This window comes from Scomber japonicus, chromosome 8 (genome assembly GCF_027409825.1).
Source record: "Scomber japonicus isolate fScoJap1 chromosome 8, fScoJap1.pri, whole genome shotgun sequence".
NCBI classification, from domain to species: Eukaryota; Metazoa; Chordata; class Actinopteri; order Scombriformes; family Scombridae; genus Scomber; species Scomber japonicus.
Genome location: NC_070585.1, coordinates 5,954,569 through 6,026,657, shown reverse-complemented (window position 1 = coordinate 6,026,657; position 72,089 = coordinate 5,954,569).

Sequence of the window (72,089 nt, the reverse complement as noted above, 5' to 3'; positions counted from 1 at the left end):
ATATTTTAATCTTTCAGGTGAAATAACCAAAAGTGGTCATGCAAGTAGTCATACTCTAATAAACTTTAACATCATTGAAAAAGAAACTTTTCGAGTGTTCCAGTGACATTATGAACATTGAGTTTTTCCTTTCATCATTAAAGCAGTTCAGTTTTTAAAAGTATATAAAATGATTAAGATTGATTATGACTGATGGTTGTTTTAATTAACTTAACTGAAAGAAGTGATTTGTTAAAAAGAATGGAAGGCTTATTTTAAGGCTTAATGAGTCCTTAGAGTTCTTAATAAGTGAAACAAGAAAACCCAAGAAAATATTTTCCACATGACAAACAGATGATACATTTAACTTTAAAAGGGTTTATAAAAGTTATTCTTGGATAAAGAAGACAGGCTGAAATGTTTTGAAGCCCAAAATTATGCAGATCTTTACCCAGCGTGTGAAGAATAATATATAAAATATTTACAACTACAAGTTTAATGAGGAGTTCAACTTAAGTTAAAATGATTCCAAAACTAATATACTTAGGGGGGAAATACATGTAAAACTTACATTCCCGATGCCATTGAGAAAACAGAATCAGTAGATTATTCTGTAGTGCGTGACTTTCAGCCCCGCGGGTATGGATTTTCAAACTTTTTAATTTCAAATGACTTGGCGTGCTTACATAAGACACCATATTCCCAGGCACAGCTAATTATCATTGCCTGTGAAACGCCACATGAGAGCTTGTAGGATCATGCAACAGAAGTAGAAATTACAGAAAGAGAAAATGTGATCAAAGGCTTACTTCACAATTCTTATGGATTATTTTCTAAATATCCAAGTAGATTCTCAGTATGAACATCCTCATCAGCATAACAGCATGTCTTGTTCCACTGTCTGTGTCACATTAAGAAGTAAAGCATGGAAAAGACACCCCTAACCTTTAAAATATATCTAATGAGGTAATTCAATGAAGATACAGTTGAGTGTTTGTGGTGCTAGAAACAAGTGATTATTAGTGAGTGTTAGGTGGCAGTAAACAAATAAATGCTTCATTATCCTCCCAAAATATAATGTAGAGTTGTAGGCTACATAAAACTGATAATGTCTTTGAGCTTCAGCCATCCAAATGAGTCAACGCAAGTAGGAAATACATAAGTTAGTCATTTTAGTTTTGTTACAATACTTCCACCACAGCTCAACAGGGGAGCACAAAGAGGGAATGTGATTCTAAAAAGACTGTAAATGTGGAAGATATCCACTTAATATGACTGACTCAGACTGCTGAACCCACATGTACTTTTAAATGACAGTGTAGATGTGAAGGTTTTATTATTTTTTTATTATTTATTAAGGTTTTATTAATAAATGAGGTTGGTCCCTTGACTTCCTGACTAATAGAACACAGAAAGTGAGGGTTAATGGATCCTTATCTGACCAGGTCTGCTCCTCCACAGGTTCCCCACAGGGTTGTGTTTTGTCCCCTGTATTTTTTATTTTGTACACTAACATGTGTCAGAGTGGGTTTGATAGGAGAACCATTATGAAATATGCAGACGACACAGTCATCATCAGCATGTTACAGGCAGGAGAGACAGGTCATGGTCCGGTTGTCAACCATTTTATAGAGTGGTGTGAGGAGTCCCATTTAGAGATAAACACAAAAAAGACCAAGGATATGAAGATCGATTTTAGGAAGCAAGCCCCTCCACATGAAGTCACATACATCAAAGGTCAGACAGTAGAACTTGTACAATCTTACAAGTATCTGGGTACAATCATAGACACTAAACTTACCTTTGATGAAAACTGTGAAGCTGTGTGTAAGAAGGGACACCAGCGTCTTTTCTGTTTAAGGAAACTGTCTCACTTTCATGTTGACAGATCACTGATGAAGCTGTTCTACCGTGCTTTTATTGAGTCTGTCATTTCTTTTTGTATGGTGGCATGGTTTGGCAACCTGTCTTTAAAAAACAGGAACTCACTGAGCCAGGTCGTCAAATGGGCTAGCAGGACGATCGGTGAGACACAGCTTAGCCCAGAAGCCCTGTATGTAAGACAGCTGCAGCGGCTCACTGGTTCCATCTTAGGAGACAGATCTCACCCCCTCTATAGAGACTTCCTGCTCCTCCCATCTGGCCGCAGGTACACCGTACCTAGGACCAAAACTAAAAGGCACAGGTCTAGCTTCGTCCCTGCAGCCATCATACATCTCAATAAGAACTTGTGATCCCTTGATGATGGTTGGGGAGTTGATGATGATGATGATGTTGATGTTGACAATGACTGTGTTGATGATGATGAGTGCACTTATGCACTTACGCACTTTATGCCATGCACTTTTAGGGTAGCCACCCTACATATTTAATGCACTTTATGACGCAGCATGGAATGATGATGGGGATGATGATGAGTTGTGTGGCTATTTTACTGTTTTCATTTTTCTGTTTTGTATGAATGTCTCTCACTGCGAGCCAAATTTACCTGCGGGTACAAATAAAGAAATCTAATCTAATCTAAACATTACGAACATTTCGTAGCTTCTGAGTTTGCCCTCTGCATTCTGGGAAAGTTTCACAAATACAAAACTTTCATTGATGAAGCGTAATAGTTTCTTGCAATTCCAGGTGTTCTGCCAACAATTTCACTGGTGGACTACAGGAAAATTAGCTTTTGGGTAGCTTGGGATTTTTTTGTTGCAGTACCTCACAGGGGCAAATTATTTCCTCTTTTATTACATTCATGGTAGTGAGGATGTACACAAGCTTGAATCACCAGCAGCAGTTGGGTCAGGATAAGTCAAGTATACAGGTTGATGTATTTCAGCTGTACTATGGTAAGCCTTTAAGAGGAAATAAGGAAACTACTTCAACCAAGATAAACATGGTCACATAGTTCAAGTGAGCAACCCTGTTGGTTTGGACCTGATAGCTGGCAGTAAGTTTGGTATCATAAAAGCAGGGGAGAAGGCAGGAGGCAAGAACCTTTCTCACTGTTGGACATTGTTAGCTTTTGATCTGGTACATACCCATTTGTTCTTTCATTTTCGCAGATCTATTGATTGAATGTCCTGATACACAATTTCGATGATGCCATCCAACTGAAGGTGCAAGCAATGCAAGCTAGTGTAAAATAAATGCATGACTGCTTGTTGAATCAGGTCTACATGTACTTCCACAAATGTGATGTAAGCCTGAGGAAAATCTATTCTTGTGTAACTAGGAAGCACCCTTCATCTATTCTATTCTAATTCTGTAATGTATAGCAGTCACCCTTGGGCAATGTGACAAAATGTGTGGTATATGTTACTGTTGACATCACCCGATGCCTGGAAGCCACACATCTGGAAAGGGGAAAAAGATGGGAGTGGAAGGAACAAGCTGCAATAAATGTGCTGCTTAAAGATGAGATGGAGATTGTAGAGAAAGGAAGAAAAATTAGATGGCGGGAAGAAAGTAAAGAAAGTAAGAAGTAGAGGTGAAATTCCTTCTTGGAGGAGATGGAGGCCAGGAAAAAAAGGAGTTGGTGGAGAAGATCAAGAGGGAGAAACTGAGTAATTGAGGGAAAGAACATTGTAAAGCAGTACAGACCCATCAGTGTTTGAAAGATAAGCATTACTTTTAAATATATGAATGACCTACACTTTCTATATTAAAATTACGTAACTACGTAACTTTCAGTGAAGCAGTTCACCAATTGTAATGTTTAGCATGTGGAGAACTTTTGGAGGCAAATAAAACAGAAGTTAGAAAAACTAATTTGTGGGAAATGTGTTTTTTTTTTTTTAAATCTTCTTGTCAAATAGAAGATAGATAAGTTTGATATCTATGATGTGTTTACCCTAGCACAAAGACAGAAAGTTGACAAACTGCTAGCCTAGCTAAGTCAAAATGTAAAAACTTATTCAAATATGGTGCCAGCTATGATAGAAACTTTGTGGAATGACTGTCTTATGCCTACTTTTCTAAACTTTCTTCACAAATACTGCACAACTTGGCTAGAACCAGCTTCAAACCTTAGCTGGTTATTAGCTGGTCTTGCTGGATTTACCTGCTGGGTCAGCTTGCTCAAGCTAGTTTCACTTGTGACCAGCTGGTAGACCAGTTTTGTGTAGCTGATGTAAACTGGTTTTAGCTAGGTCTTTTAACTCATTGCTGCCCTACCAGCTGTCAAACACCTAGCTCAAACCAGGTATTCTGAGCTATAGTGTGGTTTAAGCTAATAGCGGTCAAAAACTAGCTCAAACTGATCAAGCCTGTTACTAGTTCAAGCTGGATTTTCCAGTAGGTTTATAAAATCACCTCTACTGTCCATTTTTATGAGGTTTTAAGTTCCTGCTTAAACAAACCGGGCCTCAAAGTTCATCAAAGACAAGGAGAACAAAGGGCCGATCGCCCAGGTGGCTGAGGAAACACCCAGGCACACCAGCATGTTGAATCACCTGCAGACCTGAGTACACATGGCCAGTATCCTTTTTGCAAACATCAAACATCAGGGATGCAAACATCCCTGGACAACAAAGTAGATGACCTCCAGGATCAGGTTCCAGCTGGACTTAAGAGACTTCAATTTTCCCTGCCTGACAGAGACATGACTCTTCCCCACAATCCCGTACCACGCTGTATAATACAACTGGCCTAATGTTTCCTACATTTACATAAAGATTTAAACCATTTTAAAATCAATTCATCATTTTTTTTACTACTGTATAACATATTTTTGAGTTTGTTTCATCCTTTCTTGAGGTTTGTTGAGAGAGTGAGAAAAACATCAGTATCGGTACAGTAGAAAGAGTAAGAGGACATAAGCAGCACTGTTACTTGGTGTCCCAGGAGAGTGTGTGGCGGCTGAGACGACCTGGCAGACGTCATGGAGGATCATTTTCAATTTTCAAGTATGTTACTTGTCAGGCGACAAAGCTTCACCCTGTTGCACACACACCCCAGAGAGCACAGATTTATAAGTGAGCTGCTCTGAACATGGAGAGCACAAATACACACACACACACACATACACATGCACATATGGACAAATTCACACACTCTCACTCATGCATGAGAAAGCACATACACAAGAGAGGAAGGATTTACAACTGAAATGTTGTTACATGAAGCCTCCTGTGGAACACACATGGTTGATTTTAGATCTAGGAATGTGGTGCAGTGCAGAAGACACCATTATAAACACTAACAGCCCGGTTCTCTACTGTCACACCAAACACCAAACGCTGTTGAGTCGCAAATTTTACTCTTTATGTAACGAGGATTTTTTTTTTAAAGGCAGAAAAGTCACAAAAGTTTTCAATGGCTGTGTGATTTATCCAGAGAATATGAGATAAGAGGACCTGTCATTCATGACAGCATCACTTTGCTTCATGCACACCTTAGAGACATCCTTAATTGGAACATATGTCCCATAATACTGAAGCAAGAATCTGTCTCTCTTTTCATTTATTTTCACCTTGTTTTTGTTCCTCAGCTCACTGCAAAAAAGGCTGTTTACATATTAATATTTATGCAACCAATTAAGCTTTACTGATCCACTGATATGATAAGAATTGAATGTGTTTGCATTATTATTTGAAAGAAATGACAACAAAAAGCATTAAAAGAAGCTCATCTATACATCTAATGAGAGTGTCATTGCCTCAGGCTTACAGCGCATCTGTGAACATGCATATACACACATAAGATTTAAAAAAAACAGACAAACACAATCACAATCACACACTCACACACACACAACAAAATGTTACTTTAAGATTAAATCTTATATTAATGACTTTGACTGGAGAGCGGCACCGCATCACACTGCGGGGGAAGAAGAATGACAGGAAGTAAATACGAGTGGGCTAGCAGATGGCAGGAAATACATTACAATTGACTAGATGATAAACTAAATTGATTTGATAGTTCCAAGCATTGTGTATCTTCTCACTTGCTCTACATAAATGATAAACACAATGACAATCTACCACATTATAAATATTAAAAAACATATTAATGCTGTGTTGTTCTTGCTTTCAATCTATGATTTATCTGTATTGTTTTTCAACTCATGAGCATTTACAAGGCCTGCACGATTATTCGCTTATATCTAAATCGTGTAATCCATGTAATGGAATTTTTGATTCATGTGTTGTGTGCATGAGAGATTTTTCTTGTATGGCCTTCTCTTCTGTGAGAAAGTGTTAAACTTGCAGTTCTCAGCAGGTCGGAGGAAACTGATAAAGTCATGAATAAAGAAATACTGTGGTACAAGGTTGAATAAGGGATGCTCAGTGATTTTCCATAATGGGTAAACACAAATGTTTCACTGAAGTTTTTGCTCTTTGTGTAAGCCAAGCTCTGAATTTGGATGCATATTTCTGTGTCTCTCTTTGTGAAATCCATCTCTATAACAGAGATCGCCATGACAATACATTTAAATATCATTATTTGTAGTGTCTGAACCAGTTGTAGGTGGTGAAAGTTTGCAACAGACCTTTTTCACAGCATATGTCATGATAGGAAAAGCACAGGGGTGACTAATAGCATTCACAATGCTTCAGTAGGTCATGACAGCTTGACAGTGAACCAGCACGCACAATGGCAGGATCCTGAAATGGAAGCAGTTCAATGGAATTCAGCCATCATTCATTTTATCATTTTCACCTGTGCTTCTCCTGCTATGAGATGTCAAAATGCCTAAAAAGGCTTTACCAACTATATACTGACAAACAGAATGGGCTATGTCATTATGAAAAACACTATCACTCTTTCTCTTTCTACTGAACCAACACTGATGTTCTTCTGACTTCGGTTCTAGATAAATAATCTCATACAAGACACCCAGACTCCCCAACTCCTCCTCCTTATGGTTAACTCCCATTGGTTTCAGACAGGTAGCCAGCAGCTAGCTCTGTAGTCTCTCACAGTCACTGGTGAACAGAGCTGTCAGAGTCTAAACTTTTAGACATATCATTTTTAAAAGGATTACTTTGACACTTTGCAAAATGTGCTTAGTCACTTTCTTGGCCATAGTGGTATAGTTAGAAGGAGTTAGACAGAAGAGTAGTTAGAGCAAGAAAAACCTGTTTCGAATGTTCATTTGAGCACTGTTGAGTATTGTTTTAAGACACTTAACAAATTGTGAACCTATCCTTAAGTTTACCTCATTCAGACATCTGTATTCATTAACACAAGTCTGCTGATGCTCCTCCTCACCAGGGTTGGATGTGCCTACGCTCTCCGGCCTTGGTGAATTTTTTATATGAAAGGAACAGAAATGAATTCAGTGCCGACTTTTAAAAGTTATCCCACCAGAAAGAATCTCTGTCTCTGAATGTGGATTTATGTTAATGCTGGTCAGTTTTCAGTGTGCTGAGAAGTTAAGTCTGAAGAAGAAGCATCGCAAATCCAGCCCTTGAGTTCATATTCTTATCTCGATTGAAATTGAGATATATCTTCTAATTACATCATTTCTTATATTATTCAATTATTTATTGTTCAGCTCTTGCATTAATGTCAAAGTTTTATATCAACCAGGTCTAGAAATCCAATTCAGGTAAATAAATACCTCAGGCATGTCATAACTGTACTTTTTCAGCATTCATTTGAAGTATGCATGCTTATTAAAGTGAAATTCTTACCCTCCAGGAGCTTGAATCCACTTAAAATCCCTTAAATCCAAAAAACAGGCAATCAATAAGCTGTCAAAAATTCATTTTCATCCTTTAAGTGTGAAACATGTAACACAGCTATAGGCTCGAGGTCGACTGCAATGAAATTAAATGGTTCTACTAATTACACGACTTATACTAATAATGCTGTGTAACATTACATGAACAGGGTCATAAATTTAATTACACTAGCCTTCACTGAAGAACTGAGCCTTCAGACATAAATCCTATTAAACATGAAATATCTTTTAAATCGCCTGGGAACCTTCAGCCTTCCACTCATTTAAGGAATGAAGAAGACTGTTGCAATCTGCAGTAATTGTCAACCAAATCGAGAGAAAAAGAAAAACCAACAAATCCTGAATTTAGAATGGAAAGAAATAAGCCAAAAGGTATAAATTGTGGCGTTGAAGCAAAATGTAGTACTGCTAAAATAATTCTGGATTGCTACATTCCTAATATACAAGCTAAAGAGACTTTCTGACACATACACACACACACACACACACACACACACACACACACACACACACACCCACCAAGGCCCTAATATGGGGATTATTAATTGACAAAATGAGTTTGACGCCGGTTTGATAGATGAGCAGAACAGAGCAGAAGGCAGACCTAATCACTCCGGACCTAAATGGATTCATTATGATGACCGGCCTGACGTGCTGCCACTGCTGCTACTGCTGCTTACTGCAATGCAGAGAGAGAGGCAGAGGTCGAGGGGGGGGGGGGGGGGGTTGACTAGAAGCCTAATACAGCACAATGACAGCGATAAAATCAGCACAACGACAGCTATAAAATCAGCTTTTCCTTTACGACAGGACATTACACCGAGACGAGAGCGGAGTACAGGACAGACAGTAAGTACAGGTTTTATATAGTCCCTTAGGCATTCCATGATGGTGGCATATAGACCTAATTAATTAGCAGTTGATCTGAATGTGATAGCTTTCTGGCTCCTTAGGTATCAGGTACATGTATGTAGCATATAGAATGCAAAATATAACACATGCATACATACGTTTTGGGTTTTTTACATTCTAAACTTGAACTTGAACTTGAGTTTGACGTATATCACAGCTTTGGACACATTCCACTAATTTGCCGCCATAAAAATCAATATGTGTGTTTTTTTGTGCAATAGGTCCTTATACTTAAATGATACAAAAGGTCTTTTACCCTGAAAATCTACTTAATCTACCATTCGAGTTGGTGTTTTCCGATCAGGCATCTTTTTGATTAAGGTCAGGTTGAAGAGGAACTCTGTTTATATGACTTAGACGTACCACTGCATATGTGAATAAGGTAAAAAAAAAAGCCTTTGATGTCTCCACAGGCAAGAGGCAACAGAATCGGATACATTTCCTCGAATTATGTCACTTGAGTCATTGTCGATTGGGGAAGCTACAAATTTGAAAATGGAAAAAACAAAAACAAAAGTGGAATTAGAAAGAAGTGAGGTTATAAACACATCTGAACCTTTAGAACAAAGTGTTGGCAGTTGACTTTCATTGTGGGTAATGTAGGCATGGTGCACCAGGTTTTAATGAGGAAGCCAAATGCTAAATTGGGGGAAAGCTGTTATTAAGTGTACAGTAGGTAACCAAGTTAAGCTAATGTTAGGAGAATATTGCCTTGGTTTTTCAAAGCAGCCAACATCAACAGTTCCCCCCACTGCAGCTTGATAACCAACATCATGACTCTAGCTATCAGGAAACACCACCGTTCAGATTAGTCTTGTTGGATTACGTGGCAACAATTTGTGATACAGATCTGTAGCATTGATTTGAACCCATGCAGTAGACCGAATAGATTCCCTGAGAAAGATGAACATAACTCAGAATCAATTCCAACTAAACCTTGATTAAGATAATGATGATAAACATGATATCTGCTTTAACACCAGCATGTCAGCATTGTGAGCATGTTAGCATGACATTTAGCTGTGAAGTACAGCCTCACAGAGTGGTGTGTAAAGCAGCAGACCCTTATTCTTGCTCATCCAGATAATACATAATGTTTACATTGAGCTAAACCGACTTTCCCAGCCATCTCCTCAAGTGCTGAGCGGTAACCCTGAATAATGAAACCCATCTTATAGAATTTGCATACAAAAGTGATAATGGGAGGTTACAATTCCAGTTGATGTGCTAAAGTTAATGTTAGACATTTTTTCCTTAATTGATAGTTAACGGTGAGGATGGAACTCTGATCCCGTGGATGTTGTAGATACATGAACCCAACCAAATGAGCCATATGATATCTACTAAATGACTATACTCATTCCTATATCCCTATAGGTGCTGTAAAACCTCATTATGATAAGGACTCACTTCAGTAGAGTTTTCTTGGGCTGATGTAGATTTAATCTGCGTGGACTGATGATCCTTCACCCAATGACAATTCACACTTTCACCTCTATGTGTTGGCATTTTTCCGCCAACCAACCCATCTAAACCAAAGGGTGCTGACCTGGCTTGAACCTATTGAGTTTGATCCAATCAGTTTCAGGCTGAGAATCATGAAAAGGCCATTTTATGAATAATTTAAAACTTGAAAAAAAGAAGAGCAACAGAGACTTTGGCCTGGAGTTAAGAGGAGAGAGGCGTAGTTGTACATCACAGCTTCAGCATAACAGTACAAACAGAGGGCTTTTTTTGGAGCATCAGCTCTGGGACCAGCTTCTCACACTGATACATCTACTCAGCAAAGTGTGTGTGTGGACTTTTGTATGTGTGTACATGTAAAAAAAAAAAAAAAAAAAAAGGTCCACGTTCATCTGTCAACAGTGACAGGACAGGTTTCAAAAAACAGTTAACCGCTCTGCAACACTTTGACTGTTGTTGAGTTGTTATAGAAGACAGATCACATTTGCAGCATGCCGGCTCTGTCAGTGTGCCTTTGAGCTTACAAAGTTGTTTTTTTAAGCGAGTAGAGAAAACAAATAGCATCACAGGAGGCTAAGTGTAATCTGGTTTTGCAGATTGTTTGTCCTGCAGTATTTTATCTGTGTTGGAGTTTGACATCACGAACCCCAAAAGTTGAGTCAGAAAATAATATAATGTCTCTAATCTCTAGGTGGAATGAGTGTGTTTTACTTGGGTGGACTGAGGATAGTAGTTGTATAGGGGATTATGAGCAAAAACAAATTAGAAAAACAGACTTTCTCAGCAAAAATGTTCAGCAGAAGTAACTCCAAGGTCTTTAGGAAACAAGAAATATGTCACTGTTAAGGTGAATAAATGTTCCAACCACACGCCTGCTGCTGTCTTTGTAATGACTGCTCATAGATGAGAAAAGCATTTAACCCCATTTTTGGGGGTAAATTGGTCGGTAGTGACACTGTCTCAAAACACAAGACACATGTTCTTACCCTCACAATATTCAGTTTTGTTTAGAAGGACAGAATAAACCTGGGCAGATACTTTCAAGTTATTGAAAGGTATGAGTACATTAGTTAAGAAAAACTGACTTATTTCTGTTATAACTTTGTCTGGTCAGTACATAATGAATTAGTTGTTGGTCAACTATATTGTATATTTTAATGTTTCCATGTTTTTATTATTATTGGGTTTCTCAAATTGCATATTTTTAAAAAATTATTTACAGTTCTTACTGTTAAATGTTTGTTTTATGTAAAGCACATTGAGTTGCCATTGTGTATGAAATGTGCTATATAAATAAAGCTGCCTTGCCTTACCTTGCCCGCAGAAAATGTTATATATGACATTAGTGTTTATTAGGGTTGCAGGTGCTGCTCCTTGAATCCACAACAAGTCTCCATGAAGTGTGCCAGGCTTTGAAGTACATTTGACATAGTGGCCAAACTGTGTAATTACAACATCACTTAATGCCACTGGGCCCAAAAAGACTTTCTCCCATTGACTTACATTATGAAAGAGATGTCAGTTAATCAGCACATACATTATTTTGAATGCAACTCCAGTTCCAGACAGCTCAGAACTCAAAAAGTCTGACATACAGTACTAGAAAAATATGCTAAGAAACAATTTCATGCACCCCTACTTCACAAATTTAGACACAACTGCCGCATCATCAGCAGCCCTCGGTATTTCACATTCCAGAAAACGTGACTCAAGGGTGCTTCCCTCGAACTGGGGACACAGCTACTGACATAAGCAGCTGCTTAGATCCCAGATGCTTGTTTTGGCTGTTCAGTGTCATATTTATCATGAAGTATCACATGAGTGGGATTTACACGTGTCCTGAGGGGTCCTCTTCCTAAACCGGTCCCTCCCTGGTGTGGAGTATCACTCTCACACGTATGAAGTCACACTCACAGCCGTGGAGGGCACGCCATGTGAAGAGGGTGGGCATGACTAAATTGATGCTTAGAATGGAGAGTGTCAAGTGTATCCCACTGTTTACATTTGTCACCATGGATACTTAGAGGTGCACTGCTTGTTAAGCTGGTGTGACACATGTTTTGTTCCCCTGCAAAAAGACAAAGCAAGATCAAGAGTTTACACAGTAGGTCATGAAATGTGAGCATTTTTTAATTGATGCAATGATGATGATGATGCTGTGGATAGTGCAGTTTCCCCCAATGCAGTTGTGATTTTCTCATCATGTGCCCACATTGTCTAATTAGCAAAGGCACTTGCACTGGTCTGTGCGCCCATAAGTGTATTGATCTCAAAATGAGGTGTGGTCAGGCGCATTGTTGGCGCGTTGCTATTTTGAGGCAGAGGAAAGCTATTGCGCCACTGACCAAAAAAACCATGTCTGAAATCACTGCTGCATATTTCAAGGGGCGCATTATCAAGAGTTTAATAGGCGGGCGCACAATGAATGTACACTCTGCCTGTTACACACAGACAGTGGGACACAAACAAACCAACAAACAGAAATCAACATATTAAAAAATACATGTCATATTTGTTAGTCATAATATTGATCAGATTTAATTAATTGTAAAAATATTGAGAATGATCCTTCCACTACTATCACATATTCTTGAGATGACATGGATCAGGTTTCCATACTTTCCATAAAAACAAAGCGCCACTGCGTCTGTGTGGTGTGCAGCTGTATGTAAGAGACCCAAAAATATGCAGCACAAAGCCAGTTGTTGGTGTTATGTGGAAAATGGGTATCAGAACAACGTCTGCTTCTGGAGAAAAGCAGCTCCGCTGCCACTTAGATATTTTATCAACAAGAAAAGCATCTGAACATCTGTGGTTAAAACATCCGTATTAATCTGTTAATGAATGTGGATGATTCTTACAGTGTCTGTTATCCACAGCTGTTTATACTAGACACCAGACTGCTGCAATATAACCACACACACCTCTACACTCAGACTGGTTAGTTATAACCTTCTTTTCAGCAAAAGTAACTCATGTCTTATTCTTGAAACACATTGCTTGACAAATACGCCGTTACAATAGCAATCCACCAAAGTAACAGTGCTCCTGGCTTTTAAAGGGAATGGGAGATTACGCTCTGATTGGTTTACCACATGTTACGCCCAAAACACGCCTATGATTAATGAGGGGACTTAAGTCCAACCCTTTTGGACCATGCATCTGGCACATTGACCATTTTTCCGCCGTTAAAATGGCAAAAGTGGATTTGGCCCCAAAGGCACATGTGCTACGCAATTCACGCGGTGAACTATAGATCGTTGTTATTCTTGCAAGTCACCGTTTAATTCATCATTTCATCAAAAATAAATAGGCTACAGTACATGCCTGCTTTAAGACTAAAAACAAGCAAACTGTACACTGAACTGACCCATCTGTGATGACAGCAAGCCATTCTTGACTCTTTCTCCATTTAGCATGGAGCGTTCCATCTCATTAAAGCCCCTAACCATGGCCTCAGAAGGAACGATGCTAGCTTGTAAGCCTGGGTTGTTTGTCAGAGTCTGCCTGGGAGTTCCCCTCCATCCTAACAAAAGTAACTCCTGCAGTCTCATTCTCAGGTGGAATATTTCTAGAATTATTTTTTTGCAGGGTCCTGTAAAATACAACAAAATGTTACTTTCATTTTTCTTTCATTCAGCTAGCTTTGGCTTCAGCCCAGAAATAATGGCTGAACTAGGCTGTGGGTGCATGGTGACATTCTTAAAAGCTGTGCATGGATCAAAGCCAGAGGAACAAGGATCACCACAAAGCCTAGACGTAGTGTCATCTTTACTGTCACATGAGTACAAGTGCTGACATTGAAAGTCCATTTCTGATTCTGATATTCTTGGTTGCACTATAAACTATTATCACACTGTAGCACATGAATTTAATTTTTAAAAATAGCCTATTTTGATTTCAGATATTTTGTATGGTGAAGCAGCATCATTTAAGTATGAAGGGGAAACACTTTGGTCCACCCCAGGGTTAAAAATAATTCAGCAGAAGAAGTGATGTCTACACCAGAGGGTGGGAGATCCCCACTATCTCCCCCTGGCAAAGTGTACCCTGGAGACAAGTCAACCAAACTGAGGGCCACTTTTTCAGTTTAAAGAAATCCCATTCCTCTGTGCCACAGAGCTCCACTGTTGTTCAAAGTCTATTAAAAACGCATCAGTGAGTCTGTTGCCCTGGATGCTGCCAGAATTACTCACTAGAGTACCAAATGTGTATTAATCTGCAGCTAAAAATGCCCCCCTGAAAATGTTAGCTTTGAGTGAAGCTTTGAAAAGCTACAAAAGTAAAAAAAGTCAAAAAAGTCAAAAGCTACGACATAGGACGTTGTGTTGATGTGTATGTGCTGGCAACCAATCACATGTGATGACAGGCAGAGATCATACCATCAGGTTAAAAGCAGGCAGGGGTTCTGGCAGTCCGTAGTTCTGAGGGACTGTAGCTGCCCTGTGTTCTTTTCTCTTTGATTTATCATTTCATTTAACAATTAACACTCCAGGCCAATCTATAACCAAATAACAGAGAAGAAACTGAATCAACCCCTATAAGCTGAGGCACTTAGTCTTTCTTAATGCCAATCAGCCCTTCAGACAACATTACAATGTTTCACTGTTAATAGACACAATTAAAGCTGTTGGATGCTGCTGTTTTGCATATTGTAATTCATTTATTTGTTATATGGCACATCATGTTGTGTGTAATAGTGTTTAGTTAGTGCTGTCTTTACATTATTTAAGGTTTTTATACCAAACATAATTAAAATGATGGCATTCTGGAAATTATAAGGTTTAGTGTAATTATACTGAATAAATTAAGTGATATATGTGCACACAAACCCATCAGCCCCTACAATAAACAAACAAAAAAGCAAATGTTCTTTTGCTCAGAACAGAGCCATAAGATCCAGCTCCCTATAAAGAGTCATAATTCCCATCGCTACTCTGCCATTCCTCTCAGCACTACAGGCTTTAGAGCATCTATCAGCTGGTCATCAACATGATTTCAAGCAACTCAGACAAGGCAAAAAAAACCTCATTGATGCTACCTGCAACCTGCCACACTCTACCAGCCAAGCACCAAATGGCAGACAAACACTGTTATCTTATTGTGCTGCCCCCAAGTGTAAGAAGCAATTAATGCAGCTTTAAATTCAAGCGATAATTCTTACTTTCACAGTAGTTGACTGTAAATCAGCTATTGTTGACTCTCCCATTCAGAGGTTACTGTAGTGTATTTCTGCTTCAATCTAGCTGGCTTGGCTTGCATCAAACCCCCAGTGTGAATGTGCAATGGAAGCAGAGTGGATAAAGCAGAGGTGTATTTAGAGTTAGACTAACCCACAGTCTACTTGCAACTGGAAGCCAATTTGGCAGACTCATTCTGGCGAGAGAGTCTTGCCTCTCCCCACTGTTCATCAATCGGTTTTCTTTTTCCTGTATTATAGAATAATCTCTATTAACCCTTTCATGCTTTTTTTAGGTGTCTTGAGTCTTTTAATCACTGCAAATTAGATGTAAATATATGCACTGTAATAATCCTTTAAACCCAAGACTTACTGAGTTTTACCTGAATTCAAATACCTTTAATGAATGAAATAACCAAAAATCACACTGGAATCTGTGGTAACAATAGTAAACTCAATTATTTACTTATAGAAAAATATATCAAAATGTAATTCAGTCTCTTTAAACCACTTGTTAATCTCTTAAACTCACATATAAACTTCCGCAATACTACTCTGAAATTGGATAAACACAATATTAAAATGACATTCAATTATACCTTTTTTTTAAAAAAGAAAAAATAAATAAAATCCCAGTGGGCCTACACTCACCAAGCTCTTACACACACAGTCGTAAGGAGGCAATTAGTTCACTAATGTCCCCCTTGTTGCAGGCCTGATGAAGCCTCAACCCAGCAAGATTCTACTTCGCTCAGAAAGTTAGCATGGCCACCAAGACAACATTTTCGCCTGAGATAGGGAACCAATCACAGAATGGGGAGGCGGGCTCAAGGTGATGACACCCACAGAGCGGCTCTGTTTACATCCAGCATGGCAGCCACCGAGGTGCAGCAACCGTTCAAAGCAGCAGTAGATTGTATGCTAAATAAATTGGAAGGCAAATTCACATAGAAAAAAACTTTTCCTTCATAAAAAGGATGTATTCGCACTGCTCCCTACAGGCTCTGAATACTTAATCGTGTATCATTGATACGATTGGCTGTAAGTTTGTCCAGTAGCGTACAGAAGCATTTGATTGACATTCGGTCATGTGGTCTGGTGTTAGCCAGGCTAGGCCTTATGTGATACTTAGGTACTGTGAGGCTTATTAATGTTTTTATCTGCACTGGGGTCACTGATTGAGAATCAGAATTTCATTCTCTTGTGTATGCAAAGGCACAGTGAAAATGACAAACTTGCTCTTTTGTGTGAAGCATCCAGAGAGTTTTAAGTTCAACAAATGATTCTTCTTCTTCTTCTTCTTCTTCTTCTTCTTCAAGAGCTGAGAGTTTGAGAGATTTTTCTTTCTTTCTTTGCTTTTTCTATCCTTTGTTTTTTGATTTATTGTTAGTTGTGGTTGTTTTATGTGTTTAGTGTTGTGTTTTGTTGGTTTACTTTAGTTTATAGTTGTTTTGTGTGTTTTCTGCTGGCCAGGCTTTGTCTTGGCCAGCATGGCCAGCATGGCCTCTAGTGGTTTCACCGAGCTGTCACGGAAGCATGGCATCAAAGTTGGTGCCGGCTCTCCGTGCAGCGTGGAGGAGGTGGCGTTGGCCGTGGGGGAGATCATCGGGCACAGTTCGGTAAAGTCTGCTGCTCGTATGAATAAGGCAGTGGTTCTGTTTTTAGAGAAGGTGGAGCAGGTGAATGTGATGGTGGAAAAAGGGATCACTGTAAATGGGCTGTTTGAGCCGGTGTTACCTTTAACGCAGCCCGCGGAGAGGATCACATTGTCCAACATGCCTCCATTCATCAGTGATGAGTTTCTGATCGGAGAGCTGTCTCGCCATGGGAAGGTAATGTCCCCGATTAAAAAAGTTTTGTCGGGTTGTAAATCGCCACTGCTTAAACATGTTGTGTCTCACCGCCGGCAGCTGTACATGATATTAAACAACAAGTCGGAAGACTTTAATTACAGCTTTACCGTGCGAGTGGATAACTTTGATTACACACTGTTTGCTACATCTTCTCTAATGAGATGTTTCGGCTGTGGTGAGGAGGGACATATTATAAAGGCCTGTCCTAACCGTGCCGGTAGCATGTTGTAAAGGGGAGGTGTCTTTTAGCAAAAGCACAATTTGAGCATCACACTCTGTTTTTTATAAATATTTATGCTCCAACCAACGGTGAAGAGAGGAAGAGCTTTATAGAGCAAGTCAATACTAGACTGAATTGCTGTGGCTTGGAGGAGTTTTTATTCTTGGGTGGGGATTTTAACTGCACTGAGTACGAGTTTTTAGATCGCAACCATGCATAGCCTCATCCAGCCTCCCAACACGCGCTCTGAAGCAGCTGGTCTATTCTCATGGCCTTGTGGATGTGTGGAGAAGGATGAACTCAGACTGCAGACAGTACACATGGTCCCATCTAAGAGAGGACAGGATCTCTTTAGCTAGACTTGATCGTTTTTATTGTTTTAAGCACCATTTTAATGTTTTAAAGTTTTGTAATATCATGCCTGTTGGTTTTACTGATCACTCTTTAGTTTTATGTCGACTTACTATAAAGAGTATTCGACCCAAGAGTGCATACTGGCATTTTAATTCAGTTTTAACCTTTGATAAAGGTTTTAGTGAGGTTTTAAGTTGTTTTTGGACTGCTTTTAGAAACAGGAAAGCTGATTTTACATGTCTTAGACAGTGGTGGGACCATGGCAAAACTGAGATAAAGCTCTTGTGTCAGCAGTATACTCTCAATGTCTCACGTGACACCTGTCGATCTATGAATGACCTGGAGACTGAGATTGTGGAGCTAGAAACAATGAGTGCTTCCACGGAAAATCGGGGATATATTGAAATCCTCAAGTCTAAAAAAATGGCCTTAGCCAACCTGTTAGATACGAAGGTACAGGGCGCACTGGTCCGTTCCCGGGTCCAAAACATTAGTGCGATGGATGTTCCCTCTAGCTTCTTTTTTGGCCTGGAAAAAAAGCATGGACAAAGATGATCCACTCTTTGCTCTCTGACACGGGGCAGGAACTCGTCAAGCCAGGTCAGATACGGAGGCGTGCTGTGGATTTTTACTCATCCCTCTATACCAGTGAGTATGATGAGGTGCATGAGTCACTGTATGAGGGGTGATGAGCTACCTCAGGTCTCTGAGGAGACTATTGCACAGCTGGATGCTACTGCATATGGAGGAGCTGCATGCCGCCCTGCAGGGTATGCAGGGACGGAAGGCTCCTGGTATCGATGGCCTGACCGTTGAATTTTATAAAGCCTTCTGGCAGATTTTAGCACCGGACTTTTTAGATGTTCTTAATGAAAGCCTGACCTCTGGTTCTCTGCCGTTGTCCTGCCGAAGAGCTGTTGTAACTCTTCTGCCAAAAAAGGGCAACCTGCAGGAAATTAAAAACTGGCGCCCTGTGTCACTTCTGTGTACGGATTACAAAGTTCTGTCCAAGGCTTAGGCTAATAGGCTGTGAGAAGCTATGGAGCAGGTCATCCACCAGGATCAGACCTACTGCGTACCTGGCAGGTCCATGGTAGACAATGTGTACCTAATTCGGGACGTTTTGGAGGTCTCCAGCTCATGTGGTATAAATACTGGTCTCATTTCGTTAGATCAGGAAAAGGCATTTGACCACGTTGAGCACGACTTCCTCTGGAAAACCATGGAGAAGTTCGGGTTCAGCACTGATTTCATTGCCAGGATCCAGGTGTTATATAGTGACATTGAAAGTATACTGAAGATCAATGGCAGTCTGTGTTCTCCTTTTAGAGTGCATAGAGGCATCCGGCAGGGCTGTGCTCTGTCTGGGATGCTCTATGCACTCTCCCTGGAACCCCTCCTCTGTAAAATTCGCACGAGCATTGATGGCCTGGTTTTACCTGGTTTTAGAGAAAATGTCATTTTATCTGCCTATGCGGATGTTGTTGTTTTAATTAAAACACAAAGAGACATTAACATTTTAGCTAATTTAACTGTTTTATTTAACACTCTGTCCTCAGCAAAAGTGAACTGGGCTAAGAGTGACGCATTTGCTGTTGGCAGATGGCATGACGGTCTCCCAGTTCTTCCCCAGAATCTGTCTTGGAAAACAGACAGGTTCAAGTATCTTGGTGTCTTCCTTGGCAGTGAGGTGCTGCTCCCTCATATGTCGTACAGAGGTAGAGTTCTTGTGTTGAACAATCTTGTGGCCTCAATGCTCTGGCACTGTCTGGCCTGTATGGATCCTCCCTCAGGTCTATTAGTTCAACTGCAAACAAAAATTGTTAATTTTTTTTGGTACAGTTTGCATTGGGTGCCACAGGGGCTGTTGTTTTTACCCAGAGAGGAGGGGGGCCGGGGCCTCATCCATTTGGCCAGCAGAACTGCCACCTTCAGATTACAGTTCATCCAGAGGTTTTTGACAGGGCCGGCAGATCTGGTGTGGAGAGATGTGGCCAGCTGCATTTTCAGGCGTGTGAGTAACTTGGGACTGGATGCTGCTCTGTTTTTAATTGATTCCAAATTTTTAAGGTTACATGGGTTACCTCCGTTTTATCAAGGTGTTTTTAAGTCATGGGCCTTGTTTGGGTGCAATTCAGGAAAAAGCTCTACCTCTCTGTTCTGGTTGCTGAAAGAGCCGTTGGTTTATGGAGCAAGGCTGGATGTCAGTGGCGGAGCCACACCTGGGCTGATGGCAGCGCTGTGCCGGACCAAGACTCTGGTCCTACAGCAGCTGGTAGACGCTGTGGGGCCGGCGTTGACTGATTCCCAGGCTGTGGCCCGTTTACTGGGCATCCACTCCACCAGAGTGGCTCAGAAGGTCCTGGAGCTCTGGAGGCAGAGGCTGACTGGACAGGAGAGAAGCCTCCTTATGGCCTACAATCAGGGAACTACACCTGACAACCTGGTCCCTTTCCAGAGCTTCAGATAAGTCCTCAGTTTGGAGAGCTGGACGGACCTCTCCTCAAGGACCCGCAGGTACTCAATCTGCACACAGTCAACAGAAAAATCATGTACCAGAACTGTGTAAAAGTCATCAACAGGAGGGGACTGTGCAACAGGGCACCCACTGCGTGGACTGGCAGGCTGGAGGAGGATGGAGCGGGTCCGCAGTGGAGAGTGATTTACAAGCCTCCCCTCAGGAAAAGAACAGCAGACCTCCAGTGGAGGATTTTGCACGGTGCCATCGCCTTAAACGCTTTTATCTCTGTCCTCAACCCTGCTGTGTCTGATCAGTGTCCCTTCTGTGGCATTCGTGAGACAGTCCATCATGTTTTTAGTGAGTGTAAGAGGCTTTCAGTGCTCTTCACTCTTTTAACGATTGTTTAGTTTTTTTGGTCAAACTTTTAGTAAAACAACATTTATTTATGGTGCAGGGTACAGGAAAGTAAACCAGAAAAAGTGGCAGCTGCTAAATTTTATTTCTGGTGAAGCCAAGTTGGCGATTTTAGTGTCCAGACGAAATAGTGGAGGATAAAGCAGGTCAGGAGGCAGTCTCAGTGTGGTGCTGTAACACTCGATGTAGACGGAGGTTAGAATTCAGTTTTTATAAAATGTGTAACAATTTGGATTATTTTAAAGATTTTTGGTGTTATAATGCTGCCTTGTGTACTGTTGTTGGGGATGAGCAGCATTTTGCACAGTGTCTTCAGAACTGAATGCCTCGCTGATCTGTTTATTTTTATTTTTCTGGTATATTTACACTTTTAGGCACTTTAGCACTTTGTTGTTGATTGTGTGAATTGTACCCTGTGGACATGTAAATAAAGTGTGTTTGTAAAACCTTCTTCTTCTTCTTCTTCATCAAATCTCCTCTTCAGAAAAGATGAATTACAGCCTTATTAGTAAGCTGATTTAGCTTCTGTGACTAAAGTTCATTCACTTGACTTGTGATACAATGCTAACCACACACCTGCTAACAACACACCTGTGTCAGCTAAGGGGTTAATAATACATACCATGAAAAACTGTTCAACACACTTCGGGTAGAAATGTTCTTCCAGTCATTCCATGTATGTAGATACATCCACACACCACTTCCTTTTCCTGCCATTACTTTCAAAATAAGACTCTTCAAAATAAAATAAACATTTACTCAACATATTTATATCTTTACCGTTTTAACTTATTGATCCCACAGCACTTTTTAATCTTTCATTAATTATTTTTAAGCTTACCTATGATGTATCGTTTTATGAAGTGACTTTTTGACCTCGTTTAGGATACTTTTAATTTTGAACATTTTTAAACATCAACTTTACATATGATATTTTTAACCGGGTTTACATGATGATATTTCAAAATAACCAAGAGAGCTAAAAATTATATTCAGATTGAATTGTAGACTATACTTATGATATACTGTTGATTTGCCAACTGGTGGTTGGAATTTGTACTACTACTCAAATGGTTCAAAATGGCTTCCAAATATCTTTGCACTGTATTAGATATCATGCATGAAAGGGTGAATGAAGTACTTGAAAAAGCTCACATTTGATTTTAGCTGAGGTGCCTAAGTATCAGTAACACAACCATGTTTTTTTCTGGTGTTGTTCTTCCATTTAAACCACAAACACAACATTGATCGCAATCGACAACACCATTTCTTTGCACTGACCAGTTGAGCAAATAATGAAATGTGTGGAATAATGAAATTATACACTATTAATGCTCTGATCCTCATCATCTGTGAGTTTTTATACGCATCAGTTTATCACTGAGTAACAGAGGATGCACATTTTCTGCGATGTTCAGAGACATTTTATTGCTATCCCTGGATCAAAGCCCTCTATTTTCCAAAGGCTAATAACCACTTGGCCATGCAGTGATGTGTGGTTGTGTGGCTGCTTTTTATGGCTGTTTATACATTTATCTAACAGGACGCCTTTATCAATGTCCTTTGTAATTCTTGCAGCTCCAAAGACCTTTCAGTTGTTTTCCCAGCTGCTGGCGGTGTCTTGAATGCATTATTACTGATTTAATGTCGTCCCACAGTCATGGGAGATAAAGCCAGCAGATGATTAGGAAAGAAGACAGAGAACACTATTCATAGTTTTGTGAAATTTATACACTTTTTCCCCACACGCAAAAAAAGTTGGGAGTTACAGAGTGTTTTAAAGAGAGGTGAAAGTAAGGTAATAAAAGCCGAAAAACAACTTGCATTAAAGCGTGCAGAGACAGTTTTACAGATTGGATTTAAAGATGCAGCTGTAATGACTTCAGTGTGTTGTTATGCTGGGTCTGTCTGTACATCTGTCAGCTCCTGTCGCCCAGGTAATAAGGGTGCTAATTGCAGGTGGATGGCACCTGTGTGCTGCAACTCTGCAGCTGCAGCTCCACTAAAGAAAGTACTACACGAATACATTTACTACTGACTTTACTGAGGTTTATCTTATCTTTAAATGTTTTATATTCCATTCGTGTTTCCATACTTGAAACATTGGAATGAAAGTCATATGATGTTTCCACTTATTAGCAGACTCCACTTTTTGACAGTCTGTGCTTGATTCAGTGACCCCTCATGCCCTATGGATCATCCTCAACCTGGAAGAGACCACTGCCATCAGGACAGAAATATAACATCATAGGATTAAGGTGATCACTCAGAACTACTTTGTATTGAGTCTTCTGGATTGCCGCCTTCTTCAACTACCACATCATTCAGGGCGGCTGTGGGCAGGAGGTAGAGCGGTCGTCCTGCAATTGGAAGATTGGTGGTTCGATTCCCGGCTCCTCCAGTCCACATGTCGATGTGTCCTTGGGCAAGACACTTAACCCCAAATTGCTCCCGTTGCTGTTGCTGTGAATGTGAATGTGAATGACTAGAAAGGCGCTATATAAGTACAGTCCATTTACCATTTACCATTCACATGCCTGTGCACAGCATATCTATTAGCACTACAAGCAGTCCCAGATCACCCTGGTACCATTCTGGAGACCACTACCTTTGCCCCTGTGTTGTCTTCCTGATGGAGGAAGACCCCACACCTGATGAGTACATCATGCTGATGTAGACTCCCACTAAAAGGTCTTTTTAGCACATGCAGGGATTTTGCCACTCTGGCAGGTTGCCTGGAAGACTGTAGGACCCTGGAAGATCCTTCCTTCTAAGGGGACAATTGGACCAAAACCATGCATTAATCCGCATGAAACAGTCAGAGAACATTATTAGCAATGTAGATATTCAGTCTCCTTTTAGCTCGGTTTTGGTCTCCTCCAGCTCCAACTAATTCCTTAGCTACTAAATGCTCGACTATGTTCACCAGCTGGTCCCAAACTTAGCATTTGTGTTGTTTAGTAGCTACCTTTTGCAGTTTAAAAGGTAGCTAAAAACTGTTTAAAAACCTGACATTTATTACCCAGATATAGTGGCAGATTTTGATATAGGATCGGTGACAAAGGGCAGCCCTGGCGGAGTCCAACCCTCACTGGAAACAAGTCCGACTTACTACCGGCGATGCGGACCAAGCTCTGACACCGGTCATACAGGGAACGGACGGCCCTTATCAGGGGGTCCGATACCCCGTACTCCCGGAGAACCCCCCACAGGATCCCCCGAGGGACACGGTCGAATACCTTCTCCAAGTCCACAAAACACATGTGGACTGGTTGGGCAAACTCCCATGCACCCTCAAAGATCCTGCAGAGGGTGTAGAGCTGGTCCACTGTTCCACGGCCCGGACGAAAACCACACTGCTCCTCCTGAATCCGAGGTTCAACTACCCGACGGACCCTCCTCTCCAGCACCCCCGAATAGACCTTACCAGGGAGGCTGAGGAGTGTGATTCACCTCCGGTCCCCTTTCTTAAAAAGGGGGACCACCACCCCAGTCTGCCAATCCAGAGGCACTGCCCCCGATGTCCACGCGATGCTGCAGAGTCGTGTCAACCATGACAGCCCCACAACATCCAGGGCCTTGAGGAACTCGGGCCGGATCTCATCCACCCCCGGGGCCTTGCCACCGAGGAGCTTTTTAACCACCTCGGCAACCTCAGCCCCAGAGATAGGAGAGCCCACACCCGAGTCCCCCGGCCCTGCTTCCTTACCGGAAGGCATGTTGGTGGGATTGAGGAGGTCTTCGAAGTATTCCTTCCACCGATCCACAACGTCCCGAGTCGAGGTCAGCAGCGCACCGTCCCCACCGTACACAGTGTTTACGGCGCACTGCTTCCCCCTCCTGAGACGCCGGATGGTGGTCCAGAATCTCTTCGAAGCCGTCCGGAAGTCTTTTTCCATGGCCTCACCGAACTCCTCCCATGCCCGGGTTTTTGCCTCAGCAACCGCCCTAGCTGCGCTCCGCTTGGTCTGGCGGTACCTGTCTGCTGCCTCCGGAGTCCTACAGGCCAAAAAGGACCTATAGGACTCCTTCTTCAGCTTGACGGCGTCCCTCACCGCCGGTGTCAACCAGCGGGTTCGGGGCCGCCCCGACAGGCACCGACCACTTTGCGGCCACAGCTCCGGTCAGCCGCCTTAACAATGGAGGCACGGAACATGGCCCACTCGGACTCAATGTCCCCCGCCTCCCCCGGTACATGGTTGAAGCTCTCCCGGAGGTGTGAGTTGAAACTCTCTCTGACAGGAGACTCTGCCAGACGTTCCCAGCAGACCCTCACAATGCGTTTGGGCCTGCCAGGTCTGACCGGCATCCTCCCCCACCATCGGAGCCAACTCACCACCAGGTGATGATCAGTTGACAGCTCCGCCCCTCTCTTCACCCGAGTGTCCAAGACATGCGGCCGCAAGTCCGACTACAAAGTCAATCATCGAACTGCGGCCTAACTCCAGAGTGGACGAGAGTCCAACCCCTCTCGAGGAGACTGGTTCCAGAGCCCTTGCTGTGCGTCGAGGTGAGGCCGACTATATCTAGCCGGAACTTCTCAACCTCACGCACCAGCTCAGGCTCCTTCCCCACCAGAGAAGTGACGTTCCACGTCCCTAGAGCAAGCTTCTGCAGCCGAGGATCGGACCGCCAAGGTCCCCGCCTTCGGCTGCCGCCCAGCTCACTACACACCCGACCCCTTTGGCCCCTCTCACTGGTGGTGGGTCTGTGGGAGAGGGGTCCCATGTCCCTTTTTCGGGCTGTGCCCGGCCACCAAGCGCTCGCCTCCGAGCCCCACCCCCAGGCCTGGCTCCAGGGGGGGGCCCCGGTGACCCGCGTCCGGGCAAGGGACACGAAAGACCAACTATCTTGCTCGTCATTGGGGTCTTTTGAGCTACCTTTTGTCTGGCCCCTTCCCCGGGACCTGTTTGCCATGGGAGACCCTACCAGGGGCATAAAGCCCCCGACAACTGAGCTCCTGGGGTCATTGGGACACGCAAACCCCTCCACCACGGTAAGGTAGTAGCTCGGGGAGGGGATATTAGATTATATTAAATGTAATATTAGTTATGCAGCCAAAATTGGACAGAATCTATAAAAATGTAAAAAAGATCTAATTACATGACCCTTCTTGCCAAGAGGGAGATGGTAATCTATTTTTATAAAGGAATAATTAAGTCTTTCTCCCAAATCTGGAAGTGTATGTGCGCAAGGCAAAGTCCTGAGCATCACCGAGACACAGTTCCAGGAAATGATGATGAGTGAAAGAAAATAAGCGGAAACACTTGCAGACAATTACTGTAAATATCATATCTGATGGTGCATACACACACACACACACACACACACACACACACACTTATACAAAATTACCCCAATTTAACGAGAAACACTGACTTTGTAGGCTGGTTATCAGCGTTTGTGATTTGATTTGTCAACACATTTTCAGCCATCTCCATTAATGCTCACGCAGACATGCTAATGACTTGCGGGGAGGGGGGGGGGGCTTTCGCAGTGCAGCGGAGCCATTTCTCTGGTGAAGTGCAGCGATAAAATTTACAAAGTGAGCAATAATGGATGAGTAGTTTTTACTGGGTGATTAGGCTAATGTGCTTTTAATTGGCAGGAGGGAGCTTCTTTTGTTAAGGTATGCAGAATTAGCATGGTAGAGTAGGCAGGAGGGGTTCAACACCATGCTTTTCAAACAAATAGAAAAAAGACCACATGCAAAGGCTGCAGATACACTCATCGTTTCAGTGTGATTTTGGAAAGATTTATTTTTTATGCTTTCCTTATCAGGCAGTCATTTTTATACCTGAAATGTTCTTCATATCTGCTTTTATCCATTTGTCTACACATTACTTTCCAAATTCCATCTAAATTCCATGAAGTTTAGATTAAATGTGAGTGGCACTAGTTTGATGTGCACTTTAATCAGATTATTGTCTGATCTGATTTGGGATTTCTGCTCTAAAAATCAAGTCAAACTGACACCAAATACATATTTGGTGCCTAAGAGGTATTAAACAAGGGGTGTCAAACTAATTACAGTTTAGGGTCCACATACAGCTCAATTTGATCTGGGGGCCAGACCAATAAAGCCATTGCATAGTAACCTATAAATTCCCAGCCAGTATATCCATTTGGGCCCAACATGGTTTAAATGTTGGCTACGTGGGTGCTGAGTGGGCATGGGCTTGAACTGGGCAAATTTTGTGGGTCCCACATGGTTTCAATAACATGGGCCCATGTGGACTGACTGTATGAGCCCCTATAAGCGATGTAAGTGGGCTAAGCGGGCATGGACATAAACGGGCAAACTGTATGGGCCCCATATTGTTTCAGAAACATAGGCCCCACCTGAAACCCAGTTAGAACCCACTTGAAGCCAATATGGTCAAACACAGGTGGGGTCACCATGGAAACTGTGGACAAACCCACATGGGATCCATTTTGCAGCCCAAATTTCACCCTTATTGGGCCCACATGGACATGCTGGCTGGGATTGTATATAATAAAAATACATATTATAGCTTTACTATAATAAATAATTTAGGGTTACCCTGGTAAGAGATTGTATATAATAAAAATACATATTATAGCTTTACTATAATAAATAATTTAGGGTTACCCTGGTAAGAGATAGTATATAATAAAATGTGTCATATTTAAGAATGGAATGTTTTCAGACTTGCAGAGACATGCTGTTGTCTGTGTGTTGATCCCCTTAGAGACTTCCACGACATTATCTTTCAAATCTGCAAACCTTGACAATAGCTGCTCCCCTCTGCCAATTAAAGTCACATTACAGCCTAATCAGCCAGTAAAACTGCTCATCCATTCTTGCTTAGTTTGACCATTTGATCAGTGCAGGGACGTCCTGGCAGCTCAGTGGATTAAAGCATAAACCGCCTCACATATTTAGTGGCGGATGAGTTGGGGATCAAGCTCAGGGAATCCTTCATGTCATCCTCTTTCTCCTTTAAATTTATACATCTAAATCTGTGAAAAAAGGCTACACTACACCTTGAGAGGCTGTAATGTATGTAATGTAATGTAATTTTATTTGAAATGTAGCTGTTTGAAAAGCAGAATTTGGTTTAACTGCAGTGATGCAAAGTGGTTCAAGGATTTTGAAATAGTTAACCTGATCACATAAAAGTGGTCTAATACAGGGGTGTCAAACATAGAATCCACAGGCCAGAAGGAGTCCAATCTGGCCCACTTTGCAAAGTATGAAAATTGTGGAAAAGCAATTCCAGATAACACGCTGCAATTCTCACTTATATTCATTCACCAGCTTCTTCAAGGCTTCTGATTGCGACTGTGGGCGGCTGTGGGCAGGAGGTAGAGCGGTCGTTCTCCAATTGGAAGATTGGTGGTTCGATTCCCGGCTCCTTCAGTCCACATGTCGATGTGTCCTTGGGCAAGACACTTAACCCCAAATTGCTCCCGTTGCTGTGCCAACGGTGTGTGAATGTGAATGAATGGTTAGATCCCTCTGATGAGCAGGTTGGCTCCCTGCGTGGTAGCCCCTGCCATCAGTGTATGAATGTGTGTGAAAGGGTAATATGACATGTCATGTAAAGCGCTTTGAGTGGTCGCACAGACTAGAAAGGCGCTATATAAGTACAGTCCACTATCACTGATTGTCCAACTTGAGATAATTGATTTGCACAGTGATTCAGATTTGAACTTGGTTGACTTGGACACATTTGTATCAGTATCTGTTACCAGGGTAACCCCTAGATTGTTTATTGCATTAAAGTTATGATAGTATTATATATATTATCTACTTTTTACAGGTTATTATGCTATAGTTTGTATTGGTCTGGCCCACTTCAGATCAAATTGTTCTGTATGTGGCCCCTGAATTAAAATGAGTTTGACACCACTGTTATGAAATGTTCTTCTGGACCATAAAACAGTGATTGTGAATGTCTTTAATCAAACAGAATAATTAATCAAGCATTTATTAATGACTGATGGGAGAATTTATGAATGTGAATTGGAGTAGAAACTAATTATGAGTCAGAATATGAACAATATATAAGCGTTAAGAGGATTACTTTAACCAAAATGTGGTTTTCATATGCAGAAAGTCTGCCAATACAAAAGTAATATAAACATCACATGAAGTGGACCAATTGCTCCCCACAAAACAGGAAGTCGTGACACTACAAGCAGAGAGGACATCAAACTAAAACTCAGTGCGACAGGCCAGCAGGTTGCCAGACAGCTGCTGAGCTCCTGTCTTTAAAAGGAAAAAAAATCACAACTTGGAGGTTTCTGTCAGCGCGGTGTCAAGCTCTGACACGGGGCAAGTTGACACGACGGAGATGGAGACGGCAGATCAAGGCTGTGCTGAAAAAGAAAGCTCATACAGCGGAAATCCAGGTCGGAATTGGCTCAGCACAAGTTGTACAAGCGTTCTTGTGGATGCAGAGTTCACAAAGCGTGACTTCCAACAAACAAGACCTTCTCTGTGCTGAAACCACAGATCACCTGGCAACAGAGGCTGCATCCTTTTAACTGTGTGAACCCTGACAGACGCACACACTGCTTGTTTGTATCAACACAAACTGAAGCTATGACCTCATTTCCTCATGTTTATTCATCTTCTCTGGGCTGACAAAGAAATACACGATTATGAGTATTTGTCATAGTCTGCAAATGTGCTGTAATAACAAACCAGTAAAAGCAGGGTAAAAATGACATTTGCTGTTGTGTAATATTACACATTGATGAGGATCATTTGACTGAAGGAGTTAAAATGCAATCATCTGATATAATTATACAATCTATATCAATACAAATATTACAAAAATGAGGCAATGTCTTAAGATCCATAAAATACATTTATTCTGCCCATCCAGTATTTTCCATTTTCAATAGACCCCATGCTGACAGTATGCTGAAACTCAAAATGTTTTTGTTTAAAAAAATAAGGGTTAGGGTTAGCAAAAAATACTTCACTTTTTTGATATATCAGGGAATTCAATTTAAAGGCCTCCTCCACTCAAAACTGTGTTTTTCTTGTTGTTCCTTCATTTGGATGTTTGATAGGGGTGCAACGAATCAAAAAACTCACGGTTCGGATCGTTCCTCGGATCAGAGTCACGGATCGGATCATTTTTCGGATCAGCCAAAAAAAAATAGACATGACAAATAAACATGTTTTGTCTTTTTTTGAGTGTTACGTCTGTGTGGTAGGCTAACCTAGGCGACTGGTTTGTGTGGCAGCGCGAGTATAAGGAAACAGACGTAGCACTAGAGGCAGCAGTTATTGTTACAGTAGTCACCGAAGTCTAGCCTACTTTTATTTTCCATGCCCACTGTTCTACATGTTGTACACTGAGGACAATAAATCACAACGAGCCATAGTTTGCTTATTGAAAAGGGAACTGTTGCAGACTTTTACCCAGAGCGTGTTAAGTAGCTCTGTCCCTGGAACTAGCAGGAATGGTTACAGCTGTGTGTGGACTGAACACGCGCACATTTTTTTTTTTTTTTTCATAAATCAATCCGCGTATCATGCGTGTGTCGAACCGAAATAGATGGTCCGAACGGATCACGGACCAATGATGATCCGTTGCAGGCCTAATGTTTGATGAATGTGCTGAGTTTGTTTCCACATTCATCTGCTGGAAGTGGAAATTTTCTGTGCTCACCTTAATTCTCTGTTTAAATCACTCTAGTGCACAAAACTACATTAAAACTAACCCTGACCCTTAAAGTTTAACCATGCAACAGCATTAACATGTGAGTGCAAATGAATGTGAATGATGAAATGTACTTTTTTTAGCCTGAAAGCTTAAATCATTTTACATATTTAACACAATCAGCTTTTATCTTTTAAAAGGCTGATATAAGATGTTCTTTTTCCTCGCAGTAAAGCACAGAGCTGATGTGCTGTGAAATAACCTGTTGCTCACACAAGCCCAGAGCCCCGAAGCAATAATAAGATAAACATCAGCTGACACAGACAGGACAAGACAAACAGGAGATAGAGACGAGGGAGAAACAGCGAGGAAAGAGAAGAGGCATTTAAAGGCGCTGCGGGTTTCAGCTCATGTTGGTTTTTAAACACTGGTGGAAATGCTTATATGCTGAAAAAGGGAGTTAATGTTATCAGTGTTTGCACTAGTGTTAAGTATCTTTAAAAGCCAGCAATTGTCTAATTTTATTTAAAGTCAGAGCTGGGAAAAGCGTTCAGATTGTAGTAGTTCTATATTCATACTGCAACTGATAGGTCATGAATAGAAATTCAAGTTGATTTTTTTTTGCTTTTGTAAAGACTTTAACAATAACTTGTCATTTTATATTGAAATCTTTGAGAAATGACACAGAAAAAAGCTTTTTTGTTAAGTACGACATTGGCAGAAAGGCATCAAACATCACTACAAGAGAGATGATCAGAGGGTCATAAGCTTCAATATACTAAATGGAGGTAAGGCATGAAAACACCTTTATTTCACATTGTGCGTTTTAGACAGAATCTAATTTCATTGAAGCTTAATTTAAATGCATCTATGAGGAATTTGAGATGGAGTGAAACAGAGATTTCAACACACCATCATACAGAAGATGCACTGCCAAGGTCAGGTGCATTATCACATTGCTCTGGACTGGAGAGCAGTAGACCCTGATCTGCATGTAGTCCAGGAAAATTTAGAGAGATTACAATCAGATTTGTGATACCAGAACACACTATGTGGTGTTTGAGGTCCATATCAATGATGTTACTCAGACTGCATAGTTCCACCTGCGTTATATCAATTGTCTTCATCCCTCACTCTTCTTATCCAGACTTTGATTACATCCTGTTGGGACTACTGTAATTGTCTCTTTGATCTTCCTCTCAAGTCTGTTCATGAACGCAGCAGCTCGTATCATCACCAGAACTCCCTCTATTCATTGGTTGCCTATCAAAGCCAGTATCGAGTTCAAGATTCTACTTTCTCACCTTTTAACATTCTTCATAACCTGTCACCATCATATCTTTCCAAACTTTTTCATATCTTTACACCCTCCTGTACTCTACTGCCATCCAGCTCTCTACACCGTCAGGCCAAGAACCTCCAGTCGGCCCAATAGACATTTGCAATTCTGATTCTATTGCCACCTTTAAATCCTGTCTTAAAGCATATATAGCATATTCACTATGCAACCTTTCACTTTTTTTGTACTAAATATTCTTTTTCTCTGGTCTGCTTATTTTATCATGTTTGATGGATTGTTGTGTGTGTTTAAGGTGTCTTTGAGTGCTTTGAAAGGCGTATATAAATAAAATGCATTACTATCATTTATCATTATTAAATCTCATCTTGATTTAATCCAGATTCACCCATTAAATGACAAGTTTTTTAAAAATGATTGGCAGTTGGCATTTATTAGTGTCTAGAATTGACTAATAAGGGAAAGGAAGAGAAGGCTGGTTGACGGGAGTGTTTAGGGTTTACCTTGATAGTCAGCAACAGTTGCCTGCATAGGCTGAGGCTCCTCTACAAGCAGCCAGCACAGCCTGCTTTAGTAAAAGAAGTTCTTTTTCAATTTGATTCATTTGTAGTGGGTCTGAAAAGGAAACAAAAGGTGGAAGCAGCTTAACAGTTCTGAGGAAAAGATAATAAGCTGAACAAGTGTAGCCTCTCCATCCATCCATCCATCCATCTTCTTGCCGCTTATCCGGGGTCGGGTCGCGGGGGCAGCAGCCTAAGCAGGGAAGCCCAGACTTCCCTCTCCCCAGCCACTTCGTCCAGCTCTTCCCGGGGGATCCCGAGGCGTTCCCAGGCCAGCCGAGAGACATAGTCTTTCCAGCGTGTCCTGGGTCTTCCCCGGGGTCTCCTACCGGTGGGACGTGCCCTGAACACCTCACCAGGGAGGCGTCCGGGAGGCATCCTGATTAGATGCCCGAACCACCTCATCTGGCTCTCAGTGTAGCCTCTCTTTCAGTCCAATTCAGCAAAAAAAAAAACCCAAACAACAGCAGACTTTATTCCACTTGGGCCTCTGAGTTAATTATTAATACATGCTTACTACCTGCCAGCCAAAAGTTAGACATACATTTATAATGTGAGCCTAATCAAGCCTTTTACTCAACTTAACACAAGTGTAAATAGGGTCAAAGAGAAGGAGAGCAAGAGGGAGAAATACATGAATGATACACGGTGAGGATTTACAGGTAAGAAGTGTGTGTGTGTGTGTGTGTGTGTGTGTGTGTGTGTGTGTGTGTGTGGTAGTCTTATAGGGGAGGGCCTAAGGTGATGATGGGGGTAAGGGATTAGTAAATGACCCTGTCTCTCTCTTGCTGGCAGAGAAATACTGTAACTGCTACTACCCTGACTTTCACCACACTTTCACATAGCAAGGGAGATGAGAGAGAGAGAGAGTGTGTGTGTGTGTGTGTGTGTGTGTGTGTGTGTGTAGTTACTGAGCGTGTGTGTCCTATAGGGCTAGCTGGGGGAGTAATGGGATTTCTGCCTTTGTGTCTACAGAGAAAAAGGACCAATTGTGTGGATTGTGTGGATTTGCCCTTTACTGCCACTACTTGTTGGCTGAAATAACTGTGTGTGTGTGTGTGTGTGTGTGTGTGTGTGTGTGTGTGTGTGTGTGTGTGTGTTGTTTGGTGTGTGTGTTGTTTGTGTGGGTGCTTACCCAAGGACTTGGGAGAATATACAATATATATAAAGTATGTCTGTCTGCATACACATCTATACATATGCCTGTGTGTGTCTGGCAGTGATGACCCTCAATCTTTATGTGTTGTGTATGTAAGTCAGTTGCAGCAGGAACCTTTATACCTTCTGTATGTGGCCAAGTCCACATACAGATGACCACTTCCACATCACGTCTATGAACATGTGCAGTTTGTAAAGCAGATGAGTGCAACTCTTAATCAGCATCCTTCCTCCTTCCTGCTACTTTAATCCTGCTGGAACATGAGTCACACTTTGTCTTTTTTTCCTACATTAAAATTAGAAAAAGTAGCTGAAGGTCAGGCTCTATCAATGTCCTGATTTTTTTTTTTTTTTTTTTTTTTTGCACTTATCACTTTTAATCCTCTAATAAATTAATTCCTTCCCTTGTTTCCTTTAGATCTTTTTAGCTGGTTAGGAATGTTTTTATTGTGTGGTATTTTGCATGATTCTCCAAGAGTCTCAGCAGTAGCTTAGACTTGGTAGCTGTAAGGGCCCATTTATGCTCAACGTACATACGAATATGTATCGGTCCTTGTCAAACGATGTTACCGTCACTGCTCACATACTTCCATGCGTCCTTTACGTTGGTATGGATGTTAACCAATACATCCACCAGGGGGCAACACAGAGTCAAAAGTTTATGACAACAAACAAACTCAAAAACAAGCATGGTGACTGTGGAGGAGATATTGATAATGTACCTCTTGTGTAAAAGACAAAAACGATATGTTTAAAGTTTCTAACCAACTCACGCACAACCTTTCCTCAAAAAGTTCCTCCATTGTTATTTCTTCTTCGTGTCTCACTAGAGCTACGTATCGAGTAGTGACAGCAACACTGCCCCCCCATGGTTTCCGGCAGAAATACGGACGAAATGAATGCAGAGCACAGACAAAAGGCTCCGTCCGTATCCGTATCCGTATTTAACGTTGAGCATAAATGGGCCTTAAAGTGGATTAACCTTATGATGAACTCAACTGTGCGTGTGTGCTCGCGCGTGTGTAACAATCTGAATCTCAAACTTCTATCCATCACACACGACTGTAGTGTCTTGGTATGAAGTGAGCCTGCACTGCCTCTCAGATGCTACTTATTGTCAGAACACTTTTTTCATTATACTAGATACTTTTTGGTCACATTGATTCAATTTTGTTTAGAATTGGACTTCTATGGGTTTTTAGCCTGGTACTGAGATTGGATCTTTGTCAGGTCAAAATGTTATTTAATCTTTTGATACAACAGAGATCTGACATGGACCGAAATGTCTATTTGAATGTTATGCCAGTGTATTGGAGACTACAACAATGAACAAGATATATCAGGCTTTAGATACACAGAAAATATGGTCTATCACAAGAATTATCCATCCATCCGTTTTCTTCTTTTTTCCCCCCACAAAATGCCTGTTGGGTTCAAGTCATATCACGGTAAAATTCACAAAAATCAACCCCTGTCTATATGGAGCTCCACCTGTTTCCGTATCATTTCCAGGCTGATACACATGACATTTGAGTTGAGTTTATGAGTTCCTCCGGGTTGAAGCATTGACCTGATCGGTGCAGACACCTGTAACAGCCTGCGACTGGCGTTGGAACCTGATTTACGGCTTCAGAGCAACGCTTTGAGTCAAGCGCTTTCTTTAAGGGAAATAAAAAGTAGAAAATGAAGGGGTTGTAAAAGTATGAGACGGGGAAATGTCTCGCCTATTTTCTCCATGAGCTGGAAAGGGCACATTTCCTGGCTTGAAATGTGATTAGGAGTCAGATAACGATAAAGACCTCAGTATTTTAGAGCTTTTTATCTGAGACTAAGCTTGTTAAAATACAATGTTCTCTGTATTTATACTGTGTTAGCACATCTTTAACACACCTAAAACTATAGAATAAGCCTGGAGATGTTAATAAGAAGGCAGCTGCGGCAGTGCAAGCAATGGGGTGATGGTAACTCCACTTTTGTTCTTTTCTTGGGATGTTATTTGTTAGAAAGATGCAAATGAGCTTAATTAGCAGGTGGCATAGGCACCTGTCTCAGCAAATTTGTGTAAATGTAAACACAGCAAAATAAACAGACCATTGATTACAAGGTAAAAGAATGGTTTGATAAAATACTAACTTTATTTGTTATAAAACCGTATGTTCTAGACCACTGATGTACTTGGAGGCTGCATGAGTTAGATTAAGAAAGGTTAGTGTGATGTTCCAGATCAATAAAAGGTTATTTTTCTGTGCGGTGCAGATCAATCCACCAAAGTAAATGGAATTTGTTGTAAAATCCACCTAATATTTAATTAAATGGTCTCAAAAAATATGACAAATCTGATTCTACTTTGAGTTTACTTCTTCACCACAGTGCTGATGTGGAACTGTCAGCTGGTCTGCTGCTGCTGAGCCCTTATACATACAAGCCCCTCTCTTGTATGTATAAGAACTATGGTTATAAGTAGATTGGTTAAACAAGTCAGGTTAAAGTTGGATTATAATACCTAATTAAAGATTCATTGTAGGCTTGGAATTGACCAGGGCTAAAGATGTCAAAACTCCAGCATCATTGTAGTATAGACAAGTTGTAACACGTTGGTTGGCATGTGGCCTCAAGCTGGAAAGCATTGGTCTATTAATAAAGGTGTTCTGTACCACAAGTGATGCTGGAACTTTGACTTCTTTGAACTTTTCTCCCTTCTCTGTGCAACTTGGAAGTAGGTCAAGTTGTGCTAGAAACCTCCATCCTGTCTTTACAGCAATTGACAGAATCCATCCCTGGTCAGGGGGTTATTTCATCAAGGTAGATAAAGGACAATTTCTGCAAAGGCTAAGGAGAACATGGGTAAAAACATGTTTTTAGTAGTCACACCCTACGCTCTGGTGTGACTATTGCCCTCCTTTGCCTCTGGATGTTTGGTCGCCCTTTCATTCCAAGGACTCTGTGGTCACTCATCTGTGCCAGGGCTCATCTCTTTTATGGTCCCTGCAGTAGTGGAATTAACTCCCCACTAAAGTCAGGACAGCAGAAACACTGCAAAAACATCTAGAGACTAAAACATTATCAAAAATGTTTCCTAACAGTATCTAGACTCTACTTAGACACTCATCTCTTTAAAATTTTGGACATTGAAGTTTGAGTTTGAGTCATTGAATTTGGAAATTTCTAGTTTTAAAGGAAAATAGAAATCAGAAATTTGAGCAGAGTGAAATGAAAACCACAGCCAGTAACAACAGGGTTATTAATAATTGAATGTTCCCCTCGGACCAATATTTTAATTTTTTTTCAGAAAAGATCACAGTACTACATCTACTGGTCTGGGGCAAGGCTGCATATATAAGTAATGACTAAAGATCCTAACATTAAATTACTAACAGGGCACATTAAAGTAAATTATCAGGATTTATAAACCTTCAGTGTTGTTGACATTTGTACATTAAGGAAAGGTGAGATTTTCAGGCATATCTACACCTGTAATTCTTTATTTTCCATCCAGTTTTACACTGCCCTGATTCTTGCTGGTCTGAGCCACTGTCTGATTAAAGAGGCCACCCAGTGACTGATTAGATCATCACTCCTATCCCTCCTTCCATATGGCATATTCAATCACCTCTGTGTTTTCATCCTCAGCCATTGGCAGATTAGCCCAAGGCTTCTAGTCTGTGATTATGGCCACCTTTGAAATGAATCTCCACTAATCATGTTAGCAGGAGCCAGTAACCCACTGCTGCAAAAGGCTAATGGAGCTGAAAGCAGGGAGACCAGAGGTCTAAAATTGTCTTAAGGGAACCTATGATTAAGGGAGCATGCAGGGAATCCCAGCCTATGGTGATAAAGAGGGAGAGAAAGACAAACAATGATTAAAGAGAATGGAAAATGAGAAACCTCATCTGAACTGAAATTGGCACCAAATCTGGTTTCCAATGATCTCTCAGTGGGAAATCTCTGCCAAACACAACAACAAGAAGTGCTGAGTGAGATGAAGAAAAGAGGGTTGCAACAATCACCACAAATGCAACCTCCCAGAAAGTACATCTTTTCACTGATCAGTTGGGTTTCCTTTTTAAAGCCTTACTTGTTGCCTCTTGGGGGAAGCGGAACAAGCTAAAAACACAACATATGAGATCTTTTTCACTTTAATAAGTGCTACCAATGAATATATTAAAGGGGCTGGATATACCCCCACCACATGCTGCCAATTTGTCCCTGTGGCCACTCCTGGTACTGCAATGAAAAATAATTTCCCCAATGATTGCAATTATAAGAGATACATTTGTAGTATTTATAAGACACTAACTGTATAAAAGGTCAATGAATACTCTATGGATTATGTATAACGCTTCATTTATGCACAGTGCTCAACACTGTATGAAATTATTAATGTAAAAATCACAATATTGTGCAAAAGTGTAGGAAGTAACAGCTTCTCTCAATATACACCGCCAAAAATTACTGTCACAGAAAGTTATGGCAGGAAGGTCAAAAAGCAGGAAGACAGCAAGAAGAAAAAAACACTTCTTCCAAGAGATTGAAAGTGTGGGTATGTAACGGATTGAATAAAGAAATAGGTGTGCCAGAAAACTTGTTTAATTTTTGCAAGAGAAAAGGATGATAGACTCTGGGACATTGTCTTATAAAAACTGTTATCTCATATTAATGTGACTGTAGTTTAAAAATTTTGGATCAGTTCAGCTTTAAGAGAACCATTTCAAGTGCAATGCTAAATCTTCTGTCCTGACTCACCTCCCCAATAAGAAGGCAGTTTACCACTGAGTCTCACGTCCAATGGAAATCTCCTTCCTTGTCCATGCATGACAGATTTTTAATCAGTTCAGTGTTGCTAACCCTGCGTGTTGGCAAGGTGGCCCAGGGGTTCCTACTCTGTGATTATAGCTGCTACATAATTGTAGCTAATTATGTTAGCGCAGACTGCTAATGCACTGCTTTTAATTTGAATTGCCAGCTTCAATGAGTCATAACTGTTAGACCTAATTACCAAAAGGAGAAGAGGCCATATATCACAGTGATGGTGGAGCTTTGGCACAAAGTACCTCACCTGTGTGGCAAGAAGAGAGTAAGAGTAAAGAATACGTAAATACTGGTCACAACAAAGATCCTTCATAAACAGACAAATGTCGTGCAAACTAATCACTTTGACACTTGCTTTTTGGTTACCTATATTGACATGCTTTAGCAAAAGTGCTTATCCAACAGCCATAAAATAGATTGAATTGAATATATTAATTGTGTAGAGTGTCAGAGAAAGAGAGTGGACTGTGGAGAAGAGAGAAGTGAAATCTCACTGAGTCATCACTTCACATCTCATTGATCCAAACTCTACAAAGTTATTTTTAATAAGTGCTTTCGAATTAAAGGAAATACAGAGGGGAAATAAAAGACTCACACTTATTGATACTCATTGAATCAGTGTTTTTTGTCCACAGAAGACTTAGCAGTACCAAGGTTTTCTAATTATCTATAGAGAAGAAGCTGTCAAGCTGACTGAATTAATTCTCATTGAATTGAAAAATTAAACATTTTTACCTGTTTCAGAGGTTCGGTTGTAAGGTCAACATGAACACAACATTGCAATTACTTGATTTCATATCAATGCTGCATTATGTTTCTGTAGAGACACATCTCTGCGGTTTCTATGCAGAAAAGGATGTAATGGGTAACCGTAGGTCACAGAGGATGTCAGCTGTTATTTATTCTTCTATCTATGTTATCTGGCTATATTTTAGTACAGCCTAAAGCCGGGTATGCCTGTGCAATTTCGGGAAATCTCAGACAAAATGACCAACCAAGAAACATGGCAATATCTTTGTTTGAGGGTCCAAAATGGTGGTCCTATGTCAAACTGTGAGAGTTTCAAAGAAGGCTGTTGTCACATCTTACTACCAAAGAATGATTGGATCAAAATTCTGACTGTGAGATCTTGACTATTTCAACTCCATTTTCACCTGTCTCAGCAAAAATATCCCTGGTTCATTAACAAGTTGACCAAAATGCTGCTGCTAAACTTTTGTCGAGGTCCTCTAAAACAGCAGCGTAACATCATGGTGATAGGCCCCGGTGCAAAAAAATGTTTTGTGCCCCCACCCCCGCCCTAAACACAAGTGCACGCACACACACACACACACAAACAAGAGAACTCGAGAGAACTGCTATTGTCACCATGTAGGCTAACATTACAGGTGACTGGCCACACACACTCATCCTGAACAGCAGCCGAAGCTCCATATCAGCACTTATTTAACAGCCTGCCCTGACCTGGGCTCAAACTACCACATCCTGATGATGTCTCCAAACTATCAAACATTTAAATAAAGCTGACACTAACAAAGCTACACAAAGATATCTTGCACAGTGTGTCCATAAGCATAACCATCAAGATTTGCCTAGATTTGAGTAAAAACTTATCTAATTTGGTCATTTTAGCTTTACCCTCATCATGCTTCTTTGTTTCCTTACTCTTTTGCACGCTGATTTTTTGTTTGGCCTTGCTAAACTTTTTTTCTTCTTCCTTCACGGGCCCCTGACGGGGTCTGGCCCCGGTGCAACTGCACTGGTTGCACCGTCGATTTTTACGCCACTGGCTTTTTAGGTTGTGGCTCCTAAACTGTGGAACTCTCTCCCTTTGGATCTGTGGAAACATTTTAAAAGCAGATCAAGACCAGTGATGGGAATAACGCTGTTTAAATAAATATGGCGTTACTTTTTTCAGTAACGGGTAATGTAACTAATTACTATTTCCATCGTTACAACGTCGTTACATTACTTAATTAAATGAGGCACGTTACAAACTGAAGCTAATCTACTCAGCGAACCTGTTCTCATCCAACTTTGCTCTCTGCCACAAAAGCTGCAAAGCCATTTTTTTGGGGGGGGGTTTTTTGGAGAGGGGAACGGGAGAAGGGAGGGGCGGTACAACCGTGATGATGATTGGTTAATGTGAGTAAGATTTCATGGTAAGCCAATCAGAGGCAGTGTTTACACACACACACACACACACACACACACTCACACACACACACACACACACACACACACGCACACGCCAGCCTCACACACACAAACTAGCAGAAGCTGCAGCAATGGCGAGTTCGGAGGAAAAGGTTGTGTTTTTAAACTGGAAGTACAGACACTACTTTCATCTCCTTGAGATAAAAGGCAGGAACATACATGTGAAATGTACATTATGTATCAGAGCCAAGTATTTGTCCACGTCTGTTACAAGCAACTCTAACCTATGAAGCATCTCTCAACGGCACACGTGACTGCAAAACTTGTGGCCAAAAACACAGACATATTTATACTTTTTTTTTTTTTTTTTTAATTATTATTATTATTATTTAAAGTAACGCAATAGTTACTTTCCCTGGTAACTAGTTACTTTTATAATGGAGTAATTCAATTACTAAGTCAGTTACTTTTTGGGAGAAGTAACTGTAACTATAACTAATTACTTTTTAAAAGTAACATGCCCAACACTGATCAAGACCCATTTGTTTAGACTATAGGACCCACATGTGGAATCAAATGGTAGGGGCAGGATCAAACAACAATCTGGCAACAATATGGGTATAAATGAATGGTATATATACTGAGGAGTAAATGAGCAAACAGGACTCAGGTGTGTGGCAGAATGAGCAGGCTGGCAACTGATAGGCTGACAGACAATGTAGGGAGAGTGTCAGTAGGTGTGGATGGTGTCATGGTGGGAACAGCTGGCAGTTGCTGACTGGAGAAAGAGCAGAGGGGGTGTGTGCAGGAGAAGCAGCAGAAGGTTAGGGGTTAAGAGGAGCAGGAAGCTCCAGTCTAGTCATGACAAACTGAGCTGTTATGACAAACTGAGCTTATTATTCATCTTGTCTGAGCAAATGAGTAGTTATGTTATTTGATTAGATGTATGTGTGTGCATCATAATCTGTTGACCATGCCATGAAATGCTGATTTAATGAATATCATTGACCTTTGATGGAACATCATGTATGTTATAGTCTACTGATTAACTATTGTCCTGATTGTATACCCTTGATGACGTGCCTATTGTGATGACATTGGTCTGTTGATAGAACAATGTCTCCCTTTTCTATGATAATGTATTGTATATAAGCTGACTGTTTCCTCTGCTCCGGGCTCGCTTTTTCATCTCACGCCTGAGACAGAAGGAGTCCGTCTGCAGACGACTGAATAAACTAGAGAAAGACAACGTTACCGGCTTTGTGCTTATTGATAGATAAATATTGCCAGAACAATACATAAAAATATATTTCATTTACAGAAGAAGAAAGTTGCTTGAGAGGAAGATTCCCCTTTCAAAGTGTTTTCATGCCAAGTTTTGTCTGTTGTCTGTTTTATGTCAAAACATGTGATATAATTAATGAAAACCTCTCATTTCATCCCTTATATGACAATAAATTATATTATACAACATATTTTACAAGTTCAACAGCAGATTGGTGGAGTAGAGGGTTTAGGGTTGGACAATGGGTGAGAGGGTTAGGTAAGGTGAGCTGCTGATAAAAGAAATGCAATAACAAGCTGTAAATCTGAAACAAGCTGTTAGGAGCCAGCGAGCCTTAATTCTGAAGGGAAAAGATGTATGTGAAACTGATCTATCTGCAAGACAGGAAGTTTGATCTCATCTGTCTGGCTCGTCTTTTTTTTCTCTTTTCATTCTGCCTCCTTTTAGAGCCATGTGGCATGGGGCAGCTCCCTCTCTCTCTTTGCGTCTCTGCAGCTCTTCTAATTGTGAGCCAGCTCCACCCTCAGGCTCACCTCCAGAGCGTATTTGCTCTGCCACTGTTGGCTGCTTTGATGAAAGTCATTTTCTTTCCAAGCCAGCAGGTCTAGGGTCTCCATATAGGCTCTGGTCCAAGCCTGCCTTTACTATCTGACCCTTACAAGGAGGTCCTCCTTTTCTTTGGGTTCCTCTTGGAGCTGGATCACGTCAGCATGCCTGCCCTGCATCAGCTCCTTCAGACCTTTGTTCTCCTTCTTCAATGTGATTTTGTTATCAGCAGTGCACTGGGCTTTACAGAGTCCTTGCACAACTGGGTTTGAGGGAGCTGGTTGGAGGGCTGTTGTTGGACTGCAACTGGCAATGCATAGACCTGGCAAGACATAAAGATACATGTATAGCTAAAAATACAGTCCTATCCTGACACTGAAAACTCTGGCTGTGTATTCTGAGAACAGCACACTGCGTATTCATGGAGCTCCTCAACAGCGGTGGTAGGATTTAACAAGGTACATTTTCAATTTCTGAATCTACAATTCAAAAGCAAACACTATACTTTTTACTCCACTACACTAACATGGCTGCTGTAAACTTAAATAAGGTCTTGAATGCAGGAGTCTCACTTGTGACAACACATCCCACAACTCGATTCATACAAATCCCCACACAAAACTAAACTTTCCATATCACAGATTAATAAAAGTGTCTGTTTTATTTATTATTTCTATTTAATTACTGCAGACGTGCCGCTACGTCTATTTTTCTGTTTTAATTGAGTTTTGGTGAGATTGTTTAGGCAAAGCTTTGGGTAAAGGTCACTGTCTTTCACACATGCTTGGTGAAACTCTGCTACATTCATTAAATCATTCCTTTGTGTTTGTATTTTAATCAAAATATATCAAAGGTGCTGTCTATCTGAGTGCTGTGTAATGGATATGAGGGATTATTTAAATGAGTTTCTTTTATGAAAGTGATTCATTTACTGAAACTTTAGAAAGTCTCTTGGTCAAATAAGAAAATCTTGTGGAGAAGTTAGTAGTACTGTAGCTGCTGTTGAAGTTGGAGTTGGAGTTGAAGTTGAAGCAGTTGTATTTTAAAGAAAAGTTAAACTATACTATTGTAGCTATCGAAGAATACTTTATACTTTTAAAGATCTACTGTAGTGTTCACTAAAGACAGACACTTCTCAGTTTGACATGTTGAATGTGAATTAGGTTTGTGAGTAGTACCAACTTTCCCCAGAATTTTCCTTTAAGCTATAAAGATTCAAACGGTGCCCTTCAATGCCCTTTTCATTGCACATATTTATCATGCAATACATGCTAATAGACCATATCAAGCGTAATGTAATTGTTTCCCTCCATCAACAATATTTGACACCTACAGTGTAAAGAGCGAAAAATCTCCATTTTAATATATAATGAACATGACCTTTCATTAATAAATAACTAACTATGGCATTTTGTAATTCCCATTATGTTCTTTTTTATATCTTCATTATACTCTGGGCATATGACAAAAGTGTAGTTAACTTCTAAAGCCTGTACACCTTTCAGAGGGCACGAGGGCTCCAGAGAGGCTCTAATATCGTTATTGGCCAATATCCAATATTCTTGGATCAGGATTCAGGAACATCCTTATATTAATCACATTTGTTGGTATAATTCAATAATTCAATTAAGTGAAACCAGGCATGTTTTAACTTACGTTATTCAAGAGAACCTGTGGTTAAATGTCTGTGTGTGTGAATGAAAGTGAAGACAGTAGTGGCCAGCGCAGAAACTGATTAATTAGGGATAAATCACAGAATCATTATAAACACAAGTATGTGAAAGAGAACCAGTGGGAAATAGAATGAGTTTTGATTGCAGTGTTCAAAATACAACAAGCAAACATGCACACATAAATTGCTCTGTAATGGATCTAATATGAAACCCAGTGTTTTCTTTATGGCTTTGTATCAGCAAGTAATGGAGGATAAAATAAAATGCATAATAAACCCATCTCACTGCTAACAAGAAATAGCAAACACATACTGCATATATTTTACCCAAGTCTGTTTCATTTCCTGGGAGACACTAATATACTGGCATCACTTATTATAATCACAGTAACAGCATATTGGACTTTGTGAGATGTGTAGTTTTTTAAAAAAAGTACAAATATATGAGTCAGACATATCATCTGTGTCCAGCAAACATCTTTTATCAACTTATCACAAAAAACAGTCTGTTTCTGATTAACAAGCTTGTGTGATGTAATTCATTAGCAAGCTTGTTTGCAGGATGGAACACGTCCAAATCCTGGAGACAATGTTAGACATCATCTACAGATAGAAATACTGTAGACATTCAAATGTTCAACGGCACGAAAACAAAGATTTACAAGGATCCATAATGCCAAGGTCAAACACAGAATACACTAAAAGCTTTTCCATCAGTTGCTGAGTAATTCCATCTGCATTTCATCATGGCATCGACAGGTATCGACTTTCTGTTTATCAAATTTAGAGCCGAATGCCGACATTCTCATGAAATGCACATGAGCATGACAAAAAAGTACGGCATCTCCCAACTACTAAACAAGCATGAGCAAGAAGATGTTGGTGCAATGCTCTCAAATTGAAGATGGCTTGAGGACTACGTCAAATAAAAACTATGCGATGAGTGAAAGCGCAACTGTGCAGAGCCAAACGTTGGCGTCATTGCTCTTATTGATTGACGATCAAGAGTCTGTTGGAGGGGCCTTGCGTATCGATCATGGTAAGTGCAAGGTATTGATCACTGAGGTTCTCTCACATGGTTGATAGTGACCTCTGTAACATTCTGCTATTACACTCCTTACTTCTTTTATAGTGATTCTTCATTTCTCTGTCAGACACGTTCTCTGTACTTGAGCATGATTTACAGTGACCCCTGTAATGTCTCTACTTCTACCCCTCTTTCCAGCAGGGTGATCCTTTTCTTTTGTCATACTCTACCCTCTCTTTCACTCATTTTCAATTCCATGTTCACTCTCATATTTGTAATTGAACTTTCTACTGAGCCACTTGCTACTGTAAAGGCCATTATAACACATGACTGAGTACCATGTTGCCACCTAACACTGAAATTAATATTGCATAGTGTTTTATTACAGTAATTTGTGACCCCATCAGCACCCTGCTGGCAATTCCCATACACTTCCTCTCCCTTACTTGAAGTGTAAAATATCATGGCCCCTTGCCAAATTCACCCAAATGCACTCTGCTTCTCTCCTCCCTCATGTTAATAGAACATAGTCTTTACCACTGATCTTGACCCATAACTAATTTCCTTGAATAGCTCGCTCTATTTCTTCTATTTCTCTTCAGCTGCTGATGTCCCTTGAAACTGAACGTAGCGCCTTGCTCTCTTGCCAAACTCTGTATGATGGATAAAATGTGCTGCTTCTCTTTCATCAATCTTTGAGGGCTAACAACATCCCTTGCAGTCTTTCATAGCTCACTGTTCTCATTCTTTTCTCATTTTTGCTGTGCCGATAGCCGTCACTGGATCCAAGGTAAGCGATTGCAGGGCATCCTATGTCATACTCCCCAACTCAAAGCCAGCTACTGACATAGGCAGTACAGGCAAATGCTAGGGGTGGCAAGGTACTGTAAGGACACCCAATGTCCCAAAATAGGGGAAAATACATACATTATTAAAAGATACAAAAACATAAATGCAACATAGTAATACAGAGGCGGCTCGCTTTTTGTCAATTAATTATATTGAGTAGGACTGAATTTCTAGAGATTTGTCTCTCTCATGAATTACATGTACATTTACACTAAATGTTATGCATAGACTGTAGTTATTTGTTATAAATGGTATAGGGTAGCACATGTAAAGTGTTGACATTGTTATAACATATTCAAAAAAGGTTACTTCCATTGAAAAAGTAGCAGGTGATAGCTAGCTGCATTAGCTAACTTGAGTCAGGACAGTCCTGTGTGTACATGCCATTGTTTACAGGACTGTTGTTACTGAGGGTGGCTAGCTGGTTTTTGGCACATTTTCTAGATGAAGCCATGGACCTGAACAGTGTACTGATACTGCATTGTTCAGTATATCTCCACCTGCTAGGTAGCTAATACTAACTAGCCAACTGTTGGCAGCTTTCAGCCTGATGTCAACACAAACACAGGGTGCTGACACTATGTAGGATAGCCTTCAATGTGTATAATGATGAAACCCTTGCAACTAGTGTAGGTGTTCTCTTACTCTTGTAGGCCAAGTATGCAGAGTGATATAAAGGTATCTAACTGTCTTCTATGCACCAGTGACTTGATAATATAAATATAGTATAAATAAGTTTATAGTCATATATATCACCATATAGCTGATTTTCCTCAGCGTGTGTCCTGAACTCAATCTAAAACTCAATCAAAAGATCTCTGGACAGGGTTGTTTTTTTTATCTTTGGATAATCAAAATTATTTATTTCAGTCCATTTTAGAATTCATAGTCAGACTATCCTTATCTTGCTGAATTAAAGTTACACAATATACAGATGGGTGTTAAATTCAAGGAAAAACCAACAAACAGTGTCTGAGTAAGGTGTTGGGCCATCATGTGAACAGCTTCAGTGCTCCTTGGCATTGATTGTACAAGTCTCTGAACTCTACTGGGGTTCAGAGACTATTCTTCCAAAAGATATCCCCTCCCTCCCTTTCTCCCATGGGTGTTCAGTTTGATTGAGATCTGGTGCCTGTGAAGGCCGTAGCATATGATTGTCATACTTAAACCATTCAGTGACCCCTTGTGTCTTTTGGATGGGGGTGTTCTGAACCCATTGCTCTAAGTCCACCGACATTCCTGGCCAGTAATACCGAGCAGACGAGTTTCTTGTTTTAAAGACCCCACTGTGGCCTCCTAAGAGGGTGCTGTGGAACTCCTTGAACAAGGCACGGCAGTTCTCTTTTGTCTTGACAGCCTTCCGGAGCCCATAATATAATTCACCATCTGCATGAGTAAGACAGAGGAAATTCAATTCAATTTTCTTTGGTTCTCAAAATATACGTATGATCAAATTTTATTATAGAGCACCTTTGGTATACTGAAAGTAATATGCTGCTTTGCCTCTGGGGTAACCAGGCATCCTTGCACATGTACTATATGTGAAGGAAGCGGTAGAGCATAACCCCCTTCTGGCTGGCTGATAAAATGTTACCCATTGAGAGGGAACCCACTGTTACTCCACCACTTCAAAATAAAAAGAAAAAATGTTTATACTAACCTGACACTCTGAACTTCGCAGAGTATCTTCTTAGAGTCTGCCATTGCTCTTCATATCGGTTTTCCATTGTTCCTATAAAGAAAAGAAGGGAAAATGGTGCATCAACTCGTTCCTCTCCTCCATCTATCCTAACCTCCACAGTGCTCCTTGCACTCATGTCGAGTAGCTGCTCGATGCAGGGTCACCCAACCTCCAGGGGGCGGTAACCGGGAGAGAACTAGGCGCTCATACTCTGCATACCTTGATCTATTGGATGGTCGTGGTCATTTTTTATCCTGTGATGCTTTCGTTGGAATTGGTTTGTACTAATAAACAATACAAGGCAGTAGTCAAGGCTATTCTACAAGCAATGATCATCTTAATCCAGGGCATGCTGACCTATTCTGTGGTTAGTCCACAAATACCTTCTTTAGTCATTGATGGATGTATGGTCTCAGATAAAAAATGCAATAATAAATGATTAAGGACTAATCTTACTTCAGTTTGTTTCTCTTCACCGGTGAAGAGAAATTTTTTGTTCAAAGATTACTCCAGAAATGTAATAATTAAGATAAGAACCATTTACCTTTCCTTTCCAATCCAACCCAAAGCTAAAGAAGTTCACTTTAAAATGTTGAATGAAATCTAACCTTGCAATGACTTCTTACACCAAAGGATTAATGTAGAATTAAATATTTGTACTTTTTGTAACAAATCTTCTTTTCTCGTGTAACTTAGGTAGAATGTTAATTGGGATGCTTTTCAGTATTAGATAAACCACATTGATCCAATTACTCAGACTTTAATCTATGAGAATATATTACTTAGTTTACAAATGGAGGACAAGAAAGCAGAGTTTGGGAATAATCATTTAATTATTTTAGCAAAATTCTTCATATCACAAATGTTTCTTAAAAATGATTCCAATATTTCCTGCATATCAAAATGAGTAAATTTTATATAAAAAAATATGTAAAATGTAAAACTCAAAATGCTCTATCTATCTATGTACCTTAATTCCTGACTGACCACTTGTGTTTTTATTTTTAATTTTATTTAGTTTGGCAGTTACTCAGTAATTCTGTTTCTGTGATTTTTTATTGATTTTTTTATTAACATTATGCCCGCTCAATTTCCCTTGTTGTGAATTGTTTTGACTTTAATATGATGTTCCTTGTTGATTGCATATTGACAAACCCCCCCCCCCCCCCCCCCCCCCAAAAAAAAAAAACTGCATGCCTTGCGGCCATGCTGCCCGAGGAGCCATCTGCCATTTTTAAATACCAGCAGTACTTGTGAATGTATTCATGGTATTATAGCGAATGCCTCCAATCCCAAATGCATCCCTTATAGACTTATTAACTCAAGCCCTAAGCCTTTACAGACATGAGACCAATAAATAATGCTTATTATTGTTTCAACTATCCTGTAGATCCAATTGGGCAAGATAGACTCTCCAGGGTAAGTTACAATTATGGGCGGGTCCTCTGTGAACTCTGTCAATGCACTGCACATGCGCACATCGTGTAGGTAGGTCATTCTGAGAGGTAGGTTACATTTTTAGAACAGGGGCATCCAGGAAGAGACCACTCCCATCAGGATATAAATGCTTCAAAAAACAAAATATATAATCAGCTTCCTGTGGAATACTAAAATACCACATAATGCAGACACTGACTAGATTTCAGGATCTCCTGAAGCATAATGTCAACATTACCTGACCTGAAAACATATCTGGGGTAATGTATTCATTTCATGTGCTATAAGCTATAATAATTGGAGTAAAAATAAGAAGAATAAATGTGTGGTGCTGTGTATTATTTGGGGTACTATATTTATTTTACATCCTGAAAATAATGGATTTTTATAGAAAAGCCTCGACTCTCGGCTCTTTTAACTGTGAGCTGTTTTTATAGATTTTGATAGGATGTGAGGAGTCGATGTAACTGGCTTTTATTGAAGCTCACTCCAATTCCACCTGCTGCTGTAAGCAATATTGTTTATTAAAATACTGTATATTTGTGTTTTGTCTTTTTTTTTGCAAAGTCGGATACAATTCCTGATAGGGCCTGGGGCACCACCTCTGCTACAGCCAGCTCCACCACTACCACTTCTATCCATGATATACACCCAACTTTAAAGAAACCAATTTTGGCACAACAGTTCACCTTTCCATCACTTTTCCTGTCCATTCTACCTATCGCTCTCTCCCTCTGTTTCACTTTGCAATTACAAGATGCCCTACGCCTTGTATTCACCTCCAGGGCCCGTGAAACCTCTCGCTGCGAGAGAAAATTAGTTTATGTTCAATTAGCATATTACTCCAATTAGCGTGTTACCCTTTGCCCCATTATCGCTGAAGTCTAATGAACAAAGGCTAATTAGAAATTAATCTCCTTTTTTCTTTTTTTATATGCAAACGACCTTTGAACACTAACAAAGGATAAGACAAGGTTTTTGTTAAGGAAAATGAATCATTAATTGTTTCAGTGTAAGAAAGTATTATCAACCAACCAAGGTGAAAATCCATGTCAAAGTAAATTTTTTTATTAAAAAGCAAAAATTACCAGTGCGAGAGGGCCAAATGTGTCCATAGTGGAAAGGGAACATTTTGATCATCATTTTCAACTTTATAAAGCCTCGAAGTCATCTCAGTGAAGTTAGATGTTAACAATTTAAGCTCGTCTCTCTCCAACCAGAAAGTCAAGTGAATCCCATGAAAACTGGTGGAGCTGCTCCACTGACCAGGAATAAGAAGCAGACAGACACTCTTAATAGTGGAGTCTGCTTCATGAAGCTGTTTGGTCTTGTTTATTTTATAGCTGACAGGAAAATGAATTGGTTTTGTTGACCTGACCGTGTAATTAAATGCTAATTAGAAAATAGCACATGTTTGCCACTGTATGAAAAGGTGCTGACACATTTCGGAGGGATAATTATTGCGTGTGTTGTAGTCAAGACTGGTTCAGTGGAGACCAAGACATAGAAGGAAAGGAAATGTTTGTGTTTGTCGAGAGCTCGAACATCCTAAACATAAGTCATAAGCAAACATGAGCATTGTTCAATAGGGTCCTTTCAATTCTTCCTTTAAGCAGACCAATCTCAACTTTTGGAAGATGAAGGCTCAGTTGCTGGGATGGATGGTCCTCCATCTAAATAACTCTTCTGGTGGACGATGTCAACTAGCAACAGTGAACACAACCGCTCTGTGAGTGGGTGTCAAAGTTTTTTCATCCATGAACACATCGCTGATACCTGAGTTGATCAAATGCATCTCGACACAGGTAGAATAGTCTGTTGCACATGTTGGATATAAACCTGTGTGTTACTTGTTGATTTACAAATCTCTACAGGTGTATAGAGCCTTATGAAAACTGAACCTCTTGTTGATTTGTCACAATTAACTTAGCAGGTTATAATTGTGTTCTTGGTCAAATCGCACACATATATATAAATGGCAGTTGTAAACAATTCACATGTACTCACATGTGAATTGTCTCTGGTGTATGGTCCTAATCTTGTTCTGTGTTTTATTGTGCGTCCAACAATCGTTGCCAGTTAAGGAGTTCCTACAAAGTAAAGTGCAAATATGCAACTTTACTTTTACTTTCTTTGTTCTTTTTAACTATGGCGGCAGCTTGTCTCAGCACTTGGAGTCCCATCTATCTATCTATCTATCTATGTACTGAGATACATTTAGGAAATACTGTGCTTTGTGTTATCATCTTTACACTGTTATCTCGAATGCAGACCTGACCATCTGTGAGATGATTAGTTAGTCTACCTCCAGATTACATCAGTCTGTCTACATAAAAAGCAATGTTGACCTCCTGAAGCTGTTGTGGCACAACCCTCCTTCCCCCAGATCAGCAACTTTAACCATTAGTACTTTTTTAATTTGATAAATATTCTTCACCTTAACCTATTTGTTATATTAGGTTATATATATTATAGGTTCTCTCAGTGTCTGACTGAAGGTTTCGCTCTTGTATGTGTTGTTCTGGAGATCAGTCACAAGCATCATGTTTGGAGGAGTTTTTATTTCATTTTTAATTCATGTAGCATTAGGTCATGGTAAGGCAGATCATTCAAATTAACTTTATCGTCTTTGCTCTGTATCCACTTGACATCATTAGGATACTTAATTTACTCTGTACTTTTCTAGTTTAGATATCAGCTAAATCCATAAAATATTGTATAAATTCAGGGTAAAGAAGGTGGGAGGTGTTAAGTGCTGATTTTGAACCTACATCAAAAGTACATTACATCAGTCACCACCCACCTTCTCCCCCTCTAGCCGTCTTTCTTTATACTTGCCTGCCTCTCATTCCCTCTGAAATGTGTTGACACTGTTTTCACCCCCTCTCCACTCCAGAAATCTGTTCAGTGGCCTGCTCTCTAACCCCCCACACCCTCCTTTTTGATCTTCCTCATTCAGTCCCAAAAGGCAAACTGACATCATTCCTCCCTACCTGCCTCTATTTCTTTTCGTCTCCCTCTCTACAGAGAAGAGAAAAGTTTGACTGTGCTTATTATTGATCCAACTCAGTTGTCATCGCTGCCAGATAGACAGGGCTTGTCACAACTTAGATGTACAAGCATGCTAAGGAGAGGGACATGCCCCCTCCATCCCTCTCTCCAAACATCTAGCCATCTATTAATGTATCTCATCTGTCCTTTCTCCAAAACTCCAAGTCTCTTCCTGTCTGTCCTGTCTAATCTGTATCTCCTGAAAGATCTGTTTTCATGCAGTCATCCATCCACAGTGTGCATTTTGTCATCTTTTCATTTTCAGGTAAATGTTTCATGTGGTTCCTCTGGCTCCTATCCACCCATCTACCAGTCTCCTGTGGTCTTTTGGTAAGATGATTCATAGGTGAGCTAATAAATAATAATTTTCTGTTTTGTCTCTTCTCTGGGGCTGGGTATCGTTTAAAAAATTATGATACCAGTACCAATCCAAGTATCCTTAAAGTGATTGTTCAGCTTTTTTGGCAGACAAGGGCAGGAACTGAAAACAGAGAATGCAGTCAGGATTAGCAGGAAACAAATAAGTAGCAAGTCAAAACTACAGAGCCAATGTACATCAAAATACCACGGAGGTAAGCTGACAATCTGAGGGGTATTGCACAAAAGTAGAATAAAGAAATCCAGGATAACTGAGCAAGCGCAGCTTGAACTAGTCTGACCGGCGCATCTTGGCTTATTCGGTTGCACGTTTGCTGAGCCAGGATGAAAAGGCGCGGCTATGTCAAGCCAGGTGTAGATAGTTGGGATAAGTGCGTGTTGACGGCATTCTCAAATAGACCCACGGCATCGATCACAGAATCACAGATTGGAAAATGGAAAGGTGTTGCGCGTCATTCTTCACGGCCGCTGAAAAACAGCTCCTGATGGAGTTTCATGATGAGGTTAAAGAAATTATAAGAAAAAAAGGCAACACAAGCACAAAGCACTGTAATCAAGGAAAAGGAGAAAGCCTGGCAGACAATCGCGGACCGGCTCAATGCCTAAGTAGTCCAATTAATGTACAATTAATGGAATAAGCATAGCTCAGTGGGTAGAGCACTCGCCCCATGTGATTGAGGCTATAGTCCTCGCTGCAGACGACCCTGGTTCAAATCCCACACCAAGCACTCCTATCCTGCATGTCATTCCCCCCTCTCTGTCTCCAGTTTTCCTGTCTCTCTCTACTAACCTGTACATTAAAGGCAAAAAGCCCAAAAAATATACTTTAAAAAAAAAAGTACAATTAATACAACAGTGCTCCACTAGAACTGTCAAAATTACAATTAAAGGACTAAAGAAGTTACTGTCCAAGCCCACTAATCAACAATTTTGATTTAAATTAAATTAAACACTTTGATTTAAATGTGGCAAGTAAAAGTGCATGCTACTCAGGAAATATAATTAAGTGCAAACAATTATTATAATTAGGTGTAGGGCAGGGGGAAGGCACATCTGCAGCTGCAGGATGCACTTCTGCAGATGAGGAGACAGTGTTGCTGGACTCCAGGCTTGAGGTATCATGTCAATTTTGTGGAAATGTCTTGCTCATTTAGCCCATAATGGATATGAAGTCAGTGATTTGGTGCTAATAGAAAATAACATGTGTAACAGGACCCAGATGCTGCTCAGCCTCAGAAGCAGCCAAGTAACATTGTGAGTATCGGCTAGTAAATAGTACAAAGTAAATCTACTGTACATTATACACAATAATGATACCACATGAATGACTATAAAATGACTGTTGCAATTAAACAGTCAACAGACTTTAATGAAACGACAATATAGTCTATTATATCAACATATTTAGAAAGACCATGGAAATGCTGTGAAACCCATTAATTTGTCACAAGATTGACAGTAGAACTGCCAGATGAATCCCTGAGAATAATCTTAGCCTGGCTAGCTGCAGAGAATAAATCACCATAGTAACTGGGCCGGGATAAATTTAACCTGCTTTCATGCAACCGATTTGAGGCTAAATTCAGCCAGGATAACTAACATATCCCGGCTTAATCCCTTATCCCGGTTTCGTGCAATACCCCTCTGGTGATGAGTGGAGAACTTAACCTGGCTCATATCTAGGGCAGAGTGGAAGTGGCTGATTGTTGGCAGGTGGCTGGCTTGATTGAAGATGGCTGATGGTATGCAGGTGTGCAGGTAAGTGGTGAACTCCAGCTCCGCCCAGCTCCAGAAAAACACACACACACACACACACACACACAAGACAGGGAACACAAGACAAGACACACGCCCACAAAAGGGAAGGGAAAACAAGGAACAACACTAGGATCCTGATAGTAAATGTGCCAGATTTAGCCAAAGGGGTTATTTTCATCTGTAGTCCTTGGACAGGTTGGTGTTACACATTTAAGGGAGAAAAACAACATATAAAACACAATCAAAGCAAAAAAACAAAAAACAAAACAAGTATAGTTAAGGCTGTCCTCATATGATGATCAAACTTGTGTTGGACCCAAAAGCACAAACTCAGATGCAAAATCAAGTGTCTGTAACCTGTTGGAAAAAGAAACCCTAGATGTGTTGGGAAAAAGTGTTAAAAATATGAGAAATATGTTAGAAATATGTTCTTTCACTGAAAATTATCTTTATTTAATTCATACATTTATTATTTAATTCATAACTACATTCTTTATTTTATTCTCCATTTAATGTATCATTTCATTTGATCTCAGAGGTCTTTTTGATTCAGTAGGTGGTCCTGTGAAGAAAAAACTTTTAAAATTGATTTCATTGGTTGGTTGGAGTTGCTATTGGTTAAGGCAACGCATGTCCCGCCTCCCTCACGTAAGAGACGCTGCGGTAGTGTGTGGAAAAATACACAGAGAGCAGCAAGATGATAACTGAGACACAGAGGTTTTGGAGTGATGAAACTTGTAAAAATACACTTTATTACTTTTACACTTTGTTAAAAGGAGGAACTGTGTCAGCAGATAAAAGTCCGGTGAACCACTGAAGCGACCCTGGGAACATCTTGTATTAGTTTTATTATTTTCTTGTCCCGATGAGTACTATCTGTATTAGCTAATAGCTCTGTGAATTAGCTTAGCTTCGTGGTGGTTTAGCCACTGAGCGGGAACATAAAGTCACAGTGCTGTGGGTGGTATTTTTCTAATGATAGTAAAGGAAAAACAGGAATGTGTGTGTAAAATGAGTATGTGTGCATGTTATTTACATTGTATGAACAGAGAAAGACACCATTTAGCTGAGTTTCATGGGTAATGAAGCTACAAATTCTGTATATTATGAAGTATCAGTATTGTGACAAGAAATTTATGTTACATTATCTTACTTACCTTAATCCAATCTGAGTATTTAATGATGAACTGTGAGTGGTTTTATAATCATTTGCATATAAGTTCCTGATTGTTTTTTTTAGTTATTTCATGATTTTGTTTTCACTATAAAACAGTGAAGTTGACATTTCATTCATTGCAATGCAGCAGTTATCTTTTAACAAGTCAACAGTGAAAAGTTGCATTATACATTGATATTGATAAAATTGAACTGTACAGTTAAGAAAAGGTTGAATAGATTTATATCAGCCCTGTTATTATTATACAGGCTGGGTTTTTTGGATACCCTGAGATCTTGGACACTGGATTTGAAGTGATTCTCTCCCTGACGAGGGGGATGGGGAGCTACCCGTGTGAGCATCTAGATTAAGGAGGGGCCTTTCCATCCTTCATTCTCTGTCCTGCCAGAGTGGTAGGGTTGTAGGGAAGGACTTCCAAGAACAATTGAATTGAACTATTTTCATTTTGGGGAAAACATTTTATTTTATTTTATTTAGGGTGCACCCAGTTAAAAAGACATTTGAAACAAACACAAAAGTAACTGTCGGCAGTGTTTGTAAACTGTTTATTTTCTTATGTGTGTCTAATACAGTGTTTTGCATAAATTTACATGTGTGTTCCTTTTACTCATTGTTGTGTCCAATCTCTTCTTATTACTTTGCCCTGTGAACCTAGTGTCTACTTACCTGTCAAGTGGGTTACATGTCCAAAACAAAATGTATTTCCTCATAAAACAGAAACCTGGCTACAAACTAAAGAGCTACAAGAACTACACCACCATGAAACAGGTATTTCATCTATCATCAATACATCCCTGTTGTCAAGACATTTAACTCACAATGGTAAATGCCATGGTGGTGCTAGAGGAAAACTTAAGGAATCTCAAACTTATGGACCCATCCTCTGGGGCCCATGAATGTCGGCACCAAATGTCATTGCAATCACTCCAACAGTTCTCGAGATATTTCAGTTTCGGGGTATGTTACTAGTATGGGTAAAATCCTCTTTGGCAGTCTACCAAAGATCATGTTTCCTTCATCATTCATGGCCTTGTTTTGAGTAATAACAGGAAAGAAAAGAAAATGAGTGCTTCTTGTTTCATGAGAACCTATTGCTGAGTTCACAGCATCAAGAAACTATTCTGACCAAAACTGGAGCACAGATTTTGTAGATTACCACCTCTTTTGAACGACATCTTATCTTTCTTTCTTATCTTTCTCAAATGTATTTAAATGTCAATCCTTTTATATCGCTTACTCTGCCTGTAGCTCACTCTATCCATCTATTTAGTTATCTACACTTGTCCCTCCTGCTGGCCCTCCCTCAAATCAATCAGCCCATGTATCTCTCCACCACTACAACCATTCATCCCCCCCTCCAGCCTTCCATTTTTCTCAATCATCAGTCCCCTGCATCCTTTTGAGAGCTGCATATATATTGCCTTACCCCCAGGCACAGCTTACTCTCAGAACTTTGTAGAAGTGTGTTAGCAATCGTGTGTCAGCAATCGTGATATACCAACATGGAAAAAAAAGGTTGACATCTCAAACCTCCATCTACATTATTTCTCTCCACCCTTCAGTCCATCTTTCTGTCCACCCACTTATCGCTCTACAAGTCCCAACTCATCCTTCACAGCAATTAGCAAATAAAAACATCCAGTACTCCAGTCTATCTCCTGTTAAACTCCAATACACGTTGTATGTAGTGTGTAGTGTGGTATACAAATGTCTTTAAGAGTCTTACATTTAAACTAGTTTTTTTTTAACCGCCAAAAAACATTGTAATCTAAAATCTGTTTCCAATGTTCGTGACAGTGTTGGTCAGATAGTCAGATTATGGATTCTACACGATTTGATCTTGATTACAAAAGGGGTACTTATCCTCATTGAGATTTCAGAGTCTTTTTCACTAGGATTTATGTTAGTGGAACTACGGTGATATTCTGGGCCTGATCTGACCTATAGGGCTCTCATTGATTCATCCATCTCCACCATCCATCCATCTTTGCTGGGTATGTTCAGCAGATTGTCCCTCACTTGTCTGTCAGCTGTATGGTGCAGTACAGAAGGCATATGGTGGGTTTCATTAGCTTCTTTGCTGAAAACAGATGCTTTCTGTGGGCTGGGAATAAAGGTTGGCAAGAGCCTTGAGAATGAATTAAACAGTAAAGTTTGGGGCTGTAAAACCAAAAGAATAAGCAGAAAGATGCTGAAGCACTGCTGAGTTTGTTGATAATTATCCTAAGATTTATCATAAGTGACCCCTTTCAAATTTGATCCATTGGTAATATAACAATATTCATTAGTGCAGCTTTAAACCACCACAACAGGTCAGTAAAATGGAATAAACCAATACTGTTTTCTGCATAGTAAATCCCTAATTACTTGTTCAAATGAACAGAAACAGATAATTCAAAGACTTAAATGGAGTCTCATAAACAGTCTTAGTAAAGTACAAAAAGTAATAATTCAGTGCACCATGCAGAAAAAGTTGTACTTAAGATTAGAAATGTTGCCTCTGTCCACTATTTGGTAGCTTTTATTACAAAGCACTAGAGCTGGATAGCAAACTTAAACTTTCATGCCACTTTACAGACTGTGGGTACTGGATTGGACAGGATTTATGGACTCAAACACCCATGATCCCTGCCATTAGTCCCTGGACATCTACAGCCCTCAAAGTATCAAGTCGTCTGATGCAGCTTAAGCCCTGTTATATGTACCACCAACTCATTTCTAAAGTAGGGCTCTTGAACTACTTTACCAACGCGTAACTTAAGTGTATCATTAGAAAAGGATGCAAAACCTTAAAAGGTTTTTTGTATGTTCTTATGAGCCACCAGGTTTTAATCCTGAGGAATATCTTGATACACTGTCAAGCCATCAGTGGAAATTGATGCAGTTAGAAACCACTTTACTGGATCAGACCCTTTAAAAAGGCTGTTTTACTATCTTTTTACTTCTCTCTTTGCTTTCAGTTTCTCTTGTACCTCTTTTCAGACAATAAATCCATTCTTCATAAATTTCTCTCCTTTTTATCTGCTATCACATCTCCTTCCTTTCACTCAGTTCTTTATTGACCAATTTCCTTCGTGGGCTGATTTATCCAGTCTTATTCTCTTTTTATCACATAATGTGGCCCATTCTGATTATCTTTTCCTCCTTTCCTTCATTTATTCAAGTATTCAAGTATTTTTATCAAATTGCAATACATTTAAGGAAGTTTACAACTTTTTATACCAATAAATTATTATAACTATTCTGAAATCTCAGTTACAAGAGTGGTTGCCTCTACTGTACCTACCTAACAAAGTACAAGGACTCACTTCCGGCAGTATGAGACCTCCTGAGGGGAATGACAGATGGGGAGTAACTTTTAGCACTGCCTGTGGTTCAGGCAAATACCAGTTTGGTCATGGACACTTGGGTATCTCTGTTTTATGGTTGGGATTATATCAGGGTGGTTGGATGTTACCATGTTGTATTTACATAGGGAAAGATTATGAGACGGCCTGACTGAAATCAAATAAAGTGTCTAAAAAGTGGCACAACCTTAAGCAAAATACAAGTTCAGATTGTGTATTTACTAAGTACTCAATGTAGTTCCTTTAAATGCATTTGTGTCTTTTGTCATTTTACACAGTACACCACAGTCTAGCCTGTTCAGTGGACCAACTATTCACTGAGAACCATTTAGCTCAAATCCTCCTGTGGGGACAGGGACAGACAGGAAAGGCCCCTGTAAGGGACCAAGCTGGCTAGCAAAGGAGACAAGGTGGTTTTTAAAGAATGAGGGGTTTTATTTTACCCAAAAGTTTACAAAGTGATACAAAAACAAAATAAAGTTCTGGGCCCATAAAAGAGGTCAAAATAAACAAAACTCAAATATAATCAACTTAACCCTAACAGAACAGACCTAACAAATGAAGACACGAGGAACATATATACTGGCTGATCAGACCATAAATGATACAATAGGGATGACAAAACAACACTACCAATGAAACAAATAACTACAATAATTCTCCCCCCAAAAGATTAACTCAATTATATTAACAAACCCAAATATACCTAACTAAATATTCAAATAAAGAGAAAATAAATCCATATAAACTAACTCCTAAATAAACAGTCCCCCCCCTGAAGTAGCAGGACATGGTACAACCCAATCAGCCCCTGCTGGTATTTAACAACTCCTTCTCCGGTTGTTCATCCTTTGCCTGGGCGTGGCCAGATGTCTCCAGGAACCGCAACCCCAAACTGGTAACTTAAAAAAAGAACAAATTAGAACTAAGGACTTTACAAAAGTTAACTAAATGTGCGCGCTTACAAATAGAAACTAATGTATTGCCAAGTGTGAAATAAAATTAATACTTTATAAACCAAAATGTGTGTTATTTTTGTAATGAAAAATATGAATTAAATGATGAAAAAGAATGAACTAAATGTAAAAGAAACGTGTGAGTGTAGTGGGAGTGATACCAACTGAGTCCAGTTGTGTGGCTGTGAGTGCAGCCATCACAGCCTCACAGCCACTTGGCCACAGTTTACCCCAATTCATGAGGCATAACTGTTACCCTAATCCTTTGAGCCTCTATTCTTGATGGACTCGTGTTGGGTAAGATCATGAGCCTGTAGCTGACGTGGCCTCCCATGCTTTCGGTTTATCCCTCTTGGAGATGGGACAGCTGCTTATAGTCCGTGCATGAGGAGGAGACAGAGGGGTGCTTTACAGTCTAGTAGTAGCTCTATCATCACACGGGGGATGATGAGCCATCCACCTCTGCTTGAAAAGTTGGCACATCTCCAACGGGCCGCTAATGGATTTATTTAAGGAAGGCTGAGAAAGAGGATGAATGTTGTCTGGATCTTTTTTGAAGACTTCCTTTAAAAATCCTGAGTTTGTTTTATTACTTATACTTGTTTATTTATCTTAAATTTGTCTATCACTGTGTATAAAGTTTTGGTTTTTCAGGTATATTTAAGTTAAATTATAAACTGTTAAAATCATCAGGAGGGCAATAAGGGCGATGAGAAAGAATCTAGGGCAGGTTTCGTGAGCATGTTTATAGTGCCTCATGTTCTTTAAGTCCTTATTTTGTACTAGTTTATCTGTGATCTGGATGTTAACGTACTAGAAATTCTGTGGATATTAAGGTATTTTGTATCAGTTATCATAAATATTAGCCTTCACCATTGTCAGAATTCACTCGAGAACAAATGTGCGCTAGAGATGATGCTTTCTGTGTAGTTTTGTGAAATTTAAAGACTAAACTCAATTGTAGTACAACAGAACACACCAGAATGTGGCCACAGATGGCAATGACCACTTCATGCATGATTTGTTTTTAACATAAACATCAAACTGATGATTAGTGATTGGTGCCAATGTTCCAGACACCCTCGAATGAGCCTCAGGAAGTCCCCCAATGTGAGGCAGATGTTGCGGGGTACTGCACAGGTAGTGATGGCGGAGGCGACAAAGGTGTAGTGGATCTCCACAGACCTGAAGAACATGGATCTCGAATGCCTTGCTGTGCAAATGCATGTCCAACCTCATCCAGCACTTCAGATTGTAGTGGGCAATCTGATCATCTCTTGGCAGAAGGGGGCTGCAATTTTCTCTACTTGAGTGTGCACCAGCCTGCTGATGGTAGATGGGAACACAAAAAGCCAAGAGGGACAAGACACAGTGGTCAATATATGTACTTGATGTGACCTCATTAAAAACCCCATAGAAACCTGCTTAAGCTTGTAGTAGGCCATCTGTGGAAAATACACTTCAATGATTGGCAGGTTGACGTGTAGCTGTGCATATATTAGTGCACTGTCGATCCACAGTATAAAAGAAATATGTTTATTCCCCACACGTTTTCTTTGTCAGGGAATCATATCAATATCCTGAGTTAGTTGAATTATACAATAAATTAGATGCACGATACATATTCTGAGGCTGATTGTCAATGTATGTACATATTATCACTTTTTCATATCTCCCGGGGCAGTATTCCACCTAACTTTGTGCCTATGCTATATGTTTGGCCACGACTTCTAATTAGTCAACTTACATATTTAATTTACAACCTGCATCCTTTATTTGCTGTATTTTTCTGCATATTCTCTATAGGTCAATGATTGTGTGATGATCAAACACAACGCTGAGGTTTCTTTCTTGGCGCTTGTGCCATGTTATAAGCGTGCCTGGCAGTTCACTTACAGTGACACTTACACAGGTTTGTGACCCGGAATTCTTGATTAGCCTAATGAGTTGAAATGGTACAGCTGACTTGGATACAGCCGCAGCTGTTATTAGAGTGACAGTGTTTGCCATTACCAAACTTTCTCTTTACATGTAAAAAATACTGAGGACTCATGTCTGATGTTAATTAATGTTGTTCATGTATCATGTATCTCCCCTCATGTCTACTGTGGGAGTGATTAAGACACAAGGCAAGGAGGCAAAGTGAGGGAAACAAGGATACAATTAAGGGACTTGGGATGTACCCTCAGCCATGATGGTAGCCATTATTTGTCAGTTTTATTATGTGGAATTGACTGCTGTCAGCAGGCAGTCACAGTCTAATTAAAGTAGTAAGAATGAGATATTGTGTTTTATAGCATGGAGGAGAGAACCTTTTTCTGTGCAGTGTGCATTACTTTCATGTGCTTTTTGAAAATCACATAAAAAGTTGGAAAGCAGAAGGCTGGTTAACTACGGTGTATATTTTTCTACATTAAAGCAGGATAAGGGATCAAAAGTAAACAGTCTTGCAAGATTGAATCCTGATCAGTGTCTGACTAAAATCAAACATCGAAAGGCCATACATGATGAATATATCCATATCCAGCATATGAGACGTGACCTGAATTAGACTTGGATGAAATATTAAATACTTAGAGAAATCAAACTGTGCCCATGCATGAACACATGAACTAAAACTTGAAAGGCATACATACGCACACACACGTATACAACACTGAAAGCCTCTGATAGCTATCAGAGACTCACCTGTAATGAATTCACAAATCAAATCAGCATCGACTGGACACAGATGGTGGTGGAATATCATCAGTTCTCAGTTGGAGAGAAAGTCGGCTGCGTATGTGTGTGCACACAGGCATGTCTGCGGTGGTCTTGAGAGGCAGAGATGAACATTGAACCAACTTATGTTGAATTGAATGTACCTCAGCCTGCAGTGCTGGCCTGATCCTCTCAGAAATGTATTAGCATTGGTTGGAATCAATATCCTGCGCAGCCTGCAAATGTTTCATATTGTACCTACTTCTAGTTGAAATGCAGACATATTTGCTCAGCATGCATGCATGGTGAAGCACCCGTCAAATGCACTTAAATGTTAACCACAGTACTAAACCACACACACATCCTGTTGTGGTACTACATCCCAATTTATTCACATAAAATCAAGTATCACGATATATTTGACCAAATACCTCGATATCGATATTGCAACAATAATGTAGAGATGACTCTTGATGCTTTCACAAAATATTTACACAATGAAATGTTTGATAAATAATCATTGGTAATGTGGTTATAATGACAAAGTGGGTAAAAGGTAAATAACAAAACAGCTAGAACAGTCTGGTAAGTTCAGGAAATTACACATTTTTACAGTAATGCAACATTTAAACGGTCACATTAGGAAAAAGTCCTGCCAAAAAATGTGTATCGGGTGTTTTTACAGCTCTTTAATGTAAAAATTGGTCAAGTTGGAGCCTGAACAGTATTGTAAGGGTTAACAAAGATTGGAACTTAACATTGTTGTTTTCCCAAACAGAGGAAAACAATGAGTATCAATGAGCACAACCCCAGTAATATCTGAATTTATGAAAAAAATCTGCATTGTGGGCAGTGTCGTCCCTGTAGGGTGACCTTATTTGACCCTTTTCACACTTTATGGGTATTAAATAAACAAGCACCAGTGATTGAAAGCTACCAGTCACAATGTGTCACTTGCATCTCCTCGTGGTTTAACATATGTTAACATATCAGGTACAGAGGAGTAATACCAGTGGAGTAAATGTACTTTGTAGTACTAGAGTGCAACTTGTAAATGATGAGTGACATTAGATAGCAAGGTAAATTAAAAAAAAAAAACTCTTTAAGCAAGCATTTTGGCTAGTGCAAACATATGAGATTAAGCAAGATACAGTACTGCCTCCTATCGCAGTTTACATACTGGACATGGCTTTGATACCACTCTTTATTGGAAGTTAATCCGAGAAACACTGTTTGCTGCTTTGTTTGGGTGGCTTGTCGACTGTCTTCTTCTGCTTCCAGACTTGTATCAACTAATACCATTAACCAAGGCTGTATTTTATTGAGGAATTGCCAGATTGTTGTTATTTTGCATGCTGCCACAATGCGTAAAAGGCTTAGAGGCACACCAAAATTCAACAGTGCCATCATGAGCGTTTTTCCCCACGATAAAATTGTGGTCTTAAGCAGTTACTAAAGCAATGAACCACAATTGTCAGAGGCAAAGGAAACCAGACTGTTAGTCACAGGGGTTCATTTAGCACCCAACTGGTTTTGGGTGTGCTTTTTGTCTACATATATCAGACACCAGGGACTGGAGGTAATAAGAGTTGCTAATAAAATAATAAAAGTTCAGTTAACTTTGTCACCTTCCATAGAGAGGAGCACAAAACCATGTTCTTCTAAACTTTGCAATAATAAGCAAAGCTAACCGTCTCCCAAACAGTGAATAAGAGTGTCTATCTGTAAAATTGTTCACAGTACCTGGTGAATGGAGAGGGCACTGACCGACTGCTCTGCACACAGACAGAATACTGTCTGAGAACCATCTGAATGCTCTCTCAGCCTTTTAAGTATGTCCATAATTCAGAAGCACTCGTTAATAATTATGTTTTGAATGATACTGCATTGAGAATGGGGATCGCTAGGGATTGATTTATTAATAACATAAAACAGAGGATTTGTCCATGAAGCGTGAACAAAATTATTTGTCTCCCTGAACTATGAATCATTAATGTTTAACAGTGTGTGTATTATATTCAACTTCTTAAGTGTGGCATGAGCCAGGGTCAGTGTGGGAATATAAATTGGCCCAGGACATTTGACCAGCCAACCAAAAACCCATCTGGAGACACAGCCTGCCCCCATTAAGACTTTATCACACATATTTGATTTCCAAAATTAATTGTGATAATCTGTACAACAAATAATGACACAGAAAACCAATAAAGTGTTATATATTGGTAATGTTACAACTATCATTTACATTGGTTCAAATGAGAGGTGATTTTACAATGTAGTAACTGTGTTTAAATGTTGTTAAAGTTAATGTGGGACCCAGCTAAATAAAGCATAGCTGGCTGGAGGAGGGGAGCAGGGAGGCAGGGTTGAGGGAGTCAAAACATCAGGCCAGGCCTGCACGATTAGGTCGATCACCACAGCACATCAAACCTCTGTGTTTATTTTATTTTTAATTGAAACATCTGTTCAATTGCTGTAGAGACGCACCAGGAAGCACCACAGTACTCCCCGATGGACACTTGACCCTGGCCAGAAACGCATGTCTGAAAAAGTTTAAATGTTTAATTGTTTTTAGTCCCACAAACCCAAACCACTCTCTAATAATGACTGTTCCTTTGTCTTTGATTTATATGAAATTGGTTAAAAATGGACACAAGCCATGATGGCTTTGGAAAAATAATAAAAATGATTAAAATTGATGGCTTCTGGTAGGAATGTGAGTGCTCTACGCAGGTTTAATACGGCATACCAACTGCACTGTCCAGATATAAAATTCAGTGCTATTGATTTAGGCATGAAGAGAAGACAGTATCCTCCATTGGAAACACATTGTTATACCTGCATTGTGCTTGTAAATATTCAGCAAGATTCCTCGTATCATTAAATGCTTTAGTTACAGCTTCCAGAGCCACATTACTGTACACTGAGCCACATTTCACACATTCCACGTAAAAGGTTTGATAAATGGAATGACCATGGGAAAATTTGACCCTTTCACTTCTGGAAGAGTAACAGCACTGCTTAATTAGATGAACCACTGTCAGCAAGAAAGATTCTTTGAGATACATCACTATAATGGAGTCAGTACCCTGCAGCTGAACCTGCTGAGCTGTCCTGCCTAAATGCTGCATTCAAACCCTTAGTTATTAAGCAATGTGTTGGCTTCATCTACAGTCCATGCAGAAGTTCCATTTTGCTTCACAGCTCATTATTTCATGTTTTTCCCTTAGAAAGTAGTCAAAATTACTGTTGGAGATGTAGCCAGTGTCCAAACACACAAATGCTGAACTTTACCTAATTGGTAAATAATAGTGTGGATTATCTGGATGTACCCCCACTAGCAAAGAGAAATATTCATTTGATAAATATCGACTATGCATTCGAGAGTTGTTTTTCCTGTCAAACATTCATGCAGCTGAAATTTATGGATGTGGGAAAAAAGCTTCCACAAAGTAGTACAATGAAATGAATGAATGAAATGACATGTTAAGGAGCATTACATTTTACTAATGTATTTCAAATGCCACCCCAGGCATCTACTGTTAACCACTGAGAGGCAGAATACTGAAGCACCAGTGTAAGATTTATTCACTTGTCAACAGAGAACACACAGAGGGTATCTATGCTCTAGGTAACAGGCAAGAATAGTCAATAGACAATGGACAGGTCCTGTCATGCCAACAGCAAGATCAGCACCTTGGAGAGCGCAGCAACTCACAATCCTGACTGTGTATGATGGCTGCTATTAAAAAGCTACGATTAAACAAACGAAAAGAACTTTTACACCATAAATACTAATATATAATAAATAAAATAATATATTAAGACTTGGACCAACAACAAGATCTGGATCAAGGTGTACTCCTGGATGGCCAGGTTTCCTGCTGCCGCCGCAAAAATCTTTGTGTGCGTGCAGCACAATGAACTGCGAATCGCCGTCTCGTAGTCAATAAATCTGGACGGTTGAGACTGCTGACTGTTTTTAAAATGGATCCACAAAGCCAACACAGTCATTAAATTTTGAGCCATGTTTTGTGGTTCATTCTCCATCTTGCTGCTGCAACCGGGTAATAACAACAGTCACTTAATGATGACGTTGCGCCATGCGTATGTCGTATATCAATGTGATGACGTATGGGTCGGAAGCAACCATGCTTGAGTACACTTGAGTTTGGGGTAATGTGAGTGCGGGCCAGAGGGGGACAGGGTAGGGAGGACATCTGTGCTTCAGCACGGTACGGAACAATTGGCCCTAGTTTGAGTGCACCCTTAGTGGTTAATTCTTTAAATTATGGCCACAAATGCAGTAAAAGTACAATAAAAAAAGATAATAGGCTTTAGGTACATTAAGGCTAACATAGTACGTCTGAAAAGGGATTAAATAGATTTAATTTGAAAGCTGACTTCAGTTTCATAGGGGGACTGTTTCAGAGTTCAGCCCTATTGGAGGCATTTGTGTTGTTTTAGGCAAAGTGATAAATAGTGTTTTTGGATTAGTGGGATATTATAGTCAGGGACAAAACAATGAAAAGCTTTATAGGCTTGAGCTCGATGTCTTTGGATGATATCTAACACTAGCTCAGAGACTCAAGAGTAGTAGTGGTATAATTCCTTTTATTTGCTATTGTTAGCACTGGTAAATGGTATTGTTTTACAGATTCTTTGGTATTTTAGCAGCCAGTATTCAGTTAGAAAACTTCCACAGAGTCACTGATAAAATATACCTTGCCTTTGGTGTGATGGGCTGAAGTTTTCTTATAAATATTTTTTTTTCTCTTTGCTCTTGGACCAAGATAGAACCATTGATTTATCCTGGTTGATTGAGGAAGCGGAAAGTTTTCAAACATTAACTTGAATTTTCAAGTGACTCAACATTCCCTGGAGCAAATGCTATATAGACAAGAATGTCATCTGCATACAGTTGTCAAAAATACATCTAAATCACCTAATCTTGTTCTCCCTGTTTATTTAACAGATCAAAAACACAATCTTTTATCATACCAATATGAACTTTCTATTTCAAAATGTAGTCCATTTATTGAAATAAAGAATGCATTGTGTCTCTTTGTCTCATGTAAGGATTTTATTAAACATTCAAGGCCACTAGTTGATTCCACAGTCTGCTCATATCAACAGCCCATAGGGGTCCTATACCAAGTCTCCTTTCACAGCTGTGGTTGGAGCATTTATGTACCCCAACAATAAATCACAGCCCTATTTTGCACCTGTTCACCCCCTTTAAGTTTTAAATCCCTGGATTCCAGCAGTATATCTCAGCATATGGCAGGCACAGACACAATATTTTATGTAAATTATAATGATGTAAAACATGGCAGCAAATTCCTAACTGGAAGAGAAAAAAGAGCCAGCAAATTTCAACATTTGTACTATAGATTTGGTTTTACATAATTGTACTGAGGAACAAAAGGTTTGATGATACAAGCACAAGCTTGTGGAATATAAACTGATTTTTAAGCAGCCGTGTCGCTTGTCAGGGGATGAATCCTCTAAAGTCAGCATTTCTAGAGAGAACATATCCTAACAGAGCCTGTCCAATTACCAAGCCTCTTCCAAATACAACAGAGAACAGTGGCTGTCTGCAACCCTTACAGTCAGGAAATATAATATAACCCACTTGTATTTACTGCATATTTATCTTCAGGTGGTCATCATTTACTTGTGAACCCAATCAATGAAAAAGCCATTGTTTTATTTCCGGGAGCTCTATCTCTATTAATTTTGGACTTTGTCAGGCTAGACTGTCTCATTTTTTGAGGAGATGAAGTTTAAGTTTGGCCTTCAGGTCCTTCAAAAGGATTTTCTGTCATGGTTCATGTCCTTTAGATAATCCGGCCCCTGAAATACAGCTAGAGATGTAGTCCTGAAGTTAGATTTGGGATAAAAGGAATGCACACAAGAGCTATAGCGAAAAACCACTAGAGAAAGAAATGGGATATTGATAAAGAAGTTAATGGTCACCACTGCTGACTGTGTGTTTCTCATTTTTAAATGCCTCTACAACTTTATGTATTTGATGTGTTTGGTCAAATGCATGACCATAAACCACACTGTAAAACGCATACACAACGACACTGCACCATCACACTATAACCAACCAGGACACTCATACATTCCATGTTCTCAGTGCAAAGTGACACCTGGCTACACACCATCAGAGTAAATGAAATCACGTAGAGATACACACACACACACACCCCATAACTTGTCTGCTTGCCAAGCATTTTACAAATGCAAAAGAAAATTAAAGGCATTTTCTAAAAGGAAGGTATACGCAAGAGAGCATGAAGGAAACATATGGACTTCCAAGGTTGGATGCCACTTAGCTGCAAAACAACCAAATTGTGTTATATAAAGCTTTGAAATAATAAGGCCCATTAGGTATAGTGCAATATGGTAAAGGAAATGAAACCATTGCATTGAATCTTTAAGAGTAATTCCACAGTAGATCTTGAAAGGAAGACTGAACAATGCAGGAATAAGTCTACATTTCTATGTCAAGGAATTGTTCATTCATTGATTGTGTTACGTGCCGTGTGGTTTCTGTGGTTTCTTGCTTCCTTTTCCTTTTCTGCAGATACCGCCCCCTTTTCTCCCCACTGATTGGTGATTGGCATCAGCTGTGGCTCATCAGGCAGACAGCTTAAGAACATGTGGAGCTGATTCAGGGCCCTGGCAGTTGGTCTTCTGGTTGTGTGCTGAACTGAGCTGTGTGCTAGTTCCTGGTGTTCCTGTCCAGCGGTGTGGTTTGTCTGCCACTCATTGATCGGTTTCCCTTGTTGTTTTTGGAAGCTCATCTTTAGTTCATCGTTAATAAATTGAGTTTTTGTTTTGGATCTCTTGTGTTTTGGTATATTTTTTTGTTTGTAGTTTTGTTTGTTACATCCCCACCCCTAGACACAATCGGGGTCGTAACAGATTTGGGGGCTCGTCCGGGATCGTGGTCCGGTGTGTTCCACGGTGAGTGGTGGTGTCTGAGTGCCATCAGCCTGCGGTGTGTGGCTTCCCTGGTTCAGTCAGGTGAGTGTCCAGCTGGGCTGAGTATCAGCCTTTCCATCGGGCGCTCTTTTGTTGTTTTGCCTTTTTTATTTTCGGGGTCAACTCCGGGCGGGGATTTTATTCTCCAGAGGGGGCTGGCTTCTCAGGGTTTCGGCCGCTGATGTTTAGGCCTGTAAGACGCCTCGAGCCCGGCACGCCTCAGATAGATAGTTAGGTAAGTTTGTGTTAGGCAGGTTCTGGGGAGGTTTGGTTTTTGCACCATTGCTGTTTGGTCTCCGGCGTCATATTTGCCGTGGTTGTCTCCGGTGGTGGGTTGCTGTGTGGTTAGTGTGTCTTGCTTTTCCCAGGGTGTGTGGGGGAGCATGGAAACTTTTGATATGCATGTGTTTGTCTCCAACCCTTCTCTGACTGCGTTGGATAAATGCAGGAAGAGTGACTTGCATGAGATTGCAGATTACTTTGGGATTGATGTATCACGGTCTCTCCCGAAAGAGGAGCTCAGAGCCGTCGTGCTGGAGGGTTTGTTGATGAAGGGAGTGGTAAGTTTGCCGGCCCCTGGGGATGTGTCCCAGGTTGCGGTCGGGGCAGAAGCTTCCCCGGGTGTAAGTCACCAGGAGGCGGATGAGCTTTTGGCGGCGGTCTGCTCAGGTCGTCCGACTGGAGGGACTGCCGGACAGCCGGTTAGTTTTACGCCGGGCATGCAGGGGGATGAGGGGATAGCAAAGTGTTACCTCCTTTTGTTCCATTCTCTGTTGAGTCAAGCCCTGGCTCCAAAGTGGATGCCAGATTAAAAATCCGGTTAGCCCGACTTCAGTTGAAAAAGGAGGAGCGCGAGTATCAGCTTCGTAGAGAGATAGAGCTGAAGAGGCTGGAGGCAGACACCGCTCTTAGGCTGCGCCAGGTGGAGGTGCAGGCCCGTGCAGCTCTGTCCTCCGAGGTCCAAGCTACATCGGGCCCAGCTGTCTCCTTCGACGTGAGCAAACACATTTCTTTAGTCCCTACATTTCGCGAAGCAGAGGTAGAATCCTACTTTGGCGCATTTGAGCGCATTTCACAGTTGGATAGGGCAGCAGCTGATGCAGGTGAAGATTGAAGTGTGGTCTATCAGATTGTTCTCCCTGTTGACTGTCGGCAGCATGTTCTGGCGTTGGCTCATGAGCACTTGTGGTCAGGTCACTTAGGGGTTACCAAAACTTACCATCGGATCCTCAAGCATTTCTTTTGGCCAGGGTTAAAATCTGATGTCATTCTGCAGAACCTGTAGCACCTGTCAACTTGTGGGGAAGCCTAATCAGCCTGTGTCGCCTGATCCCCTTCAACCTGTCCCTGCTGTTGGTGAGCCTTTTGAACATGTAATTGTGGACTGTGTTGGCCCTTTGCCTAGGACTAAAGCTGGTAATCAGTTTTTGTTAACCATAATGTGTGTCTCCACCTGTTTTCCAGAGGCTATCCCGCTGCGAAAAATCACAGCCCCAGCAGTCACCAGGGCATTGTTGAAGTTTTGCCACCTTTGGTCTTCCAAGAGTTGTGCAGACTGACCAGGGTACAAGTTTCCTCTCTAGAGTCTTTAACCAGACCTTGCAGTCACTAAATATCTCTCATTCGGTGGCTAGTGCTTATCACCCAGAGTCCCAGGGAGCTCTCGAACGTTGGCATCAGACTCTAAAGTCTATGCTGAGTAAATTCTGTCATGATAGTGGTCAGGATTGGGATGAGGGTGTACCATTTGTGGTGTTTGCTATTCGGGGTGCTAAATAGGAGTCTCTTGGTTTCAGCCCGGCAGAACTTGTATTTGGCTACAATGTGCGTGGCCCGTTGACATCTCTGAAGGAGCAGTTGGTAGGTGGCTCTTCACCTAGACAGAACATCTTGGATTTTGTTTCCCAGTGTAGAGAGCGTCTCCACCGTGCTTCCCTGCTGGCGAAAGAGGCGCTCCTTAGTTCACAGGAAACCATGAAAGTGAGGTTTGACAGGAAGGCAGTTCTCTGCATTCGTGATTATCTCTGCATTCGTCACTCCCGATGCTTTCATGCAGTATACGGTTATGGCTTTTGGCATGAGGAATGCCCCCGCCACGTTTCAGCGCCTGATGCAGCATGTACTTGGTGATGTGGGGAACTGTAGTGTGTACTTGGATGATGTTGTCATCTACTCCGATGAGTGGGAGAGTCATATGTCCAGCCTGAGGGATGTGTTTCAGCGGCTGGCTGATGCATGGCTGACGTTAAACTTGGCCAAATGTGAGTTTGGCAAGGCTACTGTCACGTACCTGGGGAAACAGGTTGGCCTTGGGCAGGTCCGCCCTGTCACTGCTAAGGTGGAGGCAGTGTTGACTCTCCCCACTCCCACCACTAGACGTGAGCTCAGATGTTTCTTGGGAATGGCAGGCTACTATTGGTGTTTCTGTAGGAACTTCTCTGTGGTGGTGGCGCCCCTGACTAAGCTGTGTAGCCCTGTTGTTCCTTTTACTTGGAATGAGGATTGTGAGCATGCTTTTGCTGCTGCCAAGTCTCTGCTCTGCAGCGCTCCAGTTCTGGCTGCACCCAACTTCTCGAAGCCTTTTAAACTGGAGGTGGATGCTAGTACCCTTGGAGCTGGGGCAGTGCTGCTCCAGGATGGCGCTGATACGTTGTGTCATCCAGTGTGCTACTTCTGTGAAGTTTAAAAAACACCAGTTAAACTACTCCACTATCGAGAAGGAAACACTGGCCATGCTACTTGCCCTACAACATTTTGAAGTTTATGTAGGCTCAACCTCTATGCCCGTAACTGTCTTCACTGATCATAACCCACTTGTCTTCCTTGCACAGATGTACAACAGCAACCAGCGGTTGATGCGCTGGGCACTCCTGGCCCAGCGTTACAACATTTTGATCAGGCATAAGAGGGGGCTGAGAATCTGGTGGCCGACATGCTGTCCCATGGATGAGGGTGGGTGGTGGTATAGACGTGCAGGTTTGTTTTGCTAGGGCATCCTGTGGGATGTTGCTTTATGGGAGGTGGGGTTGATTTTTATGGGTGGGGGTGTTACGTGCCGTGTGGTTTCTGTGGTTTCTTGCTTCC